Below are 65570 nucleotides of genomic sequence, written 5' to 3'. Positions count from 1 at the left end.
GCGTCAAAGCCAGAATCCATGAACTGCTTATTCTGCAGAAGGCCACTTGCTATTTTTAATCTCTGACACAGAATAGAGGCGAGGAGAGAGACAGAATTCGAGCTAGGGAGCCATGGTGTGTACCCAGTGTCGGCAGTGTGCCAGGCAGCTGATTTGGCACACGGCAGTGAGCGTTTTTTTTTTTTTTTTTTTCAAGGAGATTTTAAAATTTATAAACCAGATGGAATCTGTGCTGAAATTGCAAGATGATACCATTGGGTTCCTCATAAAGTCATTTACCATTTTTTTTCTTCACGCATGTGAACGCCTTAAAGAAATTAGGGAGCTTTGCATATCTGTCAGAAAAACCCAGCAGCGAGATGCATTGATTCAGGGAGGATGTGACTGTGGAGGATGTCAGCCCTATTGTCTGCTCTTGTGGGCAAGTTAGACGTTCATGTGACGTCAGCTGAAGTTGACAATATTTATTGTCTGTCCTGCTTTTAGTTCCTTAACCATTAGCCATCACTTTAATCATTCCCTGCAAGGCTTTTTCACTGTGTCGCTTTTCAACTGCAACCTGATTTTCATTATAATCTAAAAGAACATTGCAGTGAAACATTGCAGTAGATTTTTATAGTATAGTATAATAGTTGTAGCGAAAAATAATTTAATTATGACCAGAAATTATCAAGCATTAGCATAGCATTATCAATAAATCCCATATATTTCCCAATACTTGCTTATGACAGTGATCAGTATCAGTGTGTGTGCCAGTGAATAAGTGAAGGAAAATTGCAGCACAAAAACGTCACAGATATGTTTGAGGTCTTTTAGAAATAGTGTCCCCACTGAACACTTGCCCAGCAGGGAGCAGAGTTTATTTTTCAACAGCAAAAATGTCTCAATTCTTTACGAAAAAGAAAGAAATTTGTGGGATCTTTAGCCAAGATGTTTTCTATATAGCCTATTTTATGCCAAAAACAAAAAAACAAAAAACAACAATATATTCCCAATATATATATGTTGTTGATAAAGATTCGTCAGAGACGCTCCCCCTGCGACGGCTTTCCGTCAGACTCTGACTGGCCAGTATCTGGTTGTGTCACACAGCTGAAAGATTCAGGCTCCCTCTCCAGACCCCCAGAGAGGAAAAAAGGATTGCTGAGAGCAGTTGTAGCCAATCATCACCACTACCGATAAAAATGAGGCTACGGTACCAGCAAGTAGCCCATGCCAGAAACTAATCTTAGCCCCTTATCTGTGACAGTAACATCCCCCAATACAGAGCCAGCAAAACATGTGCATTGGAAAACGCTCCAATTGGCCCCATGCTGCTTAAATCACTCAGGTGTGTTGTGTCCTGTCTGTATTTGTGCTTGAAAGAGAGATCAAAGCAAGGATCATTTGTATGTGTGTGCATGCTTGTCTTGTGATTTTTGTAGCTTTGTGCTAAGCTGCTACCCTCTCATGCTTTGGATTTTCAGATGGGTTGTACCATATCATATATACCGCTAATCTTATCACGGCATCAACTTGCTTTGTTCTGATCCCAAGCCCCCCACTTATCCCACCCCAGAGTCTTGGTAGTGAGAAAGACCAGCCGGGTCACAGCAATGCGCACCGGCTCTAATAAGTGTGACCAGGGAGCCAGGGGGCCGCTGGAGGTAGGAGGGTGTGACACCTCATCATACGTGGGTCCTCCAAAGGTTTGAGGGATGGGGGTGGACAGGGGCATTTGGAGGCAGCAGTTTCCAGGCCAACCACTCAGCAGGGTTAATTACTATACCAACCAGATGCCCCTTCCCGTGATGGTCAATGCCCTTGTGATCCATGCTTCATTCGCTCACCTTGCTTTTTTACGCTTACCTGAGTTTTATCATGTGGAGCCTCATAGACACTGGAGTTCACCGAGCCCTGCAGGTTCGCTCCCCAGGTGCCGCAATCTGAGGAGTGTAACTTTCTGCTCTGGTGCTGACAAGGCTGTTATTATCTGAGATAATGGAGGAAAGAAAAGAACTGGCAAAATATGTCAGTCATCTTTCCCCTGCTCGTTTCATGTGGAGTTAATAGTTCTAATATATCATTCAGATGACACATATAACTGCCTAATTTGCTTGGTTTGCACTTAATTTGGACGTGGTTTCTGCAGTTACTGTGTGCATTTTGTTATTTCTTCTGTCAAATTTGAAAGTGGTATAGTTAGTTGCATTTAGGTCGGTTGTCTCAGCCTAAAGCTCTCCTCCACTTTGCACTGGCCATTTAGTGTAAAGGCTCATGACACCAGGTGTTGTCATCTCAAGTGGACTTTGCATCTCTTGAAAGATTTAGGTTGTTGATTGATTTTTTTATGTCTTGGAGTCCAAAACTTGCAGGGTTATGTGCTTCTTACCTTCAGATTGAACCAGGCTAACTGTTCCTCCCTGTTTGCAGTCTTTATGTTAAGATAAGCTAACTGGCTGCTAGCTGTAGCCTTATATTTATTAGGATGACATGAGAGAAGTATCGTTCTGCTTGCCTAAGTCTCGGCATAAACTGCACTGTAAATATACTGGGACTGCCATCAACCCTCATGTTCATATAGGAGTTTACTTGATCTCAGAATGCTGCCTGCTGCTTGTGGTTCTTCATCCCCTCTGACCTCCCTCAGTACTTTCCACACTTCCTGGAGGCAAAACTGAAACTGCCTGCAACAGCAACAACAACAACATGGCTCCCGAGGCCCCACTGGGAAGCAAGGCAAGCAAAGTCGCAGGATGTTGGAGGAGCAAGAGCTTGCGGACAGAAGATAAGCAGAAAGGGCACACCGGGGGTCGGCACGTAGCCACGGCATACAGTGAGATCTCTATTAAGATAGAAGATGGTGGTCCAGTGTGATAAGAGCCGACGGGACCGAGTGATGTGATATCAGCGATGGGGCACTGCCAGAACATGCCACTGTCCCCAACCAACCGGGGAATCAGGGCCGAGCAGAACTTGTTGGTATAATGAGGTGGTACTCAGTTATCTTCATTCAAATTTTACTGTATTTTGGGAATTTCAGAAAAAAACAAAAAATGACATTCACATTTTTACATTTAGGTTTAAACTTGAAAGAACACCAACTGAGCTTCTTTACAGTACTTTAGGTGCCATACACATCGCAGCAATTAGAGCTTACTGCAGTTCATCAGTGTAGAAACAGTTCTGTTTCTGTTAGATTAGATTTATTCAGGAAGGCAACAGTCACAGTGTTTTCCAATGATCTGGACTTTTTTTCACACCAGTAACAGGCAGGTCTGTGGCCTTTATAGCTACTCCCCAAACAGCAGAACCATCCTGTGTATTTGACCATCTGCCTCGACCTGTTTATAAAGGACTTTTCGGTAGATCTCAGGCTGACGCACAGAGACTGTGCTTCCGGGTTTCATTTCACAAGCAGCACTGCATTATTGAAATTTATGGTCTCAACAAGAGCGTCCAATCCCAACACTTGTAAACCTGAAATATCTGTCAGCAGTATTCTAATAAAATTAAAACACCACATTATTATGCTGACTTTACTCATCTTCAGGTAGGACTTACTTACTTAGTTACTGTCTGATTGTCACATCGAGTCCCCAGGTTGTGATTTTAAAAATAAGTGCTTTCTGCAACTAAATTCACACAGCTTTACATCTATGATTGAAAATACATTTGAAAGTTTTGCAAAGCTTTAGCACATTTTCCTAAAACTCCTAACAGCCTCTGTGCCAGGCACTCAATTCTCTGTTGTCTAATTTGATGAAATGCCTCATCGTTATAACATTTCATTGGTAGCCAAGAGACTTGTTAAAACTTTGTGTTAATGCTATATTAGCACATTATGGAAACCCACAAACTGCACTGAAAAGTGTACCACAAATAGGTACTGCTGCATTAGAAACGCATGGCCTGACAGGCAAAAAGCATTTTACTCATCACAATTTAGATTTAAAAAAAGCTAGCAATCAACTAAAGTAAGTGTTGTTGAATGCACTCCTCCTGACTACAAACTTTTTGCATTTTCTCTAGTTATCAGCCACAAAGGCTGTTTTATTTCTCAATCTAGTCATGTGTCTCTTTGTAGCCCCTTTTGAAACTTTTTGCTGTCATTTTGCATCCCTGTAGTCATTTTGTAGTCTTTTGATGTGTCCCTGTGTTCATTTTGTGTCTCTTTCTGGTTGGTTTATGTTTCTTTGTAGTCATTTTGAATGTCTGTGGTCTTTTGTGCCTTTGCTGTTGTTTTGCATCTTTTTGTGCTTGTTTTTGGGGGTCATTTTGTGTCTCCATGTAGTTGTGTTGTGTCTTTTTGTGTTGTCTTCTGTCTCTTTTAGTGACATTCTGCAGATGAATCAAAACTCAGCATGAAATCCAGAAACAAACATTTGATTGGATTTGGTTGGCAGATACTCAAAGACTCTTATAAGGGTCAGAGGCAAAAAACAAAAACAACAATAACAACAGATGAGAACGTCACAACTTTCAACTGACTCAGGGGCCCCCTGGCCCCTCGGACCCTTGGGCCCATGCCTGTTAATCCATCGTCCAACACTGTATGAAATGAAAACACATCCCTTCTAGATTATATTTTCCATTCTGGATGGATGTAAATTATTTGAATTCATGTACCAATATTATAAATGCTTAGTCTCCAGTATTGTCCATGCTCTCCACCAGCTCTGCAGCTCTGTTTGCCAGAGCTATTTCATACACAATTGGACTGCTATTTAATCGCCTGTGAAAAAGAGACAGACAGACAGGTGGAAAAATCCCCAGTATTTTAAATTATCCTTGAATATTAGAGCATTATGACTTTGTTCAAACTGTGACTTCTCCTTAACCATCACCATCAATCCCCCTGCTATAAGCAATGAGCCATTTGCCATTATGCAGCTTGTTAGCAATGTCCAGGCTGTGTAATTACCTGTGTCAACGGCAATGATTGTCTTCAGTAACAGATTATTCATCACTTTATAATTGTAGAGGTTGAAAAGGGTTTTTAAGCTCTTCTAATAAAACTTAGAAGTAAATATTTTCATGCTCCTCACTTTTCTTGGTTGAACCTTCCAGACCAGACCAAGAGCTTGTGAACGACGAGTCCTGTAAACCACAGTCCGCATGAAATAGGAAAAAAGAGAAATGTCTATACTATACATCTGGGGATTCATTTAAAATGCAATCAGCATGATACATAAAAATAAAAGGGGAAAAAACAATATATTTAGAGGTCTAAAATCCTGATTTCAGTCCTTAGAAGTATTTCCATATAAGATCAGCCTATGTTTCCTGTCTTTTTACCACAGTTGCCTGTCTAGTTTTGCACAGTATTAATAGTTGAATACCCCTCACATACTAATATGGTACTAATGTGCCAATGCACATCCAGATTGAGGCAAATTGAGGAAAACTAATGAAGAGGGAAATTATTTAATTTGACTTAAAAACCAATAATCTCATCACGTCATTTTAAATGTAATGTTGTGTAGGCCTATAAACTGATTTCATTTATTGTCCAAGTATAGATTAACTTTCTCAGGAGTCAATATTTGCCATGGGGTATTTATTGTATTTGATGCTATCTGTACAAATGATCATGATGTCCCACTTAGCACACTACAATAAGATCATTTAAATTCCACTCCAAAAAAGTGAATTAGTTCACTCAAAAGTGTATTTGTCACATTAACAGGAACTGTGCAATGTGAAATGCATCGTGGCATGCACCCAAGGCTGGACTTGGACTGCAAGGGGTCTCTATACTGCAGCTTTCTGTCCTTTGAGCATCAAAGCAGCAAACACTTCACATCCTCTGCTGCAAACATACTTTCAGATATGTTGCGCAGCGCCTGAGACAAGACACAGACCTGCTTGTGCTGCAGTGAGGGAGGCTTTGGACTGAAGGGGGCGAGACTGTGTGTGTGTGTGTGTGTGTGAGGGGGGTTTGGCGGGCACATCATCATCCCGACCGAGAGGCAGCAGACCTCCTGCGTCCTCCCCCGCGTCCCCGGACCACTGCACCGTCTCTGCGGGCACAGCAACCAGCATTCAGGGGCAGCATCATGTGCAGGACTCGGTGAAGCCCGGACCTCCTCTCTGTAACGTACTCACCTGGTGCTCACAAGTAAATCGCGGCTTTCGAGTCATTTTGTCAAGGATAATAATGATGAGGTAAGAGCTTCCGGTCGCCATTTTGCCGGTGTTTAACGGTTTAGGGAGAATCTGCATGGAATAACAATCTGCTAAAGCCGTTCGTTGGACGGATACCGGTGGCAGGATGTCCAAGCGACACCGTTTAGACCTAAGTGATGATCACTCGTCGGGTAAAAAGTGGTCCTCTGATGGGTATGTAGCGTTAGCATTGCCTGATAGCCTCCCGGTGTTGCGGTGTCTTTGAAAGGTGCTGCAGACTGTTTGTTATTGTCCCGCTGCTAACTAGCCGAGCTAACGGTAACTGTAAACAGGCTCGGCTGGTCAGTTACAACCGACCAACGGACGGATAACCAAGCAGCACGGGGCTGCTGTTTGTGGGTGAATGCGGCTGATGAGGCTAACTGAGCAAAACAGTTATCCAGCCACTGGCCTGGTCTGGTCGGCACATGGCTACCTGCTAGCCGGTGCTAGATAAGCGCTTTGTCTCCGATAGAAAAGTCATAAAAATTCATGACACAAAAGTGAACATGTCCGTACGGGCTCTTGGTTGTCACGGCATGGGGCGTTTACGGGATGTAGGAGAGAAGGGCGTCGAGGCTGCACACAGGACCCTGAGCCAGGCTAATGTTAGCCGTTAAATGAGAGCCCCTGTCAGATGTTACTGACATGTTACAGCCTCAAATCAGTACCAGTCAATTGTTGCTATAAAGGCAGGCACAGTGTGGGATCATTATGGGATTGCTGTGCGTTCATATGCGTTTATACGTGACTCGACAGGCCTGTAGAAGTTGGAGGAACCTGGGTTCAGCACCAGGCTTGTCTGTTGTCAAGTGACACCTGAAGTACAAGCTCAGGGTCACTGCTCTGGATGTGGCATCGCCTTGATCTAATTGGAGAGAAGCGAAATAATTTTCCAGCAAGGCTAAATAAACAGTGCATTGTGTGGATTATGATATCAGTATAATCTACAAACAGTAGCCAGCAGCATTATATCAGGAGTGCAGGCTGCAGCTTCCCCACAGTCAAGGACATTGAAGGTAGAGATGCCTACATCCAGACAAGCTGTGAGGTGATAGTGTGTTGCAGACTGGATGATGCTCCTAGTATCACTTTTGTTGTCAGCTCATTTCTGTCACACTGGATCTAGCTGTCATACATACGTGTGCAAAACTGAGAAGATATCCGTAGTAAAGTATTAATAAATAATAGACTTGTGTTGTAGACAAATATTTATGTTTTTTTTGTTTTTTTTAAAGTGGAATATGCTAAAAATTGCTTGTGACTTTGCATATTTGCAAGCTCAAGGTGTCATTGTCATTTATAGTCTCATCACTGGGCAAATTTAGTCTCAGTCCGCTTTAAATGAGACACATTCACACCATGCCATGTACACACACACTCTTTTATATTTGCCTGTGTGCAGCCATCCTCCCTGCAGTAGTTTGCTGTAAATGTCCAGCTAGATATAAATGGTTCATAATTTCCACCTGAAGCCATAAAATACAATTCTATGCAATAGGTGAAAAAATAGCTTCAGTTTATTCATGACCTTTGCATGCCACACTTGATTAGGCCACTGTGAATAAGAATTTGCTGTAACCTTTTCATGTGATTTTTTTTTTTTTTTTTTTAAGGAAATAACTTGACAAGGGTTAATATTTATGCACTGTCCATTTCATGTAGTGGCTTTTCTGTTTGGTTTAATCTCCTGTTGTGTTTTCACTGGACCACTTTTAGGCCAGAATTGTTGCATGTATCCATGTTACAGTGAGTTGGGAGTTCTGTGCTGTGTATGTGGTGAGGTAAATTGGTAAGTTTGCTTGGCAATGCTTCATGAAATCTTACCCTCATGCATCCTCCTCTCACAGGCGTGACCACGGCAGGGACCGAGAACGTGACGAACGGTCGAAGGACAGGGACCGCGATCGGGACCGTGACCGGGATCGTGACCGTGACAGAGGCGGGGACGTGAAGTCATTTGGGGTGCCCAACAACTCAGCTGCATTCAGTGGAGGCTTTCTCAGGCAAACCCCCTTACAGCAGCAAATCAACCCCTTCACCAACCTGCCCCACACGCCACGCTACTATGAGATCCTCAAGAAGCGGCTGCAGCTCCCTGTCTGGGAGTACAGAGAGAGCTTCACCGACATCCTGATGCGGAACCAGTCTTTTGTGCTGGTGGGAGAGACTGGCTCTGGAAAGACCACACAGGTAGACAGGCAGAAGGTTTCGCAACACCAGAATTTAGTTGTCAGTTGCCTCTGCAAATACACTTTGACTGTGACTTGACTGAAATGTGTCAGATCAAATCAAATTTGAAATTCAGTGATAAAATCGGTGTAATAAAAAAAAAAAAAAGGGTGCAGTGAACACATGCTGCATTTCAAACAGTGCCTCTCTGGAGCTGATCCACAGTATGTGGTTATTAGATTTATGTTAAGTTCTTGAAAGAGCTGGGTTGTCTGTTTTAAAATTTGCAAGAGAGAAGATTAGAGTAAATCAGTGGTTGGACTCCTGAGGGGAATATAAACTATCTTTCAAACACTTCTCAAATGAAATGGTGTAATCTCGTCTGTGCTTTCTGGCTTGATGCTAGTAAATGTGTGTATCCCTCACATGGATCATGATGTTTCTTTAGTAGTGGCTGCTTTTATGGATCTTTTAAGGATCATCCGTGGTGATAGCTCTTGAAAAGTAGAAAGGGAAAATAATTAGTTATGCACTTAAGTTTAAAAATTAAGGATTTTTCTTGAAATTTAAGACAGAATGTTTGATACTGTATTTAGCCACAAAAAAAAGCCATAAAAGACTGGAGGGTTGGTGATTGTGCATACGATAAGATTCACATTTCACTTTTTCATGGAAAACATGTTTTAAAAAAAATACTAAAATAAAATAACACTGTGCTCACTTTATCTTAATACAAATGCAGCTTCAGTCATTGCCATGTACAAATGAGGTTGCATACAAGTATCAATTGAAAACATTCAACCATTCTGGTGCTTAAGTTCAGCTCTGTTAAGCACTAATAATAGAGTTTAATACTGTAGGTGAAATGTTTATGTCTTTCTGTCTTCTAGTAAGATAAGAATCATTTCCAAATGGTAGTCATCCAAACCTCATAGAGTGGTCTCTACATTCAGGTTGGTCATATCAAGCTGGCAAACTCAAAGCAAGAGCATCCCTTCAGAGAAATTGTGACAGGTGTGATTTTCATAGGTATTTGCTGTGCAGGGAATAGCAGACTGCAGCAGTGCACTTTCAAGTAGTGGCGCCATGTTCAGCCTTTATTTTCGTAGAATATTAGTAATAGGCTGGTGCACCTGCTAATTAGTTTCATCCTCCTCCACCCGCTGCCTTGGATTCGTCTCACTTCTTGGCTGTTTCGTTTTTTCTGCTCAAACAAAACCCGCCGTGTGTCCTCTCTTCTCCAGATCCCTCAGTGGTGTGTGGACATGGTGCGGTCAATGCCGGGACCAAAGCGAGCAGTGGCCTGCACCCAGCCCAGGAGGGTGGCAGCGATGAGCGTCGCCCAGAGGGTGGCTGATGAGATGGATGTCATGCTGGGCCAGGAGGTGGGCTATTCCATCAGGTTTGAGGACTGCAGCTCTGCCAAGACATTATTAAAGTAAGAGGTTGTTTAAAATCCATATTCGTTTTAGAGTAGGTTTGAATTTATTGTAATTTCTCTTTACATTTTTTCTCATTGCCCCGATGCATGGAGGGGGAGTGTAATGTTTTTTGCTCTTTGAAAGGATAAATGTCTCTTTGTAGTAATGCTTTGCTTATTGCTTTCATTTAAAGCAGGGTTTTATTCAGATAATGAAACTGTGCACGATGACAAAAACCTTTATGTGTAACTGTCTGTTCCCACCTTGCTGCGCCCCTCTCATTCGCACACAGGTACATGACAGATGGGATGTTGCTGCGGGAGGCCATGAATGATCCCCTGCTCGAGCGCTACGGTGTCATCATCCTGGACGAGGCCCACGAACGCACGTTAGCCACAGACATCCTCATGGGGGTCCTCAAGGAGGTGGCCCGCCAGAGGCCTGACCTCAAGGTAAAAACAAGGGTCTTTCTCTTAGGGCCTTAGTTTTAGGATTTGGTCGCAGGTGCATTTAGTATAAATTCCTAAATCGTATCCAATCACATTCACTGTTTGTTCTGGGAAATCAAGTCCGCCTCACTTTTATTTTGTCCTATCTCCAGACTTGGTGTTGAAACTACTCTTGACAGTGCTCCGATTTGTTTTCATAAATATATCCCACTTAATGCTTACAAAACACTGTTAAAGCTCTAAATATTACTTCCCCCTAGGATAAATTCAGTGACATCCAGTGTTTATGTCCCTCTTTTGTCACTCCTCCCTTTTGTCACATTTTTCCTGACAGTGTCCCCATGTCTGACAGCTGTGTATCTGTTGAGGAGAGAGAAATGTTGCTTGTAGGCTCAGAAACGCACATCTATTCTGCACCGCAGCACAAGTGGAGATTGCTCCCAGAGTCAGCCCCATTTTAAGCCAATCAACTGGAGGGGTGGGGGTGTGGGGCAGCGACGTGTCGGATGTGGATGGGAGCGTACAGGCAGGCAGAAGTTTTATAGGCAGTGTGTGCCAGACATAATTCTCATACAGCAGATGGATAATGACTAGTTGTTTGTCAGTGTGGAATCAAAGGTTAGATTGTTGTTCGCGGACTGTTAAATGAGGTCTAGGTTATTGGGAATGATCATCCACCCACACCCCTCTATCTCCTTCATCCCCATCCCCTACCAAATTTGAAAGTTTAATTTGCCTTGATTAAGAGCAATTATGATGTCTCGCAGAGCGTAAAGCGAAATGCAGAGACGCTGGCCCCTGAAAATGTTTGAGATTGAAAATGGGAGACGTGTTTCCCATCAGAATCCTAATGCACTCTATCTAATGGCTCTAGAGAGAACATTGTGTACCCAATATCAGGAACAAGGACTGTCATAGCCCTGTGTAGGTCAGTGACTCGCAGTGTAATGCCAAGTTCTACACTATAGACACCATCTTGGGTTTGTGCCAACGTGCTCATCCCAAATTCTAATTCAGAGCATCATCTGCCCTGTCTAACTTTATGCATTCCCGTATTTGGTTGTACTGTTATCAGCTTAGCCTGTGTCTTTATCCCCAATCATCACTAAACCATATTCAGTGTTAACTCATTGTAAACTTCAGTGCTCACTCCCATAATCACAGCACTCATTTACACTCTGCTGTTTTTGCTTTTGTTTTTATCTCTTCTTTCACCTCTTTTATGAACACAACGTCCCTTACAAACTTCTCACCCTCGGCTCTTTCTCCTGTGCCCTTCTCTGTCCAGGTCATTGTCATGAGTGCCACGCTCGATGCCGGGAAGTTCCAGGTGTACTTTGACAGCTGCCCACTGCTAACCATCCCCGGACGCACGCACCCCGTGGAGATTTTCTACACACCGGAGCCGGAGCGGGACTACCTGGAGGCAGCCATCCGGACGGTGATCCAGATCCACATGTGTGAGGGGGATGAAGGGGATGTTCTGCTCTTCCTCACCGGACAAGAGGTATGAGTCTATAGGCTGGTGCCAAAGTTTTTCATATAGTTTTATGATCTTTAAACACTTGGTCAGACACTGAATGATTATTTTTAATCAGTTAGTTATTTTTTGCATTAATCATCTGGATTTTGACACGTCAGAAAACTGCCAGTCAGAATTTTCTCGTGCCTAAAATGAGATTTTGAAATTTTGTCTTCTGTCAAGTTCAAAACATAAATTTTGTCAATTTGCTATCTATAACTAGAAAATAGGTGTTGGCCATCTTCCCAAAAGATCACATGACAACCGTTTTGGGTAGAATCGCTATCCATGATCTAAATCACGAACTACATCCTGTTTCGGCTGTGATTTTTATTGCGAAAATCAGGGTTGAAAGTTGGGATTCGCAGCAGAACAAGGACTGCCATCACCAGGTGCATTTAGCTAGCTATCTGTTTAACAGTTAACAATGAGCATGTTAGCAGCGACTGAACTTTCAAAATTAGACATCTAAATATTGGACCTTTTTAATGATGTGATCTGTACGAGTCTTCTGAAGAGAAGATCGTACGATGAATAAGATGGGAATAAGAGTGCCCACCCCTACTGCCAAATATTTTGGTACTTGTGCTTGCTTAAAAACATAAATCAACAAGAAGTTATCAAAATAGTTGGAAACTAATTTTATGTCTATTAATCAACTAATCATTTCATCACTAGATTCATGTATAATTTAGTTTTTCTTCTGTCCAAACAAATCTCCAAAGTTAACCGTGTTCCTATTAATGTAATTACATATACGAGTTACTCTCTTACACAGTGTCATGTGCACGCACACATGCACACTCTGCACAGGAAATGATGACTCCTCAGACTGATAGATGTTAATGCATCTGACTGTGCCTGTTTGGGAAACCACCAGGATTTGCACAGCGAAGAGGAAAAAAAATTCCCGAGGAGTGACCCAGATTCTGCCCTTCCCACGAATCTCTGAAATTAAGTCATTTATTATTTTTTTTTCCTTCCCCCACCCTGCAAATGTTGTCCACTGATGTGTAATGGGGGGCAGGGTTCATGCCCAAAATGATGAATTCTGTCACAGCTGGGTGGACACACACGCACATGCACAAGCACACACGCACGCAGTGAGTGAGAGAAATAACACCAACAAATATTTCAGCCTCCTGATCACTGGACAAGAGAAGCCTGTCAGAGACAACGGTGTCTGTGCAGGTTTGTTTAAATGGTTTTCAACAACATGTGATAACTTGTGTTTTAAAATTTCTCATCTACTCAAGGAATCACTTTGTTGTGTCTTTATGACTTCCCCAATCATATATTGTAAGGGCGTGTTTATTAGCAGTAATTATTTGTCACTCAGCAGCAGCAGCTTGACTGTTGCAGCACACCTTTGTCAGTTTTCATTAGTCAAAGCGTGATCAATACGCAGCTTGTTAAGAAGGGGATGAAGTCATTGCAGGGCACGCCGTTTGAAGTGGTCTCCTTTGAGGGCTGCTAATTGATTTTCGATTACGTGGTATTGCAGCTGCTCCGACTGACAGAAATGTTGAATGTGAATGTGCAGAAAAGTTTTGGATATTTGCAAGATTTTTTAATATTTTTTTTCGCAGTTAGATGTAATTTGTTGATGCATGTTCCACCCCCCCTGCACTGTGGCAAGCTCAGGCATTATTGAGACTCCCACGGTGAGTTCATTATCAGCCCCTCCTAATTGGGTTAAAGAAGTTAATATGTGGTAGGTCTGGCAGAGATGGGTGTTCAAAGGGGTGCTGCAGCATGCCCCTCAAGCGCTCCTTAACCTCTTCAGTCTCCCAGCAACATTGATGTAGACTAATGATCGGGAGGCAGATCCATTGCCTAGCCACAGACCCAGACTCTTTTTATCTGACTGTTTCATTTATAACAGACCAGAGCAAAATGCGCAGCACTCAGTTCTTCTCTCTTCCACAGTTTTTTTTTTTCTGAGATATTTCGCTTCCATAAACAAATAGAACTGAAGCACCAACCCCAAACAAGAAGGTTGAAACTTATCACAGCTGTTGAGCAAAGATAAGTCCTAATATTTAAGCTTACCCCTCAGCAGCTAACATCAAAACATGGGGATTGGCAGGGGGGTTGTTTGCTAGTCAAGAGGAGCTCCTAAATGTGTCGGTTATTAGCTTGGCTGTAGATTGTTGCTTCTGGGGTCGCAGGGAGAGCTGGTGGACAGGTTCCCAACACTGGCCAACTGCCCCTATGTGTGTGTACACACAGACACACACTCTGTCTTCATGTCCCTAAGGGACAGACAGCCAGCTTGCTTCCAGCGCTTTGGCAAAGAGGTCCATTTTTTTTCCTCCATGGCAGCTGCTGCATCCAGAGGCTTGATAGGCTATTAATACCCGGGATAATTTTACCAATCCATTCAGATTTACCGTTTTCCACTTGTCACTGTGTTGATTAAGAGGCACATGGCCATCAGCGGGGTTTGACTTAATGCAATGAACAAGGGGACAAACAGGGCTAATAACACACTTTCAGTCCGGAAGGAAAACAGGAAACATCACCATGGTGCTTTCTCATGTCAAGGCGAGTGTTGCTGGCTTCACACAGTGGAACAAATGAGGTCAGCCTCAGCCATGCTTTAACTGATTTAAGCACAGTATGCTTTTAGAAAAGGAAACAACGCTGTCTGAGAAGTTTTTTTTTTTGTTGTGGTGGCATATAGAATATAAAGTATGCATGAATTTCTGCGATGCTCTTTATGTGTCCACAACCACCAGTAACATAAGTTTGGGAATCTGAGAGCCTGTTCCTCAGCAGCGCCTTCATCGTGACGCTTTAAAGAGCTGCTGCATTGTTCCCATGGGCCTGCAGGTGGTGCAACAGTATAGGCTGTAATGTGAGACATATAGTAACTGCTGCTTCTTGAGGGTTAAATGATTGTTGTTGGGAAAACAGGGAAAATAGCTCTTAACAGCGGAAAAGAAAAGCTGTTACATGTTGTTCTGGGCCATACCAGAAACATAAAAGCCTCAAGCATCATCATTAATTATGTGTGTATGTATATAGGAGTAAAATACAACACATTTTTCTATGTCAGCGAGGCAGTTGTGTCTGTGGAATATGTGGCTTTATTTAGTACATTTAATTTTATATTCCAATCGGCCTTTTGAGAATAGGCCCGAGCCCCGTGCTCACTATCATGCTTCCTTATTCCTGGTGCTACTCAGGTCCTCTGTCTGTCTGCCAGCCCGCCGGCTCTAGAACGTTCAGCTTCACTAAACTGATCTGCCATGATTTGCCGCTGGTTATGCATCAGTGCTGCAGTCTCATCTCACATTCCCCTCTACAATACTGCACTGTGGAATAATGAACCCTGTTTGAGTCTGTCTGACTGTGTGTGTGTGTGTGCGCGCGCGCACACGTGTGCCGACTGAGTGTGCGCGTCCATGTTTTCCGTGATTGCTGCATTTGACAACAGAGCCACAGGGAGTTCAGCAAAGCATACTGCAGTCCAGGTTTAATTTCCTCCATCAGATGGAGCGATAGTTAGAACAAATGTACTGTAGCAGGGAACCACGATTTCCCCCGGCCGCCTCCCCCTTGCCTTCCCCCTTTCATCCAGACTCGCCGCCATTGTTTATCCAGGTGTTGTTCAGATCCTGTTTGATTTTGCCGTTTGCATACACGAGTGATGCCCGGATTAATTGTCGCGCTTCTATCTTTCAGGAAATCGACGAAGCCTGCAAGCGAATCAAGAGAGAGGTGGACGACCTGGGGCCAGAAGTCGGCGATATCAAAATCATCCCATTGTACTCCACGCTGCCTCCACAGCAGCAGCAGAGGATCTTCGAGCCACCCCCACCCAATAAACCAAATGGTGCCATCGGAAGGAAGGTATAACTGCCTTGTTGCTATAAAAACACTCAGAGGGGGAGGTTGAGGGAGGGCGTTTGAGGGAGAGGGTAAGTAAAAGAGAAATTGAGTGGGGTTGATGTAGAGAGGACAGATGGGGAATAAGGTGGGTAAAGGAAGAGAGCTGGAAGGTAGGGACTGAAACTTTTTTCCCTTTCTCAGCTTTAGTGCAGAACTGACTCACACAACATATGCTGCTTTTGTCAGCATGCGATTCTCTGCTCTAAATTATAACTGGGGTATTACTCACGCCCTCCGAGCCTGAGGAAAGTATTGCATTCTCAGTCATTTTTATCTTTCCACTACATTTGCACATGCCCTGCTGCTGCTCAGAGAGGAGGCCTAAGACCTTTGCTGTCTGATTTGGGGAAGGTTATATAAGCTGACCAAAAAAAAAAAAAAAAAAAGAAACAGGACTTTTTCTGGCTGTACATACTCGGATGTTCTTCAACCTCTTAATCTCAGAGGAGTGGACGAAGCTCTTATTGATACAGACACAAGACAATTCCTCTCTTTTGTGTGACAGTTTCGGTTCAGATGGGCTCATCACCAGAGTAGCAGCACCACCTGCGCTGCCACACTGTTGGCCAGGGATCTGACAGAATATCAGAATATCATCACTGCCAGAGAATGAGCAAACATTCACCAGCATCTGATATGGGACGGTGTTGATGAATGACTCATTGCTACAACCCCTCTAATTGAGGCAGATCAGACTGACATATGAGCAGTGAAAAATATTTATGGGCTGTCAAAGTTAAACAAATTGCCATACTTTAAAAACGCTGAATTTTGGGAATGCGACGTGAATAAATGTGCAATAAGCCAAAATTTTAGAATGTATTATTTGACCATGAAACAGGCTTGAAGTCTCTCATGGAGTTTATATTTCCTGAGGGTTTTGCTACAAAGTTTGGATGATACATTTGACTCTACAGCCCCATCTCCCTGCACAGTCTTGATTTTGATAGTGTCGTCTCTTCAGGGTTTCTGTGTGAGTCACATATATATGTGTGTGTGTGTGTATGTGTGTGTGTGTATGCTGTGCCGGTTTAACAGGCTCAAGATTCTTACTAGTTTGATTACCCAGTGCTGGATAAGATCTTTTTCCAGAGTTCAGATGTCACTCCCAGTATTTGCCTCTGCTGTTCAAAAGGATGCTGACATGAAGCAGGGTCATCGTGTATTGCTTCCTCCTCCTGTTGAGCATCTGTGACTAACTTCTCCTGAATCCCCTCGAGTTGAGTTGCGTCAGAATGTAAAGTGAATGCAGCGATCGCACTGTGACCTCTGAACTGTCGACCCAGCGACTACATTCAGCCTCCGAACAGCACAACTGATTCCCTGTTTTCCCCGAGATCAGATTTGTCAGGTGCTCGTGGGTCCGGTGGAGGTCGCATCTAAAGTTGCCGAGCCTGAAGTAAATGTGCCCCTCGTCCACATCTGACTGAGCGACTCATCAAGTGAAGAATGCAGAGATGTCACCCACGCCAGCCCAAGAGGAAGTAGTGAAAAAGGATTAATGTTCGCCATGTCTGCAGCTACGCATGCTAACGACTGCATTAGGCACCCCTCAATTAACATAAAGCACTAGCTCGTCACCGCTCTATTTCTCCAGGAAAGCCACCGATCTTCCATTTTTGAACAGTTTAATCATTTAGAGCCAAGGCAGCAATTGACTAATTACAAACAAAGACTATAATCTCACTTTACTTTCCAGCGTGTCAAAGATTGTCTCTAAGTAACGTGCGGTGATGAGCGTTCGGTCTGTTTTTAGCATTGTCACGTCTGGAATATTCCCTCAAATGTCACCTGTGATTCCGCCACGCATCTGTTTCAGTGAGCTCTGAATGTGGGTGCGTCAGCTCAGCTCAAGGCACGTTCTCCCTTTCCGCAGTTGGGGGAAAGGCTTTATTTGTCAACAAGGCTGTGTCTCCCAGCAGGGAATGTGAAAGATGGCCCGTGTTAGCCATAGTACTTGCTCTCCTGCAGGTAATAACCCAGAAATAACATGCAGAGATGATGCTCTAATGATATTACTGATGAAGAAGCCAGGATTATCCAGTGCTGCAACAGACTGGAAGGAGCCAGCCTGTGTTCAGTGTAATGGCCCCAGCCTGGATAATCCTTCAGAATCAATGCAGTCAATGAGGCCACCCATATGATCATGAAATGTGAGAGGGTGTCATGTGTGGCATCTGCTGGAGCACTGACTGTGTCCCAACAGGCAGGCCAGCGCAGCCTCACCTATTCCTTTTTTTTTTTTTAAACCGGACTTTGAAGCATTCCATGCCGTTCATTCCTTGCTGGGACGCTGGCATAGAGTGTCTGTCATGAGACACTGTCTGATAGCCTGGTCTGTCTTTGTTTGGCCAGCCACTTTATTTTCAGACTGCCACAGTGTGGCTAATTGCTTTCACTGACTCCTCTATACCTTTGGGCTTCTGAAAGCTCTTTTCCACTGCAGGAACTTAACAAGCTGTAACCTGAGGCTTCCCACTGAATTCTGGGAACCATGTTAGTCTTAGGTGCCAGGTTCTTTTTTTGCATTTTCACTGTATATTTCAACCTGGAACGTTTTGGATGTTATGCCGTTAAAAAGATGAAAGCAGGATGTCCAAGGTGTAACAAGACTTTGCAGTTTTTCAGTTTGGTCCACTGCATGCATTGTAATCCTTTATTTTCATAATAAGCTTGTTTCACCTGCAGATTTTTTCCCTGCACTTTTTGGCTGCGTGTTTTACCTCTATTTTTGCCTGAGAAAACTTCTGGCACTCCTTTTCTTTTCATACTCTGCCCCCTCCATCTGCTCACTCCGTCTTGCTCCGAAAGGCCTCCCAAGTTATTCTCCATTGTTCTTCCTTAAAGTATTTGTTGTCTTTTTGATGCACACATGCACAGGTGAAGTTATTATCATTGTGTTTGTTGTAGTCATCTTGGCTGTGATGTGACAGCACATCTGCTCGACCAATCAGGATGAACGGCACTCACAGCAACCCCTGAGAGTACCTGGAACTTTGATTTCGAGTTAATAGAAATGTATTTCCAGGAACTCGTCCACGAAGCAGGAGGAGAGCAGTAGAAAATAAAGCAAACTCACAGTTGCCATTGAGTGCTCACGTCAGTCAGATCTAAACCAACCGTTCATCCTTCAACTACATGAATAACAACACCCCCATTCACCAGACACTACTGTCTGATCAGTTTCACATGGATACGGACGCTTACTGCCTTCTCTTCATTTCTCTGCTTGAATACTAAAGGGAATGAGTCTTTCGACAGGTGAATTACCCGAGGTCAAGGGCTGAATGCAGGGGAAAAAAAGGCCCTCCCTGGCATTAATAACTAAACAGTCAGGCATTCTCAGGCTGGAGAGAAATCCTCACTTAAAAGGTGGGATTTAAAAGTCTCGAAGGCTCACAGCTTGAAGACAGCTGAAGAGGCACAGCTACAAAGGAAGTGTGTCAAGTGTGCAAAATTGGTTCTGTGGACCTGTATCAGCAAAGACTACAGAGAACTGTTTGGTTTTGTGCTTGGCATTTTATCATAAAGACGACCAAGATAGCAGACGGCTACCACCAAGTGACTGCTAAGGTCAGCCTACAGCTTGTTCCTGTCTTGGTAGATGTTGAGCAAGTGAGCAAGGAAAAGATTTTAAAGTGTGGAGAGGTGTTTTTTTTCCCCAGACACCCACTTCCACATTAAGCTGTGACACTGCAGTGGCAGTTGCCAGTAGAGTGGGCTATGACCTGGCTGCCACAGTCTGAAGTGCTATGATGAATCTAAAGGATTTCTCTGTCCAGTCAGTTTCCACTGTTACATAAGGAGAACTCACCCCAGCAGCAGTCAAGGTTCGCGTGAGAGCAGCTACAAATCTGTCTCCCACCCCCCAACCCCTCTTCCCCCCTCCCCCTGTTTGTGAATATGCTGACAGCTAGTGACCAATAGGATTTTTTTTTTTCTTGCTCCAATTCTGCTGTCATTTCTCATAGTCAGTCTTGCTATAGGGGATAATTGTAATAGAAAAAGATCTGCGACTGGGAAATGGTGCAGGTTCACAGTTCACCCACTCCTTGTTTTCAAGCAACTTTTCATTGCACCTGTTTTTTCCTCCTTGCAGTATTTCTCTGTTAACAATGACATCTGCCGTGACGCTTAAAACAACTCCCACACCAAACTGCCATGGTAGAGGTCCCAAAACCCACCTGTATTATCACCACCCTTGTGTTCCTCAGTCATCAAATGATCATAACTGCATTAGCTTGTGTTAGCTCACTTTGAAGAGTAAGAAATCAGTTTGTTTGTTTGTTTTTTTCCAAACAGTTCATTGCATTTCAATTGTTGCACATCTCCTGACTTTATTTTGAAAATTAGAAGGACTGATATTATTAGGACTTGATACCTAATGATAGAAAGCTACTGTAACAAATCAGGTTTACTTTTCAGCACACATTGGCGTGAAGGGCTGAAGCATGGCTTGAAATGTTTTATTCTACAGTAGCTACAGAGGCATGCACGTATCCGCCGTCGTTCTGCTGTGGCCTGTGCCGTAGCTAAGATGCCAAGACATGTAACATGTCAGCTAACATCAAGAACGAATCTACACGTCAGGGCTGTGGCAGCCGCAGAGATACGAGACGAAGCCAGCAAGAACTGTAACTGGCCAACTTGTTTCTCCTGTAGTTCTCTGATGGTCGTGGCGACCGTTGCAACTGAAGATAGGAGGCAGACTCAGCAGATGTCTCGCAAAGACAGCTCCCCTGTAAACTGCTCTATCCCTGTGAATTAGAAAACACTTACTACCAGCTGGATGACAAAAGTAAATGTCACCAAGATGTAACTGCAGCTCTGTAAGCAGATGCGTAGCTCACTTTATCACAAAGTAAACGTGAGAATGGTTCAGAATATAAGCACAGTCACTGTTGGAGGAAATACTTAGCGCATAAAATGGTGTTGTGGTGATGTGGTGGTATCATCAGGTGAAATCCAACACTGAAATATAAAAAATACATATAAAATACATTCTACACCATACTGTATGTATGTCAAGCATTTGGTGATCATCTGCTCTGCTTTTATGTCTTGTCACACTCGTTTTCATCTGGACTGGATGTGCAGTTTTCTTATTGTAATATTTCAGTACCACGTGCTGGAATAAAGGTCCTCCTTTTAACTTTTGTAATGACAAGTGTTACTTGTTACTGTCACATCCTCAACAAATAAACAGTTCTGCTATAGAAACACTGTAGCCTTTTTTCATGGTGAGGTCAGTGACTTTCAGAATGTTTCAAACGAAAGTTAATGCACTCCAGTTGCAATGCTGTGTGTCTGCGGCGGTGTTTGCAGCACAGCTTTGACAGAGCCAGCTTTGCGTAGCACACAGCCAGAGCCAATCAGCGACAATGAGCTGTGCACAGTTGGCGTGTCTGCAGACAGCAGTGCTCCATATTTCCAGACATGTGCTGAGCTCACATTAGAGATCTACAGCAGCCGTGATTTTGGGGGGAGAAAAGATGCTTGGATGAAAGCAGTCACCATTGTTGAACTCTCTGTGTGTTAAAAAGCAGGTCACCTAAGAGGAACCATTACATCAACTATTTTCTGCCATTTTTGAAAAAAAAAAAAAAAAAAAACTCTGCAAAGAGCTTTCCAAGAGAAGGAAGCTTGCGTCTCCACAAAAGCAACAACATGCTGAGGACAGTCAGACGGCAACTCCAACCTCACACACACATCATAACACAAAGGACAGAGGTAATGCGTTTGGATGGGACACTGAGCACCTAGCCAGCTCTCTCCACAAATACATTGAAAGCACATTGAATTTGATTGCAGGAACTGTTGTGGTACTCCCCTGTTGGGCTGCATTAGACAGAGTGTGTACAGAGCACCACAGAGACACCTCCACAAGCTTCTTCAGTCAGCTCGCTCACATCAGGGAATATTTTTCATGTTAAAGCAAAGCTGATACCTGCACTGGTTTGTCTCTTTTCTTCCTCCTGCTTAAGAATTACGATGATTTCTTATTTCCAAATTTAGTTCTGCACTGTTTTCTAATATTTCACCGAAAGAAACTGCTGCAGTCTCTGACGTGTCCTAGTTGTTGGGTTGTCTGTGTTTTCATGCTTACATGTTGGAATGGATTTGCTAAATAACAACACATACCAGAGTCTGAGTTCTTGTCAATTCCTCCAACCCCCCCCGAGGTAGATCATTTCTTAACCCACGTGTTCTCATTTCCACAGGTCGTCGTGTCAACAAACATAGCAGAGACATCCCTGACCATTGACGGCGTGGTGTTTGTAATTGATACCGGATTTGCCAAGCAAAAGGTTAGCATCCCCCTTCTCCCCGCCACCCCAATCTTCTCCCACCTCTCTTTATCTGCTGCGATCATCTGCGTCTGTTGCCTGAGAATCCTCAGATAAACACAGCAGTGCACACCTGACAAAGATGGAAAAGCCAGTTATTCATTCCTCTGACATTTCACCAGCCTGGAGCCAAGTCTTACACACGGTGCAAAAAGAGATTATATATACACTGCAGTGGATTGTGTGTATGTGTTATTGTATTTTTAGCTAGCTGCTTTTATTTATACTACATATATATATCTTCCCACTGAAGATATATATATATATATATATATATATATATGTGTGTGTGTGTAGTAGATTGTGTGTGTTGGGATATGTTTCACTTTTTTTTATATCCACTTGATATGTGTTTTCTATCAGGTGTATAACCCACGTATTAGAGTGGAGTCACTGTTGGTGACGGCCATCAGCAAGGCCTCCGCCCAGCAGAGGGCAGGTCGTGCTGGACGAACATGCCCAGGAAAGTGTTTCCGCCTCTACACCGAGAAAGCTTACAAGACAGAAATGCAGGTGAGAAACAAAGCATTTTGGAAATTAAAATTCTATGAGGTGGAAACTCTCAAAGTTCTTCAATGCCACAAGCTCTTTGTATCCCCTCAGAACAGCCCCCAAGCTGGAAAAGCTCTCGGTTATGCAGTATTTGCTCTTGCAACCATGATTCCTAGTTTTCACCTGAATTATATTTCAAAGAGCTTGGTGCTAAACCACAGTGTCCCCCCTGTCCTCATAACCTGTGCTAACAACATAGCCGCCTTGTGACAAATGAACCTGTGGGCGCACAGTTCTCCACTTTAACAGCGTAATTCTTTCACATCTCGCCAAGTGGCAAAGGGAGTTTTTATTAAACAAGTAACCCAGACTCCCGATCTCTGTTCAGTTTGACAAATAAGTGACACACGAGGAGATAATGAGATCCTGACTAATACATTTTGAACGGTCCTGGGTTTCTCTCTTACTTCTTCACTGGAACAGGACAACACGTATCCAGAGATCCTGAGGTCTAACCTGGGCTCTGTGGTGCTGCAGCTGAAGAAGCTGGGGATTGATGACCTGGTGCACTTTGACTTCATGGATCCACCAGGTTAGTATGAAAAAACACTGCTTTTCGTTCAGCTCAAAAAGATTTGGCAGTGTCTCTGTCATGTGTATGTTCTTTATGTTGTCTGGTTTTCCATTCAGTTCCATACACGAGTGTGAACCTTTGCTTGGTAAAACAATAATTTAAAATGTATGAGTATGAGTTTTTATCCTTTTGATTTTCCCAAAATGAAATTAATACAAATGATTGATAATAATTGTGCTCTGCATTTTTCAGCAATGCATTTACATTCTGTAATTACTTCACTGTGTGGCAGTTTTCATTGCTGCAGGAGGGGTCCACCGTTTCCACTCCGAACTGCCTTCACACACACACACACACACACAGGGATTCACAGGAATCAATGCTGGATGTAATCCAGTGTTACCTCTTTTTTATTTTGGAAAAACACTTGTGCTGTGTGCAGCATGAAATCAGATTGTAGTTGCAGTTATTATCGACAGACTTTTTAATGAAACGCATTGTAAACAGATATAGTGGAGCTGTTAATGAGTGTTTTTTTAAACCACACTTGCTGGAACTAGCAGTGGACCAAGGGTGTCACCACACCAGCCATGAATGAAAACTGAAAGCTTATAACAACTTCAATATCAAGTAAAATCCAGATCTAGATCCTTGGTGCCATTTGAATCAATACAAATGCAGTTCCTATGAAATCTAGCAACATTTAGTTTAACTGTGGTTGTTCTGATGTGCACTATCAAATCTGGGTCGGCTGTGTCTCTTGGGAGCTTGGGAAAGAGTACAAAGCAAAAATAAAGTGATCTTGGCAGATATCAAATACTGCATAGTGAATGTTGAGATTTGCAGATAAGTGCTGTGGCAGACACGTCAGTAGCGTTTTGCAGTTTTTATGAGAAGTCTACTTTAAGTTTAGATTATTGCTGTTCAGAGTGAGAGAAGACAGCTACATGTGGAGTTAGTACTCTTGTCTGAACAGACACTTTCTGCTCTGGCTGTCTCTGTTTGTCTTTCTTAATTCTTGTACATCCGAATTATGCTGGATCTTTTCCAAAACACAGACCTTGTCTCACTGAGGCGCCAAGTTACGGCGTTCCTCAGGAGAGAGTGTTCCTACATCTTCCTGAGGAGACCACCCCCTCCTTTCCCTATCCTTAACCTCACCCCCTCCCTCCTTTTCTCACCATAATATAGTTTTCATCTCACCTCTGAGATTAAACCCATCTCTCCCCGTCCACTGTGGCAAACGCCATTTTGAGAATGAAATTGGTTACATCAATAGCGGTGCTATCACCTTGGCTATTGCCTTCCCTTTATATTCCTCCAGTGAAACGTGACTGACCTCCACCGCCACCCCCACATTTCTCACAACACGTAAGGGTAAGCGCCAACATATGGGATTGGCCTTGTGTGCCGAGTCTAACTGGGAACAGTGGGGTGAAGGGAAAGGAGAGGATTACCTTTTTATTTATTTGATCCACTCATGGCAGAAGGTTTCTCCTAACTAGCTCCTGAGCACACTGGGAGCTGGAGTTAGTAGAGTGCAACAAATGATGTCTGCTTTGAGTCTGCGAGAGTTCCTGGACAGGCACTTCATAATATCTAGTTACAGCAGATCAATTTTGATTCGCTGTGTCGAAGGCCCACCTCAGAGTAAATGGACAGGTCAAAGAAAAGTCTCTGGAGAGTGAAGACGTCAAGGAACAATAGCTTTATGAGAGTTTCAGGGTTTTATTTGGGGGCGTGTTTCAAATCCTAAGTGGGTGGATAGGAGGACATTCCTGTAATTGTGTCACAATCAAAAACTCCCTCGTTGGAGGCTGCAGTGTTTGTTGTGGTAAAGCTAGGCCAACATACATTTTGTATTGTTGTCTCTTAATGTTTAAAATGGCAATCTGACGTACGTCTCTGCTGGTTTGTTTGGCTACACCTGTAATTACTGGTGGTAACAGCCAATGTGGTTTAATACTACAGGTCACAGTAACCCAGGGAGCAGCAAAACAAACCGTTGTTGTTTTAATAAAGAAGTCAGGCAACAATTGGCCTTTTTCCATCATGCTGTGGGCAACCGTGATCTGATTTTATGCTGCACACGGCACAAGGCTGCAAACAGCAGGGCACATTGAAAGGAGTTTGGTTACGTGGCAGAGAAGTTGGAGGTGTGCAGCCTTTCGTCCGCAGCTCTTCATCTAACTGCTCGCTGTGGCTGCTGCTTCTTGTTCCATCCTGCAGTATTTCAAACTGCTCGCAGTCCAAAAAAATGCAGAAAAAGACCACTGTCTTCTTTTGGCGATGCATTTTTGATGAACGACAGCGTTAAGTGCTAAACTCGCTGACAAACACGTTGCAGTTCCTGCATTTTCCTTCAAGTCAACTTGCCAGTTAAATGCTTTTAATGTGAAGCTGCAGCTGCAGGAAAAGTTCAGTTCACATTAGCAGCAACTTAGCACAGCATTTTATCCAGGAAAGTCACCTCAGATACCCAGTTCATAATACTGCAAATACATAAATATTACAATACTTTCATTATATTTCATTATAGACTCAGTCCCTGTTGCGTTACCTGTTGCGTTACAGATAGTGATTTAACAGGCATTTATTTAAAAGGAAATCTTTGAGGTTGCCACATTAAATCTGAAGTCATCTTAATTTGAGTTAAGATATTGTTTCCCTGATAATCAAAGTAATCAACGCCAAATGCCAGTGGCTCTTTCCATTTGAGCTTGTCCATAATCTTAATGGATCCCTGATTTTCCTTTTACTGTGAAACGCTCACACATCTAGTTTATTTTTCTCTTCGCCCACCTCGCTCCTCGCTCACTAAACACAGGAGCGACAGTGTGAGCCAGCCAACCAAATGGAAAATCCAAAAGAAATCAGTAGCGATTTACACAAGGACTTGGCTGGGTGGGATTCATTTGCCTCGTGACATTTCCAAAGAAGTCCCTTTCAAAGCCAATGTGGTTTAATGTACCTTTAGCCTTTCGTCTCATTGATTTGGCCCTTGGTTAATATATCGGATTCTTGTGTGTCGAGGCAGTCAATACTTACTTTCTGATGAGCCGCATTGTGTATAGATTGAATTTCCACACTGGTTCATCATGCTAGCAGAACTTGGAAATCAGATTTTCACCTTATGTTCAGCCCCACACAAGCCATTGGTGTGGTAAGTAATGTGGCCGGCACTCACTTTGTGTTTTAAAAAAAAAAAAAAAAAAGTAGCTTTGATGCCCCAAATCAATATTTGTTAATCATAAAAAAATGCCTCCCTGCTGTTTGAAATTGAATTTTTTGGGGAGCACTTGAGAGAAATGAAAGTGAACAAGCAGCGTAGTCGGAGCTTGAAGCTAATTTTCAGTTAACATGCAACTGGTCATTAGGCTTCAGCTCTCGGGAGCCAAAGGTCAATAATTGCATCTGGAGGAAAAATCTTTTAACCAAACGGTGGAAGCCTTTTGTGTTGAAGCATTAAGTAGAAAGTTCTCCTGTAATTGCATTAGTTGTTTAGGATTGCCCGAGCGGGGGGATGAAAAATGAGCTCTGCCATGACTACTTCTCCGCTAAGTTGCTGTCTGGCGTAAGTCTGGCCATCACACGCTGAGAGCCTTCTCATTTTGATTCACCTCATGCTCCCTGCCACAAAACCTGCAAACAGCCTCCCTTTGTTTGAGTGTCTGTGTCTTTTCTTAACTCACATTTGTCTTCTATTAAAGGTCCGGGTGCAGCAGGTGATGGAACTCTATTGTTTTCTCTGCCCTTTTCTCCTGGGCTGCCTCTTCGTTTTTTTCAAATGTCCTGTCAAATTTGGTTCATCAGGTTGCAGATCTTCTGCACCAAGGAGCCAGCAAGCGAGTTTATAGCTTAGCCAATAACTGCTGAACCACATGGCATAAAATCACATTTTAGCTTACGTTCTCTGGCTAAAAAAGAACTCAATCGCAGCTATTACATTTAAATTTTTGCCCTGGATGTTTCTTTCTCTATTTGGGAAAATTATGTTTTGACATTTAGTTGCTTGAATGTGAAAATGTGTGCGTGGAATATTCTGTCTTGATGAAGCGCTCATATTTGACAGTTTGTTAAAAATCAAGATTCCCCAATGTGTAATATCAATTTAATTTGATTATGAAGACAGGAATAGGAAATGAGGCATGACTTTTAAATGTCCAACCTGCTAAATTTAACATAAATCTTTGGATCTTATATTCAGTTCTAGGCAAATGTATTATTTAGTGTGACACTGATGATGCACAAACCTAAACAGGGCTGCAACTAAGGATTACTTACCATGGTGATTAATCTGCCGATTATTGTCTTAATAATTGATTGAGAGAATGATGGAAATTGTCCATAATAATATCCCAGAGCCTGAGGTGGCATCTTCAGGTATCATGTTAATTATCCAGAATGTAAAGACATTCACTTCACCATCATATATGACAAAAAGCAGCAAGGCGTCCCATTTGAGAAGCTTAAAATGATTTGAAACAATTAATTGATTATCAAACTAGTTGCAAATTGATCATTTGGGGACTGGACTGATGATTTCAGCTCCAACAGTAAACTTGCAACACGCAGTCAAAGTATTAGTGAATCCTGCAGCTTCCAAATTGTTCTTCTCGAGTGTTTGCTGTAATGACGGAATGATAGTTTTGGAAATTGTTCTCTGTCTGTCATCTGTGTGTGTTTGGCCCCATGACACTGGAACATTTTTAATGGCCCGTGTCTCCCACTCTGCCCCTCCCCCCCTCCAGCCCCAGAGACCCTGATGCGAGCCCTGGAGTTGCTGAACTACCTGGCAGCGCTCAATGACGACGGTGACCTGACGGAGCTGGGCTCCATGATGGCAGAGTTCCCCCTGGACCCCCAGCTGGCCAAGATGGTCATCGCCAGCTGTGAATTCAACTGTTCCAACGAGGTCCTCTCCATCACTGCCATGTTGTCAGGTAATGCTCAGGGCTGGCCCACTGTGTGGGTCTAAGCTGCTACTCTTTCCATTTCCTGTGCTCATGGACTGTGCTTCAGAAATGACCAATGAGCTTCGAGGAAACACAGAACAGTCTCTTAAATGTGTTTGACCCCTTTTTTTAATTTTACTTGTGTTGACATGAGGATTTTAACACCAAAAATTCAGAATAGTTTTGTTTAAAATATTATGTACAGCTGACCTCTCTGTGTGATCAGTTCAGCCTCCAGAGGTCTTAATCTACTTAGAATAAATGTCATGTGTTCCTACTGAACTTAACTACAAGGCAAGCAGAGGATAAAGTCAGTGGTGTCAGCTATTATTTGTGAAGGAGGGGAAAAATACATGTCTGGACAAAATGTATAGGTGTAGCTGGAGCAGCACCAACCTACTACAGCAGTAATTGCACTTCAGGCTTCCCAAAGCAGAATGCTGCTCATTGAGATGAATCCTGACGCCTTTGAAGGGAGCGCGAGGGTCTTTGAGTGGGGAAATGGATTTAAGTAGCTGTTTGAACGTGGTGTGCACTTAAAGCAGGTGTTTCAGGATGACAGGTTTTTGCTGAGTTCATTAGAGTAAGCAGCAAAAGTACACCTGAGAATGGTGCCGCCACAGCAACCAACCATGAGGCTCAATAAACACAAGCTTTTACCCATTATAGCTACAATCAAGCAGGTTTGACATTAAGCGATTCAGAGCAAGTTCACTGAGGGGAGAGGGCGGAACCAGAGTCCTCTGGGTAAATCATACTCCACTGCTTTTAGAAAGGATGCTTGTTTGGACTGGGCATCACATGTTCACTATAACTTGTATAAAACGATACAGTAGCACATCAGGATGGAGAAACCCACCCTCCTCCCCTTCTCCTTTCCTTTTCCACCATAAACCACTTCGCAATACAGTGTGCCCTGTGAAGTGCTCTGTGCCTCTCTTGAGCTGAGGCCTTGTTCCTCTCTCTGGGATTTGCTTAACTTATCCCTGTGGGCGGCTGTGTTGGGGCCTATACCAACCTTGTTTAGTCCCACAGTGCTTCGTCCGGCCCACGGAGGCTAAGAAGATGGCTGACGAGTCCAAGATGCGCTTTGCCCACATCGACGGAGACCACCTGACACTGCTCAACGTCTACCACGCCTTTAAGCAAAGTGAGTGGCCCAGTCATACACTCACTTTTCACTAATTAAGCTTCATGTTTTCCTAGTTAGTCTAAATTGACCCTTTTCTCACGCAGACCATGAGTCCAATCAGTGGTGCTATGACAACTTTGTCAACTACCGCTCGCTGATGTCAGCGGACAACGTGCGCCAGCAGCTGTCCAGGATCATGGACCGCTTCAATCTGCCACGACGAAGCACTGAGTTCACCAGCAGAGACTACTACACCAACATCCGCCGAGCGCTGGTCACTGGCTTCTTCATGCAGGTCGGTCAGATCGCAGCCCCTCAGTGAAGCTCAAAAAAAAAACACAGTGCATTTGTAACCTGCCGACCTTAGCTAGTTAGTCTCCCATTACTTTGTTTATAATGACCCATCATTAAATGTTCTTATCATTTTAGCAAAGGCAGTCTAATGTGATGCTCACTGAAGTTTGCCCGTGTTTAAGGGCGAGCCACAGTGAGCATGTAAATTTGATCATGTAAAAATATGTTGTTGTGTAAAACATTTGCACTCACTGAAAATGCAGCTGAGATGTATATATTGTCATAGATAAATGCCTTTAAAGCACACACTCAGGCGCACACGCACAGCTGCTCTGTTTTAAACACATAATAAGAAATCAAGTCAATTTGTTCCTCGCTCAAGGAAACAAATGGCATTTTGCAAGAAGCCATTTTCAGGGCTACCTGGAACAAGCAACCTGACAAGTTGAATTATGGTGTTAATATTTAAATATTTGTCAACATTAACCTTTATCTCGCGGACAAATTTGCGGTTCATGTTCAAGCTTTCACAGCATTTGAGATCATGTCTTTGTTTGGAAAGGCCTTTATTGAGACTGATTGCCTTGGTTAATCACAACAGCCACTGCAGCTTTACCAAGTATCTGCAGAGAGGAAAAAATTCATCACTGCCTGATTACAAACAAGTTTGTCTTCTGTCAGGTTGCCTTTTTTTAATCAATGTTATCCATTTACTTAGATTAAGATGGAACAAAAATGATTACAAAAATTAAATTAAGCACCAATAAAGGCTGTGGTTCTTTGTTTGCTTGTTTGTATTATTTCTATCATAGTTTTTATTTATCTATTTTTTTCCTGGCACTGACCCTCTCCTGTTCCTGCGCTGTAAACAGATCGCTCACCTGGAGCGCACCGGTCACTACCTGACGGTGAAGGACAACCAAGTCGTACAGCTGCACCCCTCCACTGTGCTGGACCACAAGCCCGAGTGGGTGCTCTACAATGAGTTTGTGCTCACCACCAAGAACTACATCCGCACATGCACTGACATCAAACCAGAGTGGTGAGTTTTAGTTGTAGTTGCATTTTTAACTTTTATTTATTTATTTTTTATGCTAAATGTATTGTGTAATACAAGAAAAGCATTTGATTAAAGTATTTTATTAAAGTTTTACACAATGTAGAAATAATTTTTTGCCCTTATACTGATGAATGAAAAGAGAAAAAATGAGCCTCTCCTCCATCATGGCAAATAAACTACTTACATTACTTGTATCATTATTACTAAAAGAGGAATAATTGGACATCCGACACACTGAGCAGAAGAGAGGGAGAGAGAGAGAGAGAGAGGGCTTCACTAACTGCTAAAGAAACTAGCAGATCTGAATAGCATGTAAACGACAGAAATACCAGCAACCGGGAACAAGATAGTAATAAATGAGACACAGCAATAAAAATTTCTGTCCACTGAAACGCTAGAGGGCTTTAAATTCAAAATGGTTGAGTTTGTATTCACACATAATGCAATAACTTTAACATGGCAGATGGGAGCAACTGAAAACGAGGCAAAATAAAAAAAAGATATTCTGTTGCTCCTAACTTTCTCTGTGAGCGATCATTTTACAGTAAACACAGCTGAGGTCACAGCACAGTCTTTGTCTTTAATTTAAGTGTTTGGTGATTTTGTCAGACAATGTTGCAATCAGGATTTTACCACAGGCGGTCCAGCATAGATTCGATTTTGACCTCGTCTTGGTTGTTTCCATGAGTGCGTCCTCACATTTTAATGTCTGTTTGCTGCAGGGGATGTATTTCCCTTTTTTCCCCACTTCAAAAATCAACAAATGTGTACCTAAACCTTTGAAATAAATGCCCTAATGGACAACACACCCTGGCAGTGTATGACACACATCAACACCCACACCTGTTGCTATGTGTGTGGGGTGTGTGTGGGGTGTGCGTGCGTGCACGTGTGTGTGTGTAAACCAGCACCCCGGCTGCATCTTGATGCACGTTGTTGTGTTAGGATTCACCACTGTTGTGTTTCTTAGTGTCGATGTGCAGCAGGGCTTCAGAGAAGCAGCAGTTTTATCACATTCATTCAGACCTGCACGTTCTGGCTACTGTACCCTGACTACTACTGTCTGTACAGCACGTCCGGTGTGTGCCGTGGGAGCCGACTGATGTGACACAACTGGTGTGTGGTGTTCTTAAAAAAGTAAAGCTGAAAGTCTGCATTTGACCTTTTTATCCTTGTACTTTCATTTCAAGTGTGCTCAAGTGCAAACCCATTACAGCTAGAGCTGCAACTGGGGATTACTATTATTATTGAGTAAAGTACTGATTATTTTCTCGATTACTCTATTTATCATGTAGTCTATGAAATGTCAGCAAACAGTGAAAAACGAAACAAAAAAGTTCCCAGAGCCCATGGCGATGTCTTCAGATGTCTTGCTTTGTCCGACCAGTCGTCCAAATTTCAGACTAAAAAAAAAAAAACAACTGGAAAATATTCATATTTTAGAGTCTGGGACAACAGAAATCTCCCTATTTTTGCCTTAAAAATGACTGAAATGAATAACTGATCATCAAAATTATTATCAATCACTTCTCTGTCAGTTGACTGATCAATTCATTGACTAATTGTTACAACTGTTGCTCAGTCTTGACTGAGCAAAGTCTTAATAAAGAGAAGAAGGCAGCCTCACCACTGTCGGCTTGTATGCACTGCACACCCTCTGTGAAACTGACAGTCCTACCTGTGTTTCTCTTCCCCCTCTGTGACCTCGTGCAATTACGTATCAAATTTGTTGTGGCTGCACCGGCAGTCAGCGTGTGAATATGGAAGAACAGCGTTCTCCCACAAGTAAACACTGAAAACAATTTTTGTGACTAATGTTTACTTGCTTTCTTTCCTAGGTTGGTGAAAATTGCCCCGCAGTACTATGAGATGAGTAACTTCCCCCAGTGTGAAGCAAAGAGACAGTTGGAGCGTATCATTGCAAAACTCTCATCCAAGGAATACACTCAGTACTAAGAAGATTTGCATGTGCTGCAGCAGCATCCTCAGTATTTGTACAGAGAAAATCTGAACTCATTTGAGCGTACTATATTTTTTTTATGTCCACCAACAACCTCATTTTGAATTCTATTTTTGTCTCACTGTGTTTAATGTATTTTCATGATGACTGATGAATTGTGTCCAGTTGCTTTTTAGGGCCATCTAGTGTCATCGTTTTTGGAGCCAAGAAGGTGAAACACTATTAGAAATTGACTGTATGACTGGTTTGTCAGGAATTAGTCATTAACCGTTTCTGTCTGAAGCATGACATGTTATGTAAATCTCAACATTCCTCTTAAAGACATTGATAATAACAAATCCGACCTCTGGACTCTCGGCTGGTGTTTTGCTTCGACTGCTAAAACAGCGTTAGTCCATGAAGAGACGCTTTTGATCAAATGTAATTTATACTGTATTTTGATGCAGCCATAATGCGATGCTCCGTTGTCATGGAGATACTAAGAGGAGCACATTTCCTGTCAAATGTTCAACTTAATAAAAATGACTTTGTAATAAAATATTTTTCTTGTGTCAGCATTAAAATAACACGATAATCTGCTCATAAACTTTTCACTTAACCCTCCAACACACTTTCACACACACACACACACACTTGAGCAGTCACGTTTTGACCTGCCAAATCCAGCTTGTTTCTTGGCTCTTCAGGGAAGTTAAATCTTCTTACTGGGATATTGATAGCTTCAGAAACAGTTGGAGTGAGGGGGAATGTTAATTACAAATGTTTCGGAACAAGATCAGTGTGAAATCCCTGCTGTGCTGGAGCCTGTTCTGGCTGTACTGCTTTGTGTCAGCGCCTCTCTAATGTGGAAGGTGCAGCATTGCAGTTGGGAGAAGCACAGATTCGAAACAACGCGGTGATCTGAAAAGTAACCAGACTAATGATTAGTGATGCAGCTGTTAATAATAGTCAAACCGCTGCCCTCGTCAGCTTAAAACATTAAATGTAGCATCCAACAACAAACTTGAGAGCCTTTCTTAGCAACAAACTTTCTTGGGAAGCTTTCCCCTCTCGTTCTGCGGGTCAACAGCTTAACGAGGCGAGCTGCCTGTGGCTGGCGAAGCGTGAATTCCACGAGGAGTCAGTAAAGCGGGACTCATGAGAAGCCTCTGCAGATGTGAGAGGGGGCCTTCACCAGAGCTCAGTTAAGTCTGGTCCCTGGGAATGCGAGTACACGTGGGGAGCATCCAGGTTCTGTCCCCCTTAAGGACTGAATATGGCTACTTGATGAAATCTTCATGGCATTTTACCTTGAAAATGACTAAAACCATTAATCCATTATTACGAGAACAGTTGTCAATTAATCTACTTGGGATCAACAAACGATAAGCTGACTAATTATTTCAGTTCTTGTGTGGAAGAGTTGGAAACATGAACATTGTTTCCGTCATATTTGGGCTATACCATGTGGAGGGTTAACAGCAAATGTAAATCAAAGATCCCATTTTGTTTACATCACCTTTTAAAAAGCAGTGAACTGCCTCTTCGTCTTTTTTCAGGTACAGGCTGGCCTTTAACTTTGCTGTCCTCTGCTCTGCATCTCAACTTTACATTAATTGTAAGGGAATATACATAACACTGATGTCAGGATAGAGGCAGAAATGAACCTGTAAGCATTTTCTCACTCTCTGTAGTGTCTGGAAGTAGGCAGGCAGAGATACTAGACCTGCTAAGGGAGTTTTAAATTAAGCCTGCAGATTGTATAATATGCTAAGTCAGGAAATTAGCATGTGTGCTTTAATATTTTTGGACTGTTGGGAGACAAGTTTTTAAGTGGATGGCCTGTGGCTAGGGAACGTACACAGGACCACAAAATGGTGCTGGGGAGATTAGTCTCCCCCCTTAAGTGAAGCCAATAGAAAACCCATTAGTTTGAGCTGATCTGGAAATTATATGGAATTGATCCTGTGGTAAGAACAGTTTTTCATGCTCAATACTTCCCATTGATTCACACTGCCACAATTACAAATGAAAATCATTGTGTCTCCAAGTTTTATTTTGTTAGTGTCTGATGTGAGGGTGTGTGCGGTCTGACTTCTTGTGCTTAATCATTAGTCTGTGGTTGTCAGATGTTCCAACATGAGAATCCTGCGATTAGATTTGATTAGAAATTGAATTCTGACAGAATTGGAATGAGTTTTCTTGTTGACCATTTGTTAAGCCATGTAAAGTTACTTGAGGTCGAGTATATGCAGAGCTGAGCCACGCCAGAATATACTGTATATGTCGTCCCACAGCTGTTACACACCCATTGCTGCACCCTGTGCTGATGTTAGGGGCCATTTTATGTGGCTGTTTGACAGTAACTCAACAAAAGTAGCAAACACAAACAAATACCAGACAGGTATTGTTCAGCGTGTTTCCAAACAGTGTGAATCACCAGCTCGCTACAGCTCAATCTCCCACCACCCACAGAGTCCTGGATGGTGCCTCATCATCATTTGAGACCGTGGGTAGGGGGAAGTTTATTGCACAACACCTCAGCGTTTCAGGAAATCCATCCACCCACCCACTCAACCCAGTCCTCCTCCCATCCCACGCCGGTCCTTTCTCCCCCCCCACCAGGGCTGCCACCAATCGCAGCCGAGACAGGTGTCTTATCTCCATCGCACAGCACAAGCACAGCCAATCTTCCAGGAAGATGGCGACTGGAATGTGACAAATCCATCTGTCCTGGTTTGAATTTGTATGCTAATTTGAAGTAATAGCCCCTCTGGTGACAGTGCAAGGGAACAATTCAATCATGCCATCTATGACAGTTGCTTTCCAGCCTTCTCTGTGATATGGGAGTATATGCACGTACCGCCGGGTTAGGCTTGATAGATTGGTTATGTAGGGGAGATGTGGCATGTAGACTGTATGTTTAAAATGGGCTGCCAGTTTGAAATGAATCACGCAACTACTGAAAGCACCTGTGCAGAAATATGCAGCCACTACCTGTAGGCGGAGAGGAAACAATATTTGATTTGACCTCATTTATTTCCCCGCATCGCTTTCGGATTGCTAGCTGTCCTGAACTTTCACCCAATTTCACCGCCACAGCCTTCGTGGCACACGTGTGAATGATAGAAATATCCCCACATGAAATGACACTAACACAATTGTTACATTGTCACACTGAATTATCTCAGGCTGTTGATTTGATTCAGTGAAAAGCTTTCATGTGTCACTGGGCAGAGGAAGAAAGATCAGAGAAAGCACAGAACATACAGGCACAAGTATGTGAACAAGCCGAGCTGTGCCATGTATTCAGAAAGAAGCCGGCTACACGATGCGTGATTTCTCTCGTGCCTTGGCTCTCCCCTGCACTCTGCAAATGTATGGCATCCCCTAATCTTTAAATTAATCTACAACACGGGGCAGATTATGGTTGATGGTGACAGATAAAGATAAGGAACAAACTGCTGCTCATTTTGCTTGCATCATTCTTTTTCTTTACCTCCAGATCAGGGCCTGCTCTCTTTCAAGGCACTGAGGTGATTTACCTCATTTGTTCTTAGCAATAATATGTTTCCATTAAAATGTGCATCACAATAATCTAAGGGTGTAAAATCACTCACATTTGCAATTGAGGCAATTCAAAAGCATTGCAAATGAATGCATTTTCATTCCATAATTTGATTCCACAATATTGATACTGCTAACAAGCCTCATGAGAATTAACTAGATGAAATATGTCAGCTGTGTTATGGGCAGTCACTATGGGGAATATTCACTGTCATTTTCTGTCTTTCTATGCTCTCTTTACTGCAGTGAATTCTTGACAAATTTCTGCAGGAAAAAACAAAATGCACAGCACTGGGCCAATTGACCACACTTCAAACGGGTGCAGATCATGCGTGGCAAACGCGTCTGATCAAACAAGGAGGCCAGCAAAAAGAAAACTGATGAACAAAAGGCCCGTCTAACTGCACGGGTCTCGCATCACCATAAATAGCGCGCTAAAAGACAGCTCTCCAAATGAGCTCTGCTAGCAGGCCTCCTCGTACAGTTCTCAGTGAGCTGAAAGATTTTCTGTGCTCAGCATGGCTGCACGTGGGAAACACAAATTCAACACCGCAATGTTACTGGTTTTGCTGTGAAGAAAGAACACAAAGCTTTACAATTATTCTAATAGTTGGCATTTGTACTTAAACTAGTAGCTTTTGTCTAGAGCTGTTCAAATATAATATAAAACAATATTGTATGAAACTTAAATCAGGCAGACTTTACATTTGAATCCATCATAATAGGCTTTATCTGTCTTGGTGTATGTGACAATAGAGCAATTAAAATGCAATCAAACACAACATTCAGGGGAAAAATTTAAAGGCGATCTTGGATGTTTAAAAGTTGAAAAAAGATAAAGTCATATTTACACTATAAAATATTGTTCCTCATGTGTAACACCATGCATTGATTTAATATTTACATCTAGCTGATGCTTCCAGCCTACACGAATCTCTGTCATGCATGAGCACCATCTTTATAAATAAAGTGTCTATAATGTAATGCTTTAGTAGGTTTATGGACAAGAGCACTGTATAGGTCCATGGAGACTGAATTGTAAAAAATGAGTAAGAGGACAATGATCCAGTTTGGCAAGATTTTCATGGGAGAATAAACTATTTTGAAGTGCAAGGTACTGTAACGGCATTGCAGAAACAAAACAGTTATTGTACATTGGACTATAAATCCAGTGAGTTGGTAAATCTAGATATCTTTGCTGTGAAGCTCTTAACTTAATTCTTTGGATTTACTTTTAGTTCCCATTAAACAGATTAATTTTACCTTTAAAAAAAAAAAAGTGCGTTGATATGTAGATAGTCCAAAACCAGATGACAGTGGGTGAGCTTATGTTTGCCACAAACATGCCCCACCTCTTTGCCCATTTTTGGATTAGGTGGAAGTGAGGTGGAGTCAGGCATCCTTTCAAGATGGCAATGACAGAGCAGCCTGCTCTGAGCCTCAAAGCCACTTTCCAGAAACCTTTGGGTGCCATCACAGAGGCTACGTCTATGGTGTACACTGACATAAAGTTTACTGGATGGATGAACACTGTTCTTCCAATATATATTCTCCCATTTGGTGTTTTGATGATGGCGGCCGAGAGCACTGTCTAGCAGGTCGGTCCAAAATCTCCCATCAGTGTTCAATTGGGTTGAAATCTGGTCACTGTGAAGGCCATAGGTTATGATTCACATTATTTTCATACTCATCGACCCTTTCAGTGACCCCTTGTTCCCTGGGCTGGGGGCGTTGTCATCCCGGAGGAGACCACTCCCACCTGGATAGAAAAGTTTCATCATAGGATAAAGGTGATCACTCAGAACAACTTTGTATTGATTTGCAGTGACCAGGGGACAAATGGATCCAAACCATGCCAGCAAAATGCAAAACAGAGCCACCGGGTCCCCACACTGTAGTGGTCAAGTATTCCTGTGCTGTTCTCTCGGTGTACACCACACATGCAATCACCTACTTGTTGACAATATGGTGAAGGATGAGTCATCTGACCATATCACTTCTCTGCAGAGCAGTGCCTATGGTTTTTGCACCAGTGAACTCTCAAAATTATGTTTATGCACTACAACCCGACTATAGTATCCCACTCTATGTGACTGTCAACAGACTGTTGCTGCTGACACAGTCTGCTCGCATCCTACACTGACATTCTCAGTCACCTGAGGGCGAGTTGCACTTCTGTTTTTCCTTACATGTCGCACAATGCACAAACATGACAGTCATCCAATGTGTGCTGTCAACCACAATTACGTCCTTATTTACTGATATATATCAGATGGGACACCTACTGTATGTCCCTCTGTTACAGTGATGGTTATCCTGTTTTCAGCTACTGCTCAGGTGAAAATCTGCTTGTTGAAGTCGACCTGACTACAACTAAACCAGGTGGGATCATCTTAGGCAGAGATTTTGACGCAGCATCAAGGCCTCTGTCTGCCACTATCGACTAACTGTACATTGAACGCACCTGTGGTCAGAAGAACCTTCAGCCCCAGAGGTTAGTCAGGTAAATACTATTGGTGTATTGCACTGGCATGTCAAAATTGTTATAACATATGATATTAGTGACCACAACAACTTAAACAGTTAGAATTTATCTTGCTTTGTATTGCTCAGCTTCAGTGGAACCTGTTATATTTTTTCCTGTACCTGTACCACATAATGCAAGAAAGAAGAGAATGAGGTACAAATTATTCTAAATTCCATCCTACAAGTGGGTTTCAAGAATTTTTTTGCATACTTTAGAAAGAATACAAAGAATTATAGGTCTAACATTTTAACTTTAATTTCAGTATTTCATCTTCATTAAATGCCCTGCATTTGCTGTTTTCACTTAATCTAGCTAGTTGGACCTCTGCTGAAGCTGAACCTGCTTGAGGCCATGGAGGGAACTATGCAACTTTGTACTATTCCTCTGTGAAGGATTAGTACAAATGATAAAGGTGTCTGTTCCCCAATGGCCCCCAGTGGTCCCACTTCCAACAGATGTCATGAAAAACAGTGTACATACCCACACAGTCCTGAGAAGATGTCTGATCAAACACTTGTGTGGGTGTGCCCATGGGTTTGTCTTCCAATAAATAATAACTCAGTAATGTTTCTTCTGGTGGCATTAGTTGAAGTTTCTGTCTTTATGAAAATCATCCGCAAAGACTTAAGCTGTTCGACGTTTTGGGTAGAGTTGCGTACAGTTGTGTAAACATGGTTGTGTTTTTGAAGCAGACTTTTCGAGCATAGCTGGAAAAACAAATTTCAATGATGGCTTCATCGTGAGCAAACATGCACAACATCAGGGCTTAGAAACTGGATCACCTAAATAGAATGCAGCTATAATTAATGTCATTAATTACACCATGTGTTAGGGCATGTCAAAGTGTTTGCCAAGAAAATGTCTGTTGTTGCAGTGACGTGCAGGGCTGTTTCCAAAGTCAACCTATAATTGCTATTTTGTGCACTTTATTTACAATTCTCCTTTTTATTTAAGTGTGTAAATCCTAAGGGTAAAGTATAGGCGGCAGAGCTGGGACAAATTGTTTTGCAAGTTTCAAATTAGTCTCAAGTCCCAAGTCAAGGGCAAGTGCTAAACTTTGTTATGAATCTTACAAGTCATGTGGCTTTTGAATTGCAGGCACCTTTTAAAAGTTACTTTCCACTGAACTTTAAATCATTCAAAAGCAAAGTGATTGAGTGTGCCTCTGTGTTTTTTTTATGTGTGACCCATATAAAATCATTTGTAATTTATGAGCCTAATGTTTTGCATGTTGTCCATTTTTGGTTGACTCATAGTTTTAATGTCTGGATGTAATAAACCGAGGTTTGCCTCACATTTTATGACAACATAATCTTTAATCTTTGGTCTTTCAGTTAAAAGACATTAGTCTGAAAGTACGGAGTCCTTGTTGTTGAAGTAAAAGTAAAGTTGGAATGTTTCTTATTTTCTAAAGTCTGGCCCTATTTGAATTTATCACGAGTCCACACCTCTGACTTGTCCTAAAAGTTCCCACAATGCAACTTTTTGCTCGAGATGCCACTATGCTGCACACTTAAAATACATGACGGTAATGCATGGAGAGAGAAAAGTCCAGCAACACTTGCAGTAAACAGAAGAACTTCATTAGACCTATGCGTTTCGGCTTGTGGCCTTCATCGGGTTCATCCCAAAGCATATCACAAGTAACATTTGGACAGACAAAGAGAAAAAAAACTAATAAAACAACCAGTCATACGTGAACACACACATATCTGCCTATGGAGCTTCTTCAAAGATAGTTTCTGGTTTAATGCCATGCGGCTTCAGCCCAACTGTTGTCTCATGCTGGTGGGGATGTTGCTGGAGTTTTGCTCGGGGGGGGGGGGGGTCAAAGTCAAAATGATGATGTTAAGTGTCTGAAATCTCACTGTTAAAGGACAGAGGTTAAAGGACAGTGAGGCTGCTCGCCACGGAGGAGCCGGGAGCTGATTGCAGCTGGAGCACCAGGTGAGTTTAATGAACAGGAAGCTTGTCATGTTCAGCAGGACTACAGGTGTTAAGAGAGTCAACACTATCCCGTCTTTCAGGGATGGGGATGGGATGCGGGGGGGGGGGGGTTAAATGATTGTCAAATGAAATCATCACCGTGGGGGGCACTCCTTGACCTTGGGTGGTCCGCATACCCCTCTTTGGGAACCACCGCCCTCGGCAGCTTCCCGCTCGGTTTTTTGGGGGAGAGGGCGCACACGTGACCGGGGAAGCAGCAGCCAGCGCACCGCCGCTGTTCGCCCGACAGCATCCACGGCGCCGGACGGAGAGGGAGGAGAAGACCAGCGGGGCAGAGAAAGAGAGACACACACACACACACAAGAAGAAGAAGAAGAAGAAGAAGAGACACTCGTCGAGGGAAAGACTTCATAAAAGACAGAATTCTTCCGTTTGCAGACTCCTCCACCCGAAGCGGCTGGCACACACACCATGGACGGCTATGCCCGGACCGAAGACGAGCTGTTCTCCTCCTGCCTCCTGAACCTCACCTGGGAGAACTGCTACGAGCAGGTAGGACACGGCTCTCTCCGGTATGACGGCGCCACTCAGGGCTGTCTGTAATGCACATGCCAAAAAAAAAAGAAAAAATATTAGCATAAGTTGTGAGGGATGTTTTTGAGTGAGTCAGCACATGAGGTGAGAGCAGGTGGGAACTTGACAAACTGAGTGCTCGGTCGGGAGGAGGGTCCTGCTAAGCTCCCCTCTCCTGTTTCCCTGGCAGCTCTGTACCAAACTCCTGATGTTTGACATTACAGCCTTGAATGGCGTGTGTCTACCTGTCTGGAGGGTTGCTTTCCCGAACTTCCACAGCTCCCTATAAGGGCTCAAACATCCTGCCCTTGAAATCAATAATGAATTAACCTAGTAGACAAAATAAATCTTATGCCAGGAATTACATCAATAAATTAGAGGCAAACACTCACTTGGCATTCCTTTTGAAGTAACTAACCATGCCTCATCTTCATTATTATGTGGACTGAATGATGCTTTCCAGGCAGAGATCCTAAAACTCATGTCTCCGTGTCCTGAGACCCACGGGTTGCCAGTTAGGTGTTCAAATCAGGTAATACACACGTGGATTGGACTGAGTTTTGTGGCTGAGAATAGACTTGATGTGGAGCACTTTGATCCTGGAGTGTTGGGGCCTGCTCTCACACAGCAGAGCGGCAGCGGTGTCTGTTTTGGAGATAATTACCTAATTCCTCCCTCTTCCCTCAAGCTTAATCAGTTCTGCCTTTAAAATACACTTATCGTGCCGTATGAAATCCCTCTTAATTCTCACATTCTAATTTGTGTGAGGAATGTGTGAGGCTAAAGTCATCTGCCACAAGAATGCCAATGAAATCATCCTCTATGAATGCAAAGAGGGCTCCCAGCTATTTAGCAATTTATGCTCAATGATTGATGCCAAAATATTTGTACAGTGATTTTTATGGTAATTTACTTGAATGCCACCATGAGAGCTCAGGATATATATACAGGATATTTATTTCTGTTATCAGTATCCAGGTTGCAATACAGTGGAGGAGGACATCTAAACAATAAATCTCCCGTGGTTAAGTGGGCTACCATTTTGAATTACAAGTAATAACAAATTAAAGAGGATTAGGCTCTTTAAGCCAGCGCTTGCAATTGGCTGTGCTAAGAGTCATATTGTAACAGTTATTTAGGCACAGGAAACAAAAGCCACCCAAAACATGATTCAGAATTGCAAAGTCATTGTGAATGGCATTTTAAGTTTGTGACAATTAAGCCTCAGCAGTTTCTTCTGCGAAATGGATTTTGGCACATCACTTGGGAGCCACGCATTTACAAACTTAAGACAGTTAAATCCACAATGAAGAATTGACTTAGCAATGTAGATTTTAGCTGCATCCGACCCTTTGGGTTCAACTTGAACACAGGAGGTTTGAAAATAAAAGATAACTTCACTTCTTGGTTGGTAAAGTAGCTTTGATTCAAGTGAAAATGTGTTTGAGATTTATTTTGGGCTTTATTTAATACTTTACTGTAGTTATGAAACAGCTGATCAACAGAACTTTGATAATCAGTTTATCTTTTTAAATTTCCAAATTCAATTACCAAACACTGGCTTGTTAAAATATCTGAAATGTGAGGATTTGCTGCTTTTTCTGGTTTTATGTCACTGTGAATTGAATATGAGTTTTGCACTGTTGATCAGACAAAACAAGCAATTTGAATTGCATTCAACTCAACTTTATTGTCATTATACTTGTGAACAATGAAACATAGTCTTGGTGCAAGGAATACAAAAGAAGTTAGGACATTATTTTAGGCTCTGGGGATTTGTTATAACCATTTGTTCGATAATTCATTGACAGAATGATGTTGTTGGATTAATCGATATTGGAAATGATACTACGTTGCAGGTGCCCCTACATTTCTGTATTTTATGGCTTGTTCAGAAAGACTTCTGGTCTCCCTCAAAAAGCTGGCATGTAATCTCCTAAATTCAGTTTGGTTCAGTCTGCGCTCTTCCCCTCACAAAGTGAACTCTGAAAGCAGGTCATCTGCTTGGCCAGCATGTTGTTAGCTATGGACATATTCTCCTTCTCCCTCCCCAAGTCCTACGGCGGGTGGGTAAATAAATAAATAAATAAGGAAGTAAAGGGAAATGTTGACACAGCCTGTCCTTGTGGCCAGATTATCCACTCATGCTTGAGCTCTGGGTAAAGGCCCTGCATTATTCAGCCTAAGACACAGAGACGGGGAAAAACTGTGGAAAAGCACGGTCTTGCCGCAGGAGTGTGTGTATATATGTGTGTGTGTGTGTGTGTTTTGGGGTGAGCGCCTTCACTTTGGGGATGGGGGATAGCTGAAATGCATGGTGTGGGAAAGATGATATTTTTGCTTAATTATGAAATGAACTCATTGCCTGTCACTTTACTCCATTTCTTTTTCCACTCTGTGCATCTCACACACTCTGACCCCCCACCCCCTGCTTCCTCCTCCTCCTCGTTGTCAGGCTTCTTGAGGGCTGCTGTCCATGGTGCTGAAAGTTTCATCACACATTTTGTGCATGTCTTTTTAGAATTCTAGGCTCCAATCCCTGTCCGACCCTCGCTGCTCTTCAAAAGCAATGTATTCAGTTTGTCTCGACAAAAAGCGTGCCAGCACTTGGCAGTCCACCTCAAAAGGGTGAAGCCTATCATTCAAGACGTTTCAAAAAAGCTGCAGGTAACACAGCGTGCTCTCAAAAGCAGTAAGGACTAATGCGGGTTTTTTTTTTTTTTTTTTTTTGTGTCTGCTTCTGCCTACAGCATGTTTCATCACAGCAAGGCTCAAGTTACATTACTACTCGCTCAGTGGCTTGGTTAAATGAAAGCTGCTTTGTGTGAGCTCTTATATACAGTATTTAATCCATGCGAGTCTCTCCTTTTTCTGTGTAATGACAGCAAGAGAGGGCTAAAAACATTTAAATATGGTAGTTTTTTTGGGGGAATTTGTGACTTTTGTGCATTAGAGTTCTTACTTTTGTTTGAGTTTAGAAATAAATGCTCTGTGCTGATTGACAGGAAATTGATATATTTTCAGTGTAAGTAGATTTACAGAAGCCTTGAAATCCAACTGTCTGGCTGTAAGGGACATGAGAAGAAGTTCTCATCTAGAGCTGAAAAGTCAATTGACAGATAATTAACTGGCAACTTTTTTCATAATTGCTTGTTTGTCATACTTAAAACCGATCAATCTCTGGTTCCAGCTCCTCCAAAAAGAGGATCTGTTGCTTTTCTCTGTTTCATATAGCTCTGTAAACTGAATATCTTTAGGTTTGGGATTGTTGGTAAGATACAACATAACCTTTGCCAGTGTTTTCTAATGTTTTATAGACTAGTCCTATAATGACTAATGACAATAATCATTAGTTGCAGCCCTGCTCTCAGCTTGTGGTTTCAGAACTACATCAAACAAAACTGGGATTGTTTGCAAGTGGGAAGCCAGTGAGGGATCATGCTGTTGTTGTTTTCAGTAGCGACTGCTGCTGGTTGGTCAGTGTGCCTGTGCAGATGGGGCTGGTTACCCAGTGGAGGGTGGGACCCCGTGGTGTGCCCCATGTCATCTAGCATTCACTATACTCATCTATTTGTCTTGTCAGATAAGCCCATGTGTCAGCAGCGACTTCAGATCATCAGCAGCTGTGGTGAAAGAAGTGTTCAGACCATTTAAGTAAAAGTGGCAATGCAACACTATTAAAAATGACATATAATTAGGTCATTATTGTGGATGAATTATCATGTAGGCGGTAACTTATTTTTGTAGCTGGTAAAGGTGGAGCAAATTTGAACAGTTTTATATACTGTTTGATTAATGATCTATGATCTATGATCTATAACAGTGCATTGTAGTTTAAAAAGTTTTGTGTTTAAAATCTGAATCTGATAAGTAACTTGTGACCTTTGTTGTTAAATAAATGTAGTGGAGTGGAAGTATAAAACAGCATACAGTAGAAATGCTGAAGAACAAAATTCCACTTTGTTACTTTCTACCACTGATGAGTGGAGACCTGTGGCTCCACAAATGTGCGACAAAACTGACAGTGACAGTTTGAGGTAAACTGGTCATTTCATTTCATTGTTTGTTAGCAGTTCAGAGTTCTACAAACTCATTTTCTGTTTGGCATGGTTTCAGTCCCTGACCTGCTCCTCGTACAGAACCTGGAACTACTCCCACCTCCTACAGCTACCCCCAAAGGAACACACTGTATGTCATTTCCATTTTTTTATTTTTTTTTTTTCAAATCAATAAGTGTGCGCCTTTGGAACACCTTTTGTTGGCACCCCACAGCAGCAGGCCTGTCAGTGGTGTAATGAGAAGTGTGTTGTTCCTTTTGCAACATATTACAGTGATAGGGATGAGTAATAATCTAATCAAGACTTTGTGTGCCACTTAGTCACCACTGACCTGCTAACTGTGTGTCAGAGTTTTGCTTCAAGATGTGTACATACGTTAAACTGATCATATACAGTAGCTACATTTTAGCACTGATAGAGAGGACCATGCCTGATATAATATGCACAAGGACATAAGATAAAAAAGGAAGTAAGATTGATATAGAAGATGAATGTTTGGTTTTCAAATACAGTGCTTTTGCTATCTGGTTGCTTAGTGGAATTGACGAGGAGGTTCTTTCAAGAAGTATTGATTAAGCAGACATAGTTTTTCAATAATCAAAACGGCAACATCACAGAAACACAGCTCTTGGTACTTATTTAGATACTGACATTCCAGTGCCCAAGTCTGATGCTGCTCTCTATTTCCATGGTCATTTTTAAGCTTTAACAGTGCAGTTGGTGCACCAAAGAGAGCAGATGGACTAAAGCAGAGACGAAGGCAGGTTTAGTGGCCACATCTTAAACATAAATCTGCCGTAAGCGCACTTTATTTCAATTCCAAAGGGACCTTTGAACCACCAGAGGGAGCAACAAGCTTTGATTCCTCATGCAACTGTAAAATTAGTCATTAGTCAAATCGAGCCTTTTTACTACCCCACATCCAAACACATACTGTATATCAGTTAGTAGGGGGAAAATGGTGTTGATGCACTTTGATGGGACATCTTTCAGTTTCATTTTCAGCCTTTACCATGCGTCTGTTTGGGTAAATGGATAAATGAATGTAATCGCAATATTAGTTTCCAGAGATATTAATCTTTTTTTTTTTTTTTTTTTTTTCTGAAAAGTGCCTTAGTGGGGGGAGCACATGCACTCCAGACAACATTCTTTGATTATGTGTGGGAAAATAAATGTCTTCCTCACCATTAACAATCTGTTGATACCTTGCAAAATCTGAGATGAAAGAAAATACAGCTTAGACTGTGAAAAATGCTTGCCTTCTCACCGGGAGGTAAAAGTACTCTCACAAACATTGAATTGTACATCTGAAGTGTTATCAATCCCACCTGAAACGGAGGGCCCCGGTGGCAGAGCTGAACCCCTGTGCTTTTGATCGCTCCAGCAGTGCCTGTAAACAAGTATTTTCCCATCTCCCTCTCTGTCTGTATCTCTGTTTGTCTCTCTCTCTCTCTCTCTCTCTCTCTCTCTCTCTCTCTCTCTCTCTCTCTCTCTCTCTCTCTCTCTCTCTCTCTCTCTCTCTCTCTCTCTCTCTCCCCTCCTCCCCCACCAAGATTTCTGGAGGGGGAGGTTCCTTTGATTATCTCCGCAGCCGATTAATTGCTTTTCTTAACCTCTGCACAGACGTGCTCCTACAACGCCCTGGAGCCTGCTGCACGCGCCCAGATGGACCCCTGCCAGGAGAAAAACAAACCACACCATGCCTCTCTTCCCCCCACCTTCTCCCAATTACTGACCTTCATCATTTCCTTTCGCCTTGGATGTTATCACTGGCATTATCAGTGTATTTACTGTGTTTGTTTAGCTTGTTACTTGGCGCACTGCAGCATTCTTGGCTAGATTTTGAAGGCAGGCTGAGCATGTGTGAGAAGTGTATTAATTTCTGGGAATAGTTACAGCAGGAGATGAGATGAGTCTGTGTTGTCAGGTAAATGTATTGTGTCATAAAGTGTCTGTGGGTCACCAACTGAGGCAGAGGTATATTATGCTGCGCTTTTTCTTTTTTTTTTTTTTTTTTTTTTGGGAAATGTCCTTATTCCCTGATTAAATAGATTTTGGCCTTGAGTTGTGCTGGCCAAGCAATTTCAGTCACATTTTTTTTTCCCAACACTGAGTGCTCTTTCCCATCTCACTTTGCCTTTGAGACACACATGTGCATCAGGTCACATCAGGTCCCAGCGCCTTCCTCCAAACATTGACATATAGCTATGGCCTGCCTGCTCCAGACCTTGGCCTTTTTTTTTTTTTTTTTTTTTTTTGAGGACATCGCGAAAGCACGTGCAGGATCCATTTCAATGATTTATGCACTACATCTCGCATGCAGACCACCTTCTGTACCACCACTGTTTGGACGGTGCTAAAATGTTCTCAGGATCATTCAGAGTTTGCTTGCTACGGGACTAAAGAAGGAAAGGAAGTTCTGTTGTTGGTGACTTTTTCCTGAATTTTTAATGCTGAGTGAGAGTTCAGAATTTAGACATGAGGAAGTTTCTTGCTTAGCCTGGAGTTGTTGGCAGAAAAGTGTTGGGATATAACCTTTCTAGTCTAGCGGGAGTTTCATAATCCATAACTCAGACTTTTTGGTCTTGGTCTCTCTCCAGTTCATCTTTTTTTTTTTTTTTTTTTTTTTTTTTTTTTTTTTTTTTTTTTTATCTTAATAAGTGAATCCAGACAAACTTCTCTTAAAACTTAAGTTTTGCCTGACTGTTTATGACATTACTGTATGTGGCTTAAGGGATTTTTTTTTCCTTTTTTTTTTTTTCCTTTGTAAGTGTATCCTAATTGGTTGAAGTGTTTGATGTAGAGAGCACTGTGGGGCTCCGATCTTACAGAGATGAGACAGCCCACACATGTACGCAAACATACGCACATACGCAATTGCAAAATCTGCATGTGAGACATGAACAGACCCATCATGTGCACATGGACTCTCTCATTCACTTACTAACAGGCCAGACTCCCCGGACTGTGTAGTACAGTATGGTGTTGCTGATTTTCCCCATCAGCAGAAAGCCGGGATGAGCTGAGCTAATTGAGCTGGGAGGCCCGGCGGGGGAGCAGGGCCCCCCTCACAAACAGGCTCGTCACTTCCTTTCTTCATCCATCCACCACTGTGTTTCTAGTCCCATATCTCCAAAACACAGCGTGCTGCACAGAGGATGGTATTCTAATGCACAATTCAGTGTTTCAGAAAAGCCAGATGCATACTGATGTGATGTAAAATCTGTGCTTCATGGTAAATGAGAGCAGTGCTGTGTTGCTTCTTTAAGGTTTGCCTCTAGTTTGACACCTTGAATTGATACTTTAAATAACCCTTGATAAAATAACCAAGTCATAAGCTTTTACATATGTGGCCACGCTTGTTTGTTTTGAGTTCTGTGCTACACCCGAGGCAGAAGTACAAACAAAAATGGAAGAACTGCATTGTCTTGTATCTCAGCAGACTAGCCGACAACAAAAGCAGATTACCTGTTCTATTTGAGGGATATTAAGACGTTACATGCCATTCGATGGGCCCTCGGAGGCCCTTCATAAAAGCCACTGCAAGCTGTTGAGACGCAGGCTCTGAGTTGTTTCCATCTTTTAGCTGCACTTGGGGACTGATTATGGTCAGGCAAACGGCCTTTACCTGGAAAGTCACTTTCACTTTCTCGTCCACCATTTGTTAGTATGGCTAATGTCTCATTAAGTCTCACAGAGGGGAAATGATGTGCTCTTTGGGTGAAGGTTAGGCTCTTAACTTATCATGAGATAAAAGAGAGGCTGATTATTGTAGCACAGACATGCCTTAGCCTGTGTCTTTCACAACAAGTCCTATTTATGTTCCTGCTGGAGCTGCTTCATTACCCATAATCTATTAGCCCTCCCTCCACCTCCCCCCAATAAAAGTTAAAACATTTGGGCTAAATGATGAATGCACGATCACTTTTGCGTGGTGCTCTGCGGATAGGAGTGGACGGAAAGGGGGTGGGGGGTAAATTTTACATTATCAAGGAGATAATTACAAAGCAATCATAAGCTGTTTCCATTAAAGTGGTAAACAAGCTAAGGGCTTGTGCTCTTTTCCCAAGAATAATTAAAAGTCGCTTTGCATTCTATGCATCAGTGTCCTTTCCTCCACTCAGTGGCCACCTCTTGGCATAATAACACTGGCTGAATCTTACCGTAGGGGAGGGGCCCTCACTCATAAGTGATTTTGCATTTTCTCAATCTTTTTCTGTCTCTCTTGTATCTTTCATAAATTTGTAGATTTCTTTTTTTTTTTTTTTTTTAGCTATATACTTTTTATACATATGTTAATGGTCATTTCATCAGCACTGCAGAACTCTTCAGTACTCCTCTGCCTTACATTTTCCTTAAAAGTATTCATCAGTTTTTCTTTTTCCTGGTTGCAACACGCAAACAGCTGCGCCTCGCTGTGTCACAAAGTGGGGGGTTTCCAAATATGGAGAACTACTCCATCATGGCCTTGCCTTTAATGCCTCAGTAACAAGTTAATTCATTGATTGGTCTAGACTTGAGAGAATGGCGACTTGCCGCCGGAGGTGTAGGAATACTAGATGAGAAGCCTGTCCATTTGGCTGAACTCTTAACTATAAAGTCTCCGAACAACTTTCAACTTTAACTTTTTCTTAAGTGACAGTAAAAAAGGATATTCTGCTAAGTGGATTTTGGCAGCTGTTGTTTGTCTGTGTTTTCTGTGATTTCCTGTAGCATCCCACGTTTGCACCAATTACATTGTAATGACCTCTCGCCACGATCTGCTAAACCTGTTTAACACAGTCCAAAGCTCTCAGGAGAGAGAGAGAGAGAGCAAAAAATAATTATAATTTCTTTTGCTTGTTATCAACTTCCTTTCTCAGTTTTCCAGCCATGTCTATAACTTAAGATGCCTGCGGGCTGTGTCCCATCACAGCGCTGACAAGTAGTCATTACTCCCCTTCTAACAACACTAGAATCAGTCAATTATCCGTGGAATCGATCAACATAACCCCACTGCCACTCATTTAAAATAGCCAATCAATCTGCATGGGCCTTTTCTCTATTTTCGTGTGTGTGTGTGTGTGGCGCTGCAGGATGGCCCATGATGGATCTACTGGAGTGACAGTTCGTCTTCTGATTTATGGTTGTTTATTGCCGGAGTAAGACTGGAGTTGACCTCTCAGATCAGTTGCCACCACTTCCTGTGATGACTGTGAAGCCGCACATTGAGTTACATGATTGCCTTGTTGGCCAAGGTGTCAACTGACGACTGAAGAAAATTCATATGTTTATGAGCAGCTGGGCTTTAAACGTTTGTAATCTTACCTCCCTCTCAGTTGCTCCTCTGATGGTATGTGCTGGCTGCGCTCGCCAACTCCTCAGTGACTTCATTACTAAATGAAGCGGCCCATAATTCCACATCCCACCGTGGATAAATGCTGTAGCGGCAGTCTGTGAGGCAGAGAGGGTGGAGTGGGTAAGGGGGACACCTTGTCCTCTCTACCTGATGACATGCAAGGTTTATCACGTTGAGCAGAGACATGGTCACCTTACCCCGGGCTTCATTGTGACAGCCAGCAAGTCACTTGAGAGCACCATTGGAAATCAATAAGCCCCCGCTCTTTAATTGTTAGAAAAAAGCTTCCCTGTTTACAGCATCACATCATCAGTCAGGACAGCCTGACTTTCATTTATTTTTGCCTTTTCCTCTCTTCCTCCCCGTCTTTTCCTCCTTGTCTAATGCTTTCTCCTCTGAGATGTGCTGGCTGGCTGATTGTTTGGTAGATTATGTAAGAGGAGCGGGCTGGATTTTTATTTTGGGGGACTTGTTTTATATGCATACAGAAGCTTTTCTGGTTAACTTCAGGATGCTTAAGGCATTTGTTTGTCTTATCACAGTGAATGTTTGCCTCAGTGTGAGCTCCTCCACTGCTGTCTCATACTAACAGGGGACATGTGCTCGCTTCTGTCCTCTGTTGACTTCCAGGTGCAACTGCTCCACTGTGCTTGATGTGTGGTGGGTCCCATCATACTTCCCATGTCTCCGATCGCACATCAGTGCACCACTGGTTCTCATCAAGCACAGCCTGCTCCCGACCCAGGTTATATTATGTCTGTAACTTGTGAGCAGTTTAACAGTAACTGTATATTTTGAAGTTTGAGGTACAAACTACACATTGAGTAGATTGAGTAGTTTTTACTGCTTCTACCGTTTTTACTGCTGCTACTTTTTCTAAATAACTTCAATAATTTCCAAACTAGCAAATCAAACTCCATATTTTTACACTTAACACACTTTTACTGTCAGTTCATGGTTTGAAAATATTCTGCAATACAGCAAAGGCAAGGAATGTAAACAATGCCCAGTTTAGAATATTACAAAATGGCTTTGCAAATGTTTCATGAGACAGTATTGTAAGGGGAAGTATGATAATGTATTTAACATTAAACATAAACTTCCAGCGGGCACCAATGATACTGGACCGCTTGATCTATCTTTTGACCTACTGCGGAGTCCTGAACCCCAGATTGAGAACCACTGCCTGAACAACATCATGATTTAAAAATATATTAGAACATCTCAAGTTCAGCCAAATTCACACTCTCTCTCTTTATTACACACAGGTCAAAGCAGGTTATTGTGTCCATCTTATGAGAAGCCCAAAGCCAATAGTTAACCTGTTTCCACACTCTTTACTCCATCTGTGGCTCCACAAGCTTCTCCTATTAGTGTGTTACCTGGGGAGGACCACAGCTCCAAAACTCTGATTAGGCCCTCTCTGGCTAATTAACTGCTCGGGCCACAGTTGGCCATTTGCAGCGTTTAATGGGGGGGACAAAGCCGCAGCTGTCCTTCGTCTGTCATTCATCCGATTTGTGCCCTTTATGCCACAATTTGTGCCATAAAATTTATAAATAGCCAAAGCTAGCATAACATTTATCACTCTCATTAAATAGTCAGAATATGGTGCATACTGCATCATCATGTAAGCAGTCGTGGAGGCTGTACTTTAATTATGAGAAAGAGGGACAGAGGAGAAGGCTTTTGTCCTAGCAGGAGAATTCCTGGTGATTCCTGGAGAGAGGACCTAATTATGACGATGCCGTGGTACTTTGAAATGCCGCAAGCGGGATGATCTCTGTTAATTTTCCTCTGTCCTCCCTCTTCTCTTCTTTGCTCCCTGGCTATTCAGGGCAACAGGCTGCTTAATTATTTATACCTATCCGTTACGGTATGAAAATCGGGCGAACACTAACATGCATACAAGAGAGGGAATCTAATATTCCCCCCTCGTGCGTCTAGTTTAGACTTTGACTCTCTCCAAATCCTTCACTCTGTTTAGTAACAGCGGTGGGGGGAATGGTAGCATTCAGTTTAATCCTGAACAGATGGCTTATTTTGCGTTTTACCTGCTTGCACCTACGCACCAACGTGAACACACTCTAATAAAAGAACACTGAAAAACTACAATATATACTCACACACTCAGCCACCCACTTGCTCACACAAGCTCCAGGCATGATAGTATCATCCACTTGTCATGTGTTCATTAGGCAGGCACAGTGTTTGCCCACTCTGCCCTCTTGTGTGCATAGAAACAGTTGAATATTTTTTCTTTTTTCTTGAGCAGTGCTGCAGGATTATTCTCAAGTTGTTTGGTTTCATTTCTACTTCTGGCTGTGTTTTGCATTCAACCTGCGTGGAAGTCTGCACAAGCATGTTTGGAAGTTTTATTTTTTTTCCCCAGTGCTGCACACAAGCACAGATACAATTTAATGTAGACTGTGCTGTTTTTGAGCAAGTACCCAATCCTCATACATGTTTCAACTCCCTTTTCCTCTCTGGATGTTTATTGCCAGCATTGTTCTCGTGTGTGTGTGTGTGTGTGTGTGTGCGTGTGTGTGTGTGTGAATAGCCTGCACTTTTTCTTTTTTTCTCTGCAGTCCTTCCCGAGGGAAAGTGGATAGCACATGTGAACGGATCACTTCTGATTAGTGGGGGGTACTTTAAAAACATGCCTGTAGTGTTTTTCTCCAGAAACAAACAGTGGTGTGGCCTCCCCAGGGAAGGCTGCCATTTTCTTGGCACAGCACAACCCCCAAGAGAAGCTGTTTTATCTCCCAAGTGCTGTTAACTTTGGGTTTTAAACTGTGTGCTTGCCACTACCTTGTTTTTCACATCACAAGATGATGATATCGTGCAGGATAGCGACAGAGCTGAGTTTTTTTTTTTGAAAGGGATGGGGGGGGGCTGTTGGATTCAGCCTCATCTATTCCACACCGAGGAAGGCTTTTTTAGTCGCAACATAAACTCGCTGTCACTCAATTCTCACTGCAAATTTACATATAAAGTGTCTGATAAGTATATTAATGTGTTGATTGTGCACGTTTGTATCAAAACATAAAGGTTGGAAGAAATTTGACTTTGTTTTGAATAAATGGGAATCATCTGGTATTTTGTGTGAGAAGAGGCAGAGCAAGGGAAGATTGGGAGGTAGGTAAATAGAGCGAGGGAGGGGGGCAGAAGCAGGCGACTGATTTGTCTCTGTTCTGTCGGGAGGATTTACGGTACAAGTGTGTTGAGCCATCAATCAATTGTGGCGCACTCCAAGGACAACTTTGCCTCTTTATGCAATTTGTAAGGCTGTCCAGTCAAATTGATTCCTTAACCAGGAGCCGTCCAGCTCCCGGAGAAGAGTAAAACCCCCCCTGAAAAGAACATCAACCTCTGTGTTTGATGTAAACCAGACAATAAATGATATGACTGTTTACTATTGATGGCCAAAATCAGACTGCAAAACGAAGTGGGTGACAAAAAACAAGATTAAAAGTGATTGCAGAAGTGATTGACTAAATGCGATTAAATGGAGTGACACAGGATTGATGCTGTCGAGTGCCTGTGACAAACGACTCTGGCATTATGATTGTTTTACTCTCAGCCCTTCATGGATCATATCTCTAGAACACAAACAAATTATATTTTAACCAAAAATGAACTTTTACACCCCAGATTTAGTCGTGCACACACTTAGCCTTTGAAGTATGGAGATATCAGTTATGCAATTGAGTTCCTAGCAATCATCATTTTGGGAAACTTGTATCAACTTGTTGGATTTGTTACACGTCATTTTTCATCTTTTTAGCAGTGTTAGTGCTGTGGCTCAGTGCATGGCCCTGTCAGTCACTTGTCCATGTTTTCACCCACACTGAAATATGTCAATAACTATTAGATGGATTGCCATGAAATTTTGTTCCAGATATCGATGGTACCCAGAGGATAACTCCTGATGACTCTGAAGATGCTTTGATATTTTTTTTTTTTCCCCATCTAGTGCTACCAGCAGGTCAAGTTTTCACTTTTCCACTGAAATATCTCAACATCTGCTAAATTGGTTTGCACAATTTTCAGAGTCGTTGTCCCCAGATGATGAATCCTAATTAACTTTAGATAGTTTCCCATCAAATGTATTGCTTTCATGTTCCCCCCCTGGATGAAATTGGTTTGCTTTATGACTAAATACCTGCAAATATAATGACATTGTCAGCCTCAGCTGACATTATGTTAGCATGCTAATGCACTAAACTAAGACAGGAAACATTTTACCGCCAAAACATGGACATGTTTGTCACTGTGAGCTGCTGTAGCTGCCAGTGTGACTGTGGACTCTAACTTGTTTGTTACATATGGGGATTTGTTCTACATTTTGGGGAGGAAGTAACTGTTCAGCCTGTGTCTCAGCTTAGTCCTCAGTATATTCAAAGTTAAACCCTTTAGTTAATTTGAATCAAATGATCTGTTTGTCAAATCATACCACCTTAAAAATGCCCAGGAACGGTGCATCATTTGCTGCTGAGCAGGCACTCAGTCTTCTTCCATGTCGAGTCAGTGGTGATTTGGGACGTTTAGCGGACAATATGAAAGCGATTACCGAAGCAGGCTGTACACTTGAATAATTGATGCAGGAAATCAAGCTCAGCTTGTCAGAATTCATAATGATCCCCCACCTCACTCTTTACCCAAACACACACACACACACACACACACACAAACACACACACACACCCCAAAATATTCTATTCTATTTGTGTACCAACGCCTACGATCAACTGCTGTGACTCACTTGCCTGGGTGCAGTGATCACATTAATGCGGAAATAATAAAAGAATCCAACTTTAATAGCATATAATGAATTACACTGCTGAGTAAATGTCTTGGCATTGCTTTTAATATGGTCTTTAAGATTTTAGATTAGCATCCCCTCATTTTTCTGCTGTGAAAATCAAATTCAAAGGAACATTTTCTTTCCATTCCGCTGACTGAAATGACTAGAAACATAAATATAGAAACAAATTGAGTCAAAGATTATCTAATGGAGCGTGCGTCAGTGCAGTTTGTCACAAGCTTTATATAAGAGTATTGCTCTATCGCCACAGTTCTTTAACTGTTGAAACCGTTTTATTTACCAAATAGCACCAGTTTTGAACCCTTTATCATTCATTTAAGACATGAAAACAGTCTGCCACCAGTAAGCCTTTGACGGCTGGCACAAGACACATATCACATCCATGTGAAGAATGGCTGAGTTGGTGACAACAAATAGCCTGAAAATATAGTTCATTTCAGAATGATCAGGGAGAAAAAACATTCAGTCTGAGGGCTGTCTGACGAACAGCACCGTGACATGTCAGCCTCGCTGCACATTTTGTGTGTGATAAGAAAAATCTAGAGGGAGGGAGATCCATTATTAACAACAGTGGTTTCTTTCACAAGAGATCTTTTTTGGATGTCACATTCCTGGCCATCACAGCAAGTGAAATGTCAGTCAGCATGATTTGCTGTTTAGGGCTCAGGACCAAGGTTTTCCCCAGCAAGGTCCTCAAATTGCCCTTTAAGGACGTGAAATATATCTTAAAAATGAAAATCACTCTGGGAAATTTTAGACGTCAAATACCGAATCAAATGATAGAAAGATGAATATGATTTTGTCCAGTACCAGTCAGGAATGGAAGTGTGCTGAAATCTGAGCCTATTGACGAGGAAAGTAGCAGCATTTTCAAATTGCAGATCATCTATAAACCAGGTAATGGCTGCTACAGTTTGGACAGCTATAACTTGATAAACAAACAAATTTGCCATTAGGTTTCAGTTTTGTTGAGCATAATCTTCATTCAGTGTTTGTCACATTGGTCAATGTGAATTTAAGAGCGATTAGTTCACACATCTTAGCACAGTGAAGTTTTGATCTGTCTGAGAAAATCTTTGGTCGTCAATCCAAAATGGTGGTCCTGAGACATGTCCACTGATGGCCCAATAGTGTCAGAAATGTACAGAATGTGACTGCTGCTGTGACCCAAATTTACAAACTGACCAATCAGAATACATCATGAAATGATGACATTGGCAAACATCACATTTTGTAATTACCATTTTTGAATAAGATTTAAGAAAAAACAAACAAGGGAGGGAAAAATTTTTCCCATTTACATCACAGCACCACAATTTAACTCACATTCATTGCAGAATCTGCCTCAAACTGGTCAAAGGTAAGAAACTGGTCATCTGCAGGTGGTGAAAGCAGCCATGGTCATTGTCTTCTTTGTCTCTGCCTGTAGGAGATGATGTCTCTAAATGTTGGCTTCTATTATCTTTGCTTAAGTGCTGGTGGCACAGGGTGGTTGAACAGATCTGAAAGTGACGAAACATCTGCTGCCTGTTATATGTGAATGAGTTTTTTTTTTTTTTTTTTTTTTTTTTGAGTGAGTTAAAAATCAGGGACATGAATTGCTTTAAATACAAGTTATAATAAAAGAGTCCATGAGCAAATATTTGACATTTGTACGACTGTATCAGAGGGCAAACGTGTGCCAGGAGAGACTTAACCACAGCGACTGGACTGACATGACAAAGTCTAATCAGTGACTTTGCCATAAGGCAAGTTTAGTATTTGTCATTCAGGTAACAGCAGGACACCATGGTGTAGAAATAGCTTCTTTTTTTATTGGATTATTTGGACATGGTTTCTTTGTGTGGCAGAGAAAATGCTGAGGGATAATTTTGTCCTGGGTATGAGAAATACACATGGCAGCCGTGTGGAAAGAAGAGCTTAGTTTAAAATAGGATGAAGGACTATGGATAGAGTGAATTATTTTATTTTATTTTTTATTTTTATTTTTTTTTCTTAAAATGTTTCATGCTTGGCTGTGTTAAAAAGCCCAAGACATGTTGCACATGATTCAGTAATTGGCCTCTATGGACAGATTCGATCAGTGACTGTCTGTCTAACCCATGACCTTTTTTGTACCAAACTCTAGTTCTAAACTCTGTCCAGGGCCAGGGGAGTTCACAGGGAACAAATGGACACTTCATGGACCCAGCTGTGCTCAGATTTCAGTCAACAGCTTCCTCTTCCACCCCCTAGCATGAAATGACAAAAACCAAGATATTTTGATTTAAAACAAAAAAAAACTCCATCTAGACAGTTGGGAGCAGAGGTGTCATTCCAACCCATCCATGTTTCAAGGCTGTAGACTTGGCTGAAATGTGATGTCCAACTGTTTGGACATAGCTTGGCTCAGAACAGGTTTTTGTGTCACCTGTCAAAAGCACTGGACATTTCAGCCAGTGCTGCCACTTCTGGCTCCATTAGAAAGTTGGTCTTTGTTCAGCTCGTTTCTCGCCGCTTATTCGACATTCTGCTCACCTGTGCATTTGCCAAGCGAGGCATTGTGCTGCTATTGATTGGCCAAGACCTGGTCAGACAGGAAGAGTGTGTGCCTGCCAGGTTATCAGTGACATCACTCCTCAGAAAAGCAGCGTTTGCCTCTCCTTTCCCTTATCGATAGTTTGGGGAGTGCATTAAGAGTGGCTGCTCAGCCTGATTTATTGAGACGCGCCAGTGCCTTTCTGCGCACCCAAAGGGCACTGGGTAACAATCCAGTCTCACTTCCTTTCCCTGCAAACAGTGTTTATTTACTCACTCTCAGGGAGGCAATGAAGGCAGCTCTGACAGACAAACAATCTTATGATGCACCCTTCATGTCAGGGCTGGATTTCCCCCCCCCCTCTCTCGCTCCTCTCTTCTCTCTCCCTCCAGAATGTCTCAGTCAGTTGTCACTCCTTTTTCCCTAGCCATGGGCCCTGTTGACACAGGAATCCGTCACTCCTCACACAGGGGAGAGTGGGACATGTTGGCGGCCATTACTATTCATGAGGCAGTGTGATCCACTCTGTCACCCGTTGTCAGCGAGAGGTGTCTGTCTGCACCGCCGCTCCCCTTACTCTCTTTATCAGCCAGGGGTGGCTAATGAGAAGCACCAGGTTAATACCACCACTAGAACAGCAATGGCTTTAAACCTCTTAATTCATTTAGACACTGCTAATTGAAACCCATGTGAACTACACTCTGGACACCATCCATTTTCCTGCAAGCCGTCGCTGAAAGGGAAATGTGTGTGTGATTTGATCTAATTTTGGAAACTGATGCCAGGATTAACTCACCTTGAACCTGATCATTTTCCTCTGAATTTGCATTTTTTTCTCTTCTAAGCATTTCCCAGCCCCTGCATATGATGACTATTAAGCCAACATTAAGTTTTTCTGGGAAATGTCAGAAGACAACCACAACAAATTCTGCTTAGAACCAGCGGTGACATGCGACACCAAAAATAACCGGCTCTGGAGAGTCAAAAATGTCTTAGTCCAATTACAGTGAGTAAAAACAACAGCCATAACTAAGACTAGACATCCTCCTGGATGTGGCAAAGTGTAAATTAAAAACTCACCTCACCCCGCAGTTGTCAGACATGACTTAGTCATCCTGCACTTCAGTGTTTAATCAGCATGCAGTGAACACTGTGGGCTTGTTGACTAAACCTGGAGTTCTTACTCTTCCTCCTTCCACCTCCTTCAGCCTTCATGCATATTTATCCTTTCAGCTTTTGTCAATGCTGCTGGAAATGAATATTGACAACAGTGAGAGGGCGTTCTCCATCCTACCACACGGTCAGCTGGGTGCATCTTGCACCTTGGAGCCTTTCTCTCCCTCACTGTGTTTGAGATAGCTGAGCACAATGCATGCAAACTTCTTTCTTTTTTCCCCTTGCATTTACTGCTGTCTTTGATGCATCTTTATGCTGCACTGAAGGGCTGTGGCCTAATGATATGAGATCATTCTATCTACCTTAGATGCAGCTGTAAATATTCAAATGAGCCATCATCAGTCGATGGTGTGAGAGATAACGGGTCCATCTTTTACCTGCCCCTTCTTGTGTGCGACAGCAGGATATATTTAGTTGACGGCATCATCGTCTCCAAAAGCGCTTGATTTGCCGGCATAAATTTCAGCGTACACACATCCCTCCCCGCGCCTGCAGAGGCAAATGCTTATTCATTTACCCGTTTGTCATCTCAATAGTTATTTTATGGTGGTGCTGTATTAATTGAACTGCTTCTACTGCACAACAATTCAAGGCCCACTACATCTATTACAAAGGGAGTGTGCCGGAAACATCGCTCAACGGGCTCACAAATCAGCCTAAGCTGAGAGGGGAACCTCACAATAATGTAACACAATCGCACTAATCTTTCATTTACAATGTGCTCCTTCCTCAGCCAGGCAAGGAAAATGTCTTAAAAGCCCGAAGTGGCTGCGGTGAAAAAATCTGATTGGTTGCATTGGACTTCCAGTAGATTACTGTGTGCTCGGAGTTGCTGTCTTGCTTCATAGGAAGAAATATCATGCATGTTGGAGAAGATTACATAAGAGGTCATTTCTGCTGCTCATCATTTGAACTTTTACCTTAGTGGATTGTGCAGGATTGTTTTTAAACTCTGGTGTAAGTTTCAGAGTAGGAAATATCAGGAAGTTTGCCTTATTATATCCCATGATCGTCATAGTGGGGGTGGTAGGTAACAGATAATTATCAGCTGCAGTCAGCAACTTGGTGTGTGTGTGTGTGTGTGTGTTTGTAGCCATTAGAACACTATAATATTTCCTGTCTTATATCTTAGCGCAGGGCACAGTCAGGTTTAAAGTTGATTTTCAAGCTTTGATGAAATTTTGATGACAGCATTTACATGACTTTAAAGTAAAAGGATTTCTATCTAATTTAAGGGGGAATTCAGATATGAATATTACCAATAGCAGCAGGTACAGAGTTAGATGCACACGTCATATGGTTTTTCCCACTGATGAGGAAAAATCAGAGGGAACAATCAGTTTGCTCCCTTTGAATTTAATTTTTGATTGTCTATAAAAAATTATATTGTCTCCTTTTTATTTTTTCTAATTTATATTATTTGTAAGTTTAATGTAAAACAGAAATTAGAGTTTGATGTGATCCTGGAGCTGTTAAGCTGTGTCTGTGTATTTTACTTGCAGAGATCAGGAAATCGAAGCCAGACTACAAACAGATAATAGAATTTCCAAACATAACAAGTGACATGTTAATATAAAATACATATAAAATAGAGCAGACAAAAGAGTTGTAGAGAGAAGAGAATTTTATAACTGTGTGTGTGTGTGTGTGTGTGTGTGTCTCATATTCTCACCTTATAAAGTTGACATGGCCACTATGTTAGAGTTAACCCATTTACACATCCAGCACATGCAGTGTAACAGCAGCGTCCATACAGAGTGTTGCTGGCTGATATTTACACTCCCTCACCAGCGAGGCGCTGACTTCTTGTCGGTCTGCCATGTGGTGCTGAGCAGGGAGTGCTCAGCGGGTTTATCAGACATTTCTATGCTGAAAGCAGCTGCCTGCTACGGCCTGAAAAGGTGAGGGTGAACCAAAACAAAATCTTTGGGCTGTAAAACTGAAGCAATAGAGCTAAAGATACTGAAACGTCAGACATATTGATCATAGCATATTGCTTTAACTACTACTAATGTCTAACTATAACTGTCACTTATCTAATCTTTACCTATGATGTATTGTCTCTGTTTCCTATTTCTCAATTCACTCAAGTACCTTTCAATCTCCTGCCTGTCATCAGTGGCTCTGCTGTGTTACTTGATGTCACATTAGAGTCATCTAGCTTGAAGACATTTTCACTAAACTAAAAATAATTTGAACAATGCTAATTCATCTTCAATATGGATTTTGGCTTAACACTATTTTGATTTCTCATTTTCTTAATAAAGCTGGTTGGGTAAAAAAAAAAAAAAACAAAAGACAGCAGCCTCTTGTTTGCTTTGTCGCTTTAATTCATCTGTTATCTTCTGAAAGACTTAATAATACTTCTGTGACTCAGCATCCCATTCTCTAAAACAAACAACATGCTCCAGAGCTGATGGGGACATCCAATTTAACTGCCATCTTAATGGAATCTATAATAAGCGCAGGGGCACAATAATGGCAAAGCACTGCATCTTCTGATAACACAGCAAGCATCAAACCCCTGTGATCACCACACAAGTCCAGTTTTTTCCCCCTCAGAGGAGCGAAGAACAAAATGTCCAGATGTCATTGTCAGGTTGCTGGTAACGCATTCCCTGTGGGTTCGTCACAGGGGGCTGCCTCGGCTCTCCAGCGGCCCTCATGCCATATAGAGGTAATCTGCAGTCTGCAGCACAGGGGCTTCTCTGCATTTCCTTCCACACTTCTGAAAACCCTCCTGACTTTAATTTCACGGGCACCTGTTCCCTCATGTGCTCATGGCGGAGGAGTCAAATCACAGCCTTTCATATAAGCAGTGGGACCAGGCCAGAGACTTGTGATTCAAGAAGAGAAAGAAATGCCTTCACTACAGGAACATGTTATATGACGAGCTTGTGCGGTGGTGACATGTGGAGCCGTGTTTCACAAAGACAAATTTGTGCCACTGTTTGTCATCTCAAGTGGCCGCCTCAGTGTGTTACTTTGATGTGCAGGTCTGGCATGAAAATGATAAAGCAAGTAATAGGGTTGAGTCAGGGCCCGTTATGGGAGCTGCAGGGGCCGCAGATGGCTTGATGAGGTTGAACTGTGATGTAGGAAGAGTGTGTGTGTGCATCCTTCTTGGATGTCCCCTGGTGGTCAAAGGCAGAGTAAGGCTAAAGGACTACATCAACCCCAAAGAGTTCAAAGTTTCCAAACTTTTTCAAAGCTAGCAGAAAGATGGCTCTAACAATCAGGCAGACTGGGCAAACACAGGCCGCTCCGTGGAGCGCGCATGCGACAGCCTGATGAAACGATAGCGACTTTGGCTCCTCAACAAATATTCAAATGAGATTACATGAAAGCCAGAGGAATGACAGACAAATGGACACAAATCAGGTTTCATTTGTTTACTCTTCTGCAATTGTGTTAGGCACCCCCCTCCTGGCTCCAGAGGTAATGATTGCGGTGGGACCAGATTAAAGGCTGTAGTCAGCTGTTTAGTGGGGCTCTGCTAACAGAGATTAGCAGCAGCTGCTTGGCGACAGACTTAGTGGGAGGAAGGAAAAAAAACACATCTCGGCAGAGGGTTTCATTGTCTCAGATCACAACCACCTTGATGAGTAAGAATCTCGACAACAGGAGGCAGTGTGAGCATGGAGGACTGGTGGGCTTTTGTTTTTCCTTAGGCCACATCAGAGTCACCAGCTTGTAGTCTTTCTCCTCTGCTTCTCTCCCTGTTGATTTTCTCGCTCTCCCTCCTTCTTGGTGGCGTACGCATGGTGAGTCGTTGCAGATGTTACCCGTAATGATGCAGACGACACACACAATCCTACAGAATGGAAGCAGAGCTAGCTGAAATTAGTAAAAATTACTTTCTCATTACCTCCCTCATTGCTCCTGTAAGTAGTCTGAGTTTCCGCACGATTAGAACGAGTCGTGGAGCACTGAGCCTTACCTCTCTCTCTCTCTCTCTCTCTCTCTCTCTCTCTCTCTCTCTCTCTCTCTCTCTCTCTCTCTCTCTCTCTCTCTCTCTCTCTCTCTCTCTCTCTCTCTCACTCTCATACACACACACACAGAAAAAGTAAGCCAGGTTAGCCTTACTTAAACCATTTCTACAACCCACCCAAACGCTCATCACCACGTCACCTTTACACTAATCGCTGAACAAGCACCGTGTCAGAGGCAGGAGACCATTAGTCGGCATGCAGCTGCATCAGGCCTCACCCTCTCTCTCTCCTTATAACTTCACTGTTTCAACCACTCGGCCATCAACCTTTCTTGGGCTTGACGGGAGCTAATTATTGCATGAGCTTCACAGAAGGCAGTGTGCCCATTTGTCCTTGTCTGAGTACAATCAGACTCTCCATTGGCTCAAACCTACAAAGCCCGGGGCCAAATAAATTTGAATAAACTCACATAGTGAAATTACCTGTTCTGCTTGCAGGTCATTGCGAGTTATATACACAGGTCACTGTTGCGGCCTTGAATGTTACCTCAAAATGTTTTAATACTGAGGTGTAGTTTTTGTTTCTTGTGGGGTTTAAACGGGCATGAGTATGCATGCGGGCGCTTGGACAGAAGAAAGTCACTGCTTTTCAATAGAAACATGCACTTCAAGGAGCACCCAGGATGAAATTTCTGACTGTGTGCCTGTTCTACAAGCTGCCAAAGCTGGAAGACTTGAAAGGGTGCAGTTGGCATGGCTGAGTAATGGATCACTCGAGACGGTCCGGAACAGTGGTGTGCCAAGATCACTTTACACGAAACCCAGGAACAGAGAAAATGCAATGTCCGCACAAAGCTTTGCAACAGGAAACCCGGAGACTGGTAGCTTGTGAGCCACAGACAAAACTGTTTGCTCCTTTTTATAGGAATGTTCACCTTATCCCTTTTTTTCCTTTGCTCAGAGTACATGTCTGATGTGTGTAAGGTGTGCTGTGTAAATCTAGGACATGGCAATGCGTTCAGGAAGGTGTTGATAATCTAATGAGTCTCTGTGCACAAGAAGAAATGAATTAGAGTCCAAAAGTGTCCATCTATATTTGCAATGAGCCGCATATTCCCCAGCCAACGGAATCTATTTGTTCAGTTCACATTGATTCTTTGCAGAAAATGCATATAAGACAAACATTAATTTGCAAAAACACACAGGTATAATCTAAATCATCAGTACAAATAAAGCAGATATCGCAGTAGTCCCCTTATTACAACATTGTTACAACAGGTTTGTAATCTTAGTATCAAGGATGGCTCAGGAAGAAGTGAAGCTGCTCCGTTTTTAGAAGCAGGGAACAATATTACACCTGCAAAACTAGACTTGTTCTCCAGCCAAAACCTTGGCTGTGACTATATGTAGGATACAAGCAATTTAGCACCTATCTCTGGCTGCAGGACCTCATACAGTGTCAGATGTGTCACGCGCCTGTTTCTTCCAACTGTGTGGTATTTTTTTTTTTTCTGCTGTGCCTGGTGCCTTGTAAAACATCACCCTAAAATAACTTCTCCACTGGAATGCTGGAATAGGAGGGAATCGTGTTCATCCAGTTAAAATTATCTCCAGTCACTCTTTGGGAACCCACGCACTCCATCCCAAAATATACCCCTGCCTTGCGTCATGGGCTGGACCTTTACATAGGTTTGGAGGGGGAAACTGATGCCAGCTCCAGCGAGCGTGTGAAGCTCCAGCAGCCTGTGCCAAGGTCTCATGGTTTGGAAACGATGCCAGCTGACTCCCCTCCATGTAAATGAAAAGCGGCTCTTTTCCTTTTTTTTTTTTTTTTGTTTTTTGTACAGGTCACAAGGTCGAGTCAGCTGAACATCACCGTTGATCTCTGCTAAGAAAGCTATTTTCCCTCAGCATCAGGTGTCCAACTGATACATGCTGTGTTGGCCAATGCTTGCCATGTTGGGACATTTGTGTCAGCATTGTGTCACAGGGTTGTGGTGATATAACGGAGCCCCAATACATCACTGCAACACATTTTTAAAAACTACACAGGCACAGCAGAAGGGTACATAACATCATTATATTACTGTGTGGCATATCCTTTTGGCTGGTAGGTAATATCATTTCAGATTTTTACAGAACATTATACTACTAAAGCTACTGCTGCTGTTACTATCACTACTGCTACTGCTACTGCAACAACTACTACTATGCTGTATGTAGTCCAGTGGGAGGCAGTTCTGCCTTTTATGAAAACAGAGAAAATAGCAATACATCATATTTTAGGAGCTTATTTATTTCTGCTGGTAAGTTTTATTTTGCTAAGGGACCAGTAATTGCATCTGTAAGCAAAAAGTAATGTGAGTAAAAGTCACCTAAAACAGAAAAACCGCAGTAAACCAGTACTTTTAAATGATGCTTCAACACAGACAAAAATGTTAAGATAAGGAACTGTACTGATCTCATGCTGAGAAGTTGATGTCAGAGCAGCAGAACACAAGAACATATACATGGTGGATATAAGTAACTTTAAAAAACTAGAACACTATACACATCATGAGTGTCTATGATACACAAATGAAACATAAAAAGCAAAAGGTACTAAATACAACATAAACCAACATGAATAGTAACTACAAAGAACACTACCAGTCAAAAGTTTTAGAATGCCCCTGTTTTTCCAGTTTTTATAGAAGTCTCAGCCAT

General features: G+C 42.4%; 1 protein-coding gene across 2 annotated transcripts; it reads left to right on the top strand.

Moving 5' to 3' along the window:
- The first annotated feature begins 5932 nt into the window (after positions 1-5932).
- Positions 5933-32960, top strand: LOC139621292 (ATP-dependent RNA helicase DHX15-like). Of its 2 annotated transcripts, none has more exons than XM_071477630.1 (14): positions 5933-6147; positions 7998-8340; positions 9564-9757; positions 10033-10192; positions 11478-11696; positions 15402-15569; positions 21830-21916; positions 22319-22468; positions 22931-23039; positions 27773-27964; positions 29004-29126; positions 29213-29403; positions 30275-30444; positions 32301-32960. In XM_071477630.1, the coding sequence occupies exons 1-14, from the start codon at positions 6140-6142 to the stop codon at positions 32416-32418; spliced, it is 2232 nt and encodes a 743-aa protein (XP_071333731.1). In that variant the 5' UTR covers positions 5933-6139; the 3' UTR covers positions 32419-32960. The 2 variants fall into 2 exon arrangements, with proteins under 2 accessions (XP_071333731.1, XP_071333730.1); XM_071477629.1 differs by lacking the exon at positions 5933-6147 and adding an exon at positions 6165-6321.
- The last annotated feature ends 32610 nt before the right edge of the window (positions 32961-65570 follow it).

The sequence above is a fragment of the Trachinotus anak genome, unplaced genomic scaffold, assembly GCF_046630095.1.
Source record: "Trachinotus anak isolate AG129_WGS33_773 ecotype Australia unplaced genomic scaffold, CSIRO_AGI_Tana_v1 ptg000005l, whole genome shotgun sequence".
Lineage (NCBI taxonomy): Eukaryota > Metazoa > Chordata > Actinopteri > Carangiformes > Carangidae > Trachinotus > Trachinotus anak.
The sequence above is the reverse complement of the archived record's forward strand: the minus strand, read 5'-3'. Positions and strand labels throughout refer to the sequence as shown.

Bases quoted from the DNA above. Each gene is read 5' to 3' on its own strand.
- LOC139621292 (XM_071477629.1), top strand. From the start codon at position 6,254: ATGTCCAAGCGACACCGTTTAGACCTAAGTGATGATCACTCGTCGGGT. The intron at 8,341-9,563 runs GTAGACAGGCAG...TCTCTTCTCCAG, and splicing joins GCTCTGGAAAGACCACACAG to ATCCCTCAGTGGTGTGTGGA. The intron at 29,127-29,212 runs GTGAGTGGCCCA...TTTCTCACGCAG, and splicing joins CTACCACGCCTTTAAGCAAA to ACCATGAGTCCAATCAGTGG.